General features: G+C 52.9%; 7 protein-coding genes across 7 annotated transcripts; 3 read left to right on the top strand and 4 right to left on the bottom strand.

The window, feature by feature from the left end:
• Positions 1–6,531: 6,531 nt before the first annotated feature.
• LOC103064415 (hemoglobin subunit beta-2) lies at positions 6,532–7,727 on the bottom strand. Its single transcript, XM_007444203.2, has 3 exons — positions 7,570–7,727; positions 7,261–7,483; positions 6,532–6,759 (listed from the first exon to the last, which is right to left on the bottom strand). Exons 1-3 carry the CDS (start codon positions 7,659–7,661, stop codon positions 6,631–6,633), a joined length of 444 nt encoding a protein of 147 aa, XP_007444265.2. The 5' UTR covers positions 7,662–7,727; the 3' UTR covers positions 6,532–6,630.
• An 8,465-nt stretch (positions 7,728–16,192) lies between these two features.
• Positions 16,193–17,460, bottom strand: LOC103062685 (hemoglobin subunit beta-1-like). Its single transcript, XM_088140349.1, has 3 exons — positions 17,299–17,460; positions 16,997–17,219; positions 16,193–16,424 (listed from the first exon to the last, which is right to left on the bottom strand). Exons 1-3 carry the CDS (start codon positions 17,388–17,390, stop codon positions 16,296–16,298), a joined length of 444 nt encoding a protein of 147 aa, XP_087996475.1. The 5' UTR covers positions 17,391–17,460; the 3' UTR covers positions 16,193–16,295.
• Positions 17,461–21,477: 4,017 nt separating this feature from the next.
• CDCA8 (cell division cycle associated 8) lies at positions 21,478–26,315 on the top strand. The gene is made up of 10 exons (XM_088140348.1): positions 21,478–21,811; positions 21,905–22,033; positions 22,117–22,157; positions 22,266–22,341; positions 22,436–22,569; positions 22,674–22,753; positions 23,932–24,027; positions 24,143–24,269; positions 24,578–24,664; positions 25,436–26,315. Exons 1-10 carry the CDS (start codon positions 21,712–21,714, stop codon positions 25,472–25,474), a joined length of 909 nt encoding a protein of 302 aa, XP_087996474.1. The 5' UTR covers positions 21,478–21,711; the 3' UTR covers positions 25,475–26,315.
• A 13,887-nt stretch (positions 26,316–40,202) lies between these two features.
• Positions 40,203–41,168, top strand: LOC103065608 (olfactory receptor 52B2-like). Its single transcript, XM_007442023.1, has one exon. It carries the CDS (start codon positions 40,203–40,205, stop codon positions 41,166–41,168), a length of 966 nt encoding a protein of 321 aa, XP_007442085.1.
• Positions 41,169–47,062: 5,894 nt separating this feature from the next.
• On the bottom strand, positions 47,063–50,708 carry LOC103066092 (olfactory receptor 51A4-like). The gene is made up of 2 exons (XM_007442025.2): positions 50,231–50,708; positions 47,063–47,943 (listed from the first exon to the last, which is right to left on the bottom strand). The coding sequence occupies exons 1-2, from the start codon at positions 50,706–50,708 to the stop codon at positions 47,477–47,479; spliced, it is 945 nt and encodes a 314-aa protein (XP_007442087.2). The 3' UTR covers positions 47,063–47,476.
• A 5,544-nt stretch (positions 50,709–56,252) lies between these two features.
• On the bottom strand, positions 56,253–57,207 carry LOC103066332 (olfactory receptor 51G2-like). Its single transcript, XM_007442026.2, has one exon. It carries the CDS (start codon positions 57,195–57,197, stop codon positions 56,253–56,255), a length of 945 nt encoding a protein of 314 aa, XP_007442088.2. The 5' UTR covers positions 57,198–57,207.
• Positions 57,208–63,336: 6,129 nt separating this feature from the next.
• On the top strand, positions 63,337–64,311 carry LOC103066565 (olfactory receptor 52R1-like). The gene has a single exon (XM_007442027.2). The coding sequence runs from the start codon at positions 63,337–63,339 to the stop codon at positions 64,309–64,311; it is 975 nt and encodes a 324-aa protein (XP_007442089.2).
• Positions 64,312–65,825: the final 1,514 nt, after the last annotated feature.

The raw sequence follows: 65,825 nt of genomic DNA, 5'->3' as shown, positions 1-65,825 counted from the left end.
CCACCTGATTATTTCTCAGTTGCTAGAATTCAGCGCCCCTTCCTGCAAGATGCGATGCCACGAAAGGAGATGCTCCCTTCTCTTCTCTTGCTCTGGATCACTTGGCCTGACCCAGCGTGGGCCAGAGAAAGCAGAGGCCATAATGTGTTCTAGAACACTATGCGCGTTGAGGGCAACTGGGCATGTCCCTCAGCTTACAGGCAGGAGATTGGCTTCCTGAGCCTTTACTTGTCATGCGGCCCTGGCATTCTTGTAGGCAGAAAAGCCTAGTCTAGCCTGGTTCAAAGTGTGCGGCTGCATCTGAGCGTGCCTCAACGGCAAGCTCTGTCCATGGTCCTGAGCAGACGAACCGAAACCCTGCCCTGCTGGATGGGGCCCCTGGCCCATCTAGACCAGCGGTCTGTTCTCCCAGTAACCAGCTGACTGCCCAAGGAATCCGCTCATGTCCTGGCAGAGGCCCTTCAGAGGCAGTCGCCCTGCCATCCGGGCTAAGCGCCATTGACCCCCAAGACATTCCTAGCGGTCGAATCGCCTACCTCCAGAGCCCCACTCCTCCAGGAGGAGAACCCAGGGTGAGAGACAAACTTGTCTGGCACCTAGCGAATGGGTCTCTTCTAAAGGAAAAGGTCCCTCTTCCTCAGACTGATGTCCTCCTTCCCAGGGCACTCTCTGCAACAGCTGAGGAACGGTCACCCTGCGAGTGGACCTCAGCTATCCTCTCTGAGAGCCCTGTCGACCTGCCTCTCTGCCTCTCCTGCCTGTTCCAGTAGAAGTCCCTTGGCCTCATATGATCCAGCGCATTCCCTGGGCTCCAGGACCGCCTTGCACCGAGCATCCATGATCTCTGTCATGTTAGTCGTACTTGTGACACACGGTGCCCTGTGCCAAGCGTATCCTGCACTCTGCTGGCCGTCTACCTTCATTTCTATTTTTGAAGATATGTATTTAAATTTAATCAGTGTCTGGCCTGATTGTTAAAATATATTTTGGAAGATCAATTCTTTTTCTTCTTTTTTTATTTTTAAGTTTTTATTATTTTGGGGGGGGGCGTTTAGACTAAGTATGAATTTTAGCCCCTCCTCCCTCTCAAGGGCTCTCTGACGCCACCCCTGTTGTTGGGGAGCAGGAAGTCCAGTAGCCAGCCCAAAACACTCAGACACCCGACCAAACACGCAGATAAATCTCCCCCCGCCCACCCAAATCTCACACTAAGCTCCTGCTCTTCCGGCCTCCTTGTTATACCCAATTTCCAGCCAAGCTCCCTGCTTGGCCCCTGCTCCTCCTCGGCTCAGAGCAGCCACGCCAAGGGCCAGGCCCAATACTGCCCCTCCCTCAGGACCTTCCTCCCTGGCTTGGATTGGGGGAATGGCAAGGAGCAAACGTTCTCTACCCTCAATGAAAAGGAAATTAAGTCAAAGGCAGTGCTTTTATCCTGGCGTCCTGCTCTTGTCCACAGTCTGGATTCAAAGGACAAGGATCTTTGGCATAAAGGAGTTGGGCATCACAAACGCCGGTGGCTACAAGTGCCCCTGAGAGCAAGACTTGGCCCCTGCCTTTGTGGGACCGCAGTTTCCCCAGTGTGGAGCCATCCTGGGGCGCTGGACGCCACCTGCCAACCAGCACTTTGCTACAGGAAGACGGGGGTCCGCAGGATGACCTGGCCGGTGCCAGTCCTCCATGCTCGCCCCCTGCTCCCTGCCCTCTGCGGAAGAGCAGGCTGTGGAGGAACCATGGCAGGCCCCTGCACTGCCCCCCCTGCCCCATTTGAGCCCTTCCCCAGCACCAGCATGGCAGAGGCGCCAACCTTGATGCAGGCGGGGGAGGAGAAGGGAGGAGACGCGCGTGTTTTGGGAGCTCTGTGGCTGCCCGCAGCAGCCGAAAGAAGACAGGCGTTTCCCTGCAGAGGGAGTGGCTGGTCCAGAGGAAAAAGGTTTGGAGGCCAGCAAGGCAAAGCGCGACCTGGAAAGGTGCAGGAGCTCCACGTGCCGGCCATCAAAAAGCAACCGCAGAGGAGAAAACAGGAGAAGAAATCCCAGAGGGAGGAATTAAGACATAACAGGCTCTGCAAGAAGGAAGGATTGATGTACAATAGTATAGTATAAAGGCGATCGTAATCAGAATAGTAACTAAGTATAGAGGTCATTGTAATAGTGATAGGAATAGGAATAGGATGGGAGTAATAGTAGTAGACAGAGAGTATAGAATAGAGTAATAGGAAGCACTCACATACATATTTTTAGAAGTTCTACACCTCACTTTCATAAAATACCTTTGTTTTCCAAAACAAAAAGTCTCCCCGTCCCTTATGGGGAGATACAGAAGAAACTCCCTGGTCCGGGGTCCAGCCTCTGTGTCTCTCTTGAGTCTGGGTCAATCTGACGAGGTAAACCGGACCAGGGGCACCCTCCCGCTGCCCAGCCATTTCCTCGGCCACCCCGAAGCAGAGCAGGGCCCTCCAGGATCCCGCCTGCCTCTCTCTGCCCGCGAGCGGCGAGCAGGACCCTAGAGCGGCAGGGACCGCGGGGCGGGGGGGGGGCTGGCTCCAGCCCTGCCCAGGGGGTCTGTGGAAGCAGCCTTGGCAGTTCATCTGGCTGCTGCTCCTCATTCTAGTCTGAGCGTCCTCCTCCCGTGTAATCCATGGAAACGGCATGCGGCGGGTACATGAGAGTGGGCGGAAAACATCCGTGCCCTCTCATCCAGGGAACTTAAGGCCTGCCAAACGGGAGGGTGAGAGACTCGCTCCCTTCTCCAGGAGAAAACAAACATGAGAAACCAGGTCAGGATTTCTGCCCTGCCAGCACAGCAGCAACCATCAGTCTTGCTGCAAAACGGCATACATCGTGCGTGGCCCCACCGAAGGACAGCCAGCGCTCTCTGGGACAGGAATGAGCTCCTGCTACTTTTCCAGGTGGACCCTCCATTCAGGAGCTCCTGGGGTGAGGAAATGACTCCCCAGGAGCCACCCCAGGGACAGAGCTGCAGCCGAGGAGCCCAGGGTGCTCCTGCTGGGATTGGCGCCAGGCTCGAGGTGGGCAGTGCTCCTGGGGGGCCCGGGGGGGGGGCCAAGAATGGCTGTCAGAATGATGTGGGCCGTGCTTGAAGGTCCTCTGCTTGGCCCACCAACCAGGAGAGGCCTCCGAGCCCTGCCGATCTTTTCTTCCCTGCGAGGTTTCTCTGAACAGCAGCCTTACCAGGGAGGGAACGGGGGCTGCTGTGGGGCAAGAGCAGGTCCGCTGTGGCAAGTAAGGGATTAAGCGGGGCCTCCTTAGAGGGAAGGAGAGCAAGCAAAGGGAGAAGGAAAGGGGGCAAGCCATTTCGGGTGGGGCCACTGCCTGGCGGCTTTAGTGAGGAAGTGGCTGTAACGAGGTATGGCGTTCAGTATCTCCAAACAGGAACAGCCCTGAGTTGTTTATCTGTTCGTACAGCTGAGCGGTAAATAAGCAGTTCACGATCAGCTGGTTCTCTGCGTCAATGGGACCGAACATAATAACGTCCCCACATCTAGGACAGCCTGCTTGTACGAGCAGAAGAACCAATACGAGAGGCAAAAACCTCAGGATAAGAACTCCAGTTTTATTGTGACTGAGTGGGGCGGCAAGACTTTAGACTATGTTTGCTTCTCCCCAAAATAAACGTTGAAGAAATGCCACTTCTGGCCAGCTTCACCACAGGCATCATCTGAACCCCTCAAAAGTCAAAAGAAATGAAATATTTCATGGGGAAACACCCCACCCACCCCCTTTTCAATGCTAGGAATAACACAAGTGGTCTCATGCAGCTTAGAGAGTGGCTACTTGGGAAAACTTGGGAAGCGGCTGAAAGGCCACCCCCCCCAGTGCTTCCCCACCGCCCTGGAGTTTTGAGCCTGGGTCTTCAGTTGACAGCAGAACAAAGCCGCCATCACTACACAGACGGGTCAGGAGACGCCCCAATCAACTTTTTTGACTCATGAAAAGCTGCCACGTAACAGATTTTTGAAAGGGGGAAACAAGATCAGAGACGCGCCAGGGTGATTGAGCCATGAATTTGGAGCAAGCCGAAAGAAAAGACGGGAGCAGCTCACCGCGGCATGTGAAGCGAGGGACTCTGTGCCTGGCGCCTGGCACCAGCGGGCTTCTAAGAGACGCTGGTCACCGCCTACCGTGGTCCCTCCAAGGCCAGGCTCGTTCTGCCAGGCTTACGTCTCACCTCTATCCTGCCAGAGCTGCACTTCGCTGCTGTTGACTCTCCTCGGCCCCAGAAGACCCCTCCCTCAAGCAGCCCTGCTCAGAGGCACAGCAGCCTGGCTCCCTTTAGAGGGCATGACGGGGTCTCCTGGGGAGGACTCCCCCAGGCCAGGACCTGTCCCTGACTTGCCCAGGGCCGACCAGCTGGGACCACTCTCTGCCTCCTGATCTTGGGGGAGCTGATCTGCAAGGACAACCCACCTGGGGCTGGGGATCTGGCAGGCGAGTCTTCCGGTGGAGGCAGTGCGGAAGGGAGGGGAGGCGAGGTGAGGCGAAATCAACCTGGTGGCCTGATCCATAACACACCAGGTATGGATCCTCCCCGATGCCCAGCATTTTTCCCAGGAAGAGGCATTCAGAAGATGGATAAGCAAAACAGGCAGATTGTCCTGTTTCCCAGGTTCCTGCCTGCCCAGCCCACTTTCCAGCACTTCTTTCTTTGGCCATCTCTTTTCCCCAGAATATAAAGCAGTGTTTGTCAACCTTGGCCACTTTAAGACGTGTGGACTTCCACTCCCAGAATACCCCAGCCACACCTCTTAAAGTGGCCAAGGTTGAGAAACACTGATATAAAGACACCAGCAATAAAGGGGTCTTGGGACACAAAATCAGAAAAAGAAAGAGCCGTGTTCCCCCACCCCACATTTTCCCCTAACACTCCTCCCTCAAGACCAAAAGGGAATGCGAAGGAAGCCACAGCAGATCTGGATCTGTAGGGAAAAGGAGTTTCCTTCGAGGAGCGCTCCGCTTCCGGTGGCTGCATTCCCAACCACAGCGTCCTTCTGGGCTTGGTGCGAGGGTTTCGGTTTCCCAGGGGAGCCGATAGCCCTGAGCTTCCTGCGTGGTCTCCCACCCAAATGGGAACCAGGTCCAAAGTCGCGGAATTCTGGGGGATCAGCTGTGCCAGAGCTGGTGCGGAGATCTTCCCTGAGCAACATGTAAGAGATGTCAGGGCATACCCTGAAGCAGGAATTTTTGTCCATGCGAATGAGAATGACGGAGAATGACAGACAGATGGGCTCTGCTAGCTCAGGGGACCAAGTGCGCACACCTGTAGGGTGTGGCAGGTACACGACACAGCACAAACCAAAGTATATAACCCAATGCATCATGGGTGTTGGGTGTGGGGTGTCGGAGTGCTGAGCGTTGGAGTACGAGTTGTAAGTTCCGTAGACTGTTTGTAAATATTGTGCAGTCAAGGTCTGTGTATAGTTTTGCTACAACAGACTGTCGGCTGTTTATTGCATCGCACACGGAACTCCACAATGCGGTGTCTGTGCAACCCCAACAAGAGGCGCCCTTGAGCTGATCTCAGGTCTTGATTCGCCATGGCTGTCTTCGGGACTGTCTTCCAGCTTCCCAGTCTAGCCTATAGTTGTGGTTCTCCTGGTGGTCTCCCATCCATCCAAGATCCCACCCTGCTTAGTCCCAAGCCAAATCAGTGGATCTTCCAGAATTCAGCAGCAGCAGTGTGGGGGGGGGGAGGGAGGGAGGGAGGGAGGAGGGTCCCCCGGCTTCCTCTCTGCTCCCTTTGGCAAAAGCAGGCTGGGGAAGGGGGTGACCTTCCTGATACCTGCCTGGAGGGATGGCTTCTGAAGCAGGTGGCTCTCCACCCCCCCACCCCCACCCCCACCCCCCTCTCTTCACTCTTGGGAAGCCCGCACTGCCAACCTGAATCAACTCACGGGCATGCGAGGAGCACGAGGCAGGCACTCGCCAGGCCCCTCCCTCAAAGGTTGCCACCCATGCCTTCTTCGGAAGTCCCCTCCCGCCAAGGTCCAGCAGGCCCCACCCTCCGCAAAGGAAGGCGTAGCAAGTTGTGTCAGTGTATTGCGCAAACCTCCCCCACCCCCACCCCCACCCCCACCCCCACCCCCACCCCCACCCTGCCACAGGAGTTAATTTGAGGTCCCAGTTAAGTATGCTGAGTGGATGTGGATGCTCTTCTGAAGAAGCACCCCGATGTCTGGGCTGCAAAGAAGCCACACTTCCTTTCTGGCAGCCTCCAAAGCCTGGGATGGAAGAGGAGCAGGAACCAGGCGGGGTCTCTAGAGACAGCCAGAAAGGAAGGATGGCACAGACCCAGAGCTTGGCAAACTGGCAGCGCCTGTCGCTTTTCCACCCCCAGGACCGACTTCACTCAAAACAAATCCTATTCCTTTCCCTTCCCCCTCCTTCCCATCCCATCCCATCCCATCCCCCCCCCCCGCCCCATGCTTCATTTGGGTCTCATGTGGGACTTCAAGCCACCCAACAGGACTGGCTTCCCAGTCTCCCTTCCAGGACTGCACAATCAGGCAAGTCAGTGTGTTCAGAAGGACTTTTATTATGTCACCTGTGGGCTGGGAGGGGGTTGCAGAGGGGGGCAGGGGAGGGCAGGTGGCTGCTTCGCCCACCGGGAAGTCTAGTGGTACCGGCGGGACAAGGCATGGGCCACCACATTGGTCAGCTTCTGAAAGGCGGCTTGGCAGGCCGGAGTGAACTCTTTGCCAAAGTGACCAGCCAGGACGATGATGAGGACGTTCCCCAGAAGCTGGAAGAGAAGGGGGGATACCTGAAGCCTGCTGCAGGAGGAGCTTTTGCCAGCAACTCTGGCCCCCCACCCCCACCCCCCGCGTGTGGCAGCCCAGCAACATCCCTGCTTAAGGGGAGAAAGGCGGCTTCCCCACCAAGCACCGCCTGGTGCCCAGAAGGAGCGGTGGGCAAGGGTCTTTCCCTGCGGGCGCTGGCACAAAAGCCTTTGCTCCTGCAGGCCAGGAAGGACAGCCAGCCAGCCGGCCACCTGGGACAAGGCGGTCATGGGCCCTGGGAGCCTGAATTTCGCGTGGGAAACCAGGGGACTTTTGCTCATCCCTGGGCTTGAATGTGCTGCTCGGAAACAGAACGTGCCGCTGCTCCAGCACCTGCCAAGCTGGCAGGCAGAGCCCCGTCTGAGGGCCCCGCCCTGCAGGACTCGGGGTGCCAGGAGGCGGGGGGGCGCTCTGCGGGGACCCCTCAGCGGGGCCCAACCCTGGGGGAGGGGCCGGGGTCTCACCTTGAAGTTCTCGGGGTCCACGTGCAGCTTGTCGCAGTGCAGCTCGCTCAGCTTGGCAAAGGTCTCCTTGACGCCGTCCAGGTGCTTGATGGCCTCCCCGAAGGAGGTGAGCACCTTCTTCCCGTGGGCCTTGACCTGGGGGTTGCCGCATATGGCGGTGGGGCTCGAGAGGTTCCCGAAGTGGGCGAAGAGCCGCTGGGTCCAGGGGAACATCACCAGCATCCTGCCGGGAGAGGGGAGACGGTGACCGGATGCCCCGCGCGCTCCTGACCTCCGCCGGCCCGCGCCCACGCCCGCGCCCGCGCTTACTTAGCCAGAGTGGCGGCGCCGATCTCGGCTAGGTCGACCTTGTTCCAAAGGGCGGTGATCAACTGCTTCTCTTCGGCCGACCAGTGCACCATGATGGCTGCGGAGGGAGCGCTCGGAGAGTCTTTTCGCGAGATGGGACGAGGGCAGCTGAGCCCCGACCGCGGGCCGGACCTTTATACTCTGCGCGAAGCAGCCCCGCCTACCTCGGGTCGGGCCTCGCCCGGCTCGGGTCGCCCTCTCCTGCCGGCGAGGAGGAGGCGGCGGCCGCCCGTCGGTGGAGGGGTGCAGGTGCGCCCAGAAGGCCGGCTCTTCCCCGGCGCAGGAGCGCTCCGGGCGGGCAGGAGTGCTCGCCGTGCGGGCGGCCCCATTCCTTGGAGAGGCGCCTCGGTGGGGAGGGGGAGGGGGAGGGGGGAGGGGGGCTCTCGGCCTCGCTCAGCGCCGTCGCGGAGTAGCTTCCCCCAAAACCAGGGAGCCTGCCTCCCCCCGCCACCCCCGGCCCTGGCCCGCTCCGCGCCCGCGCCGGGCGAGGTTTCCGCGCCGTTCAGCGGGCGGGCTAGTTCGCGGGCCGCGACTGGAAGCTGCTGTGCCTCTCCTGGGCTGGCTCCGTCCGCGGGGCCGGATACTCCTGTTCCGGGTCTGAGCCCCGTGGCAGGCGGCCCCGCCGCCCCGGCCGCGTTAATTAGGCGTGAGGAGCGAGCCTCACTTCCCCCGCCGGCCGCCCAGGCCCGCGTCCTCGGAGGCCGGCGGGGGAGGCCGCTGGCCCCGGCGGGCTCGCGGGGCTCCCTTCTGTGGGCCGACTCCAGGCCCCTGCAGGGAAGCCCCCCCTCTCTCCCCGGGCCGCCGCCTGGGAGAATCCCGTCCTGCCGCGAGGCCCCGCAGAGAGGGGCAGGCGCTTTCCGACGGACGGGGGACCAGGAGCTTGGCGGGGCAGCGCTTGGGACCTTCCTCGTCCTTCCCTCGACCAGGGCAGGGGGGCTACAAAGGACAGCTGCTCGCAGGGGGAGTCCGAGCATTGCGTTGAAGCCCACACCCCTTTACGTTGCCAGGTTTGAGAAACACTGATGCGGACCCTCCCAGTTTTTTGAGGGGAGTGTATAAATCGCAAACTTCATGTTTGTCTCCTCATAATCAGAATGGGGGAGGGAGCCCAGAGAATTCTTAGCAGTCCTACGAAGCGATTCTTCCAGAGCAGGTTTTTGCGGGGGGGGGGGGTGTCAAATGGCAGGAGCCAGGGGAGCGCGCGGTGCTCGCTGCCACTATAGGACACTGGCATGGCGGCCATTCAGGCGGCTGACTGGGAGGATCTCTATGGCGAGTCAGACCCCAGTGACAGATTCCCCCCCCACCTGACCCGCTTGGTTTGCAGGGACGGGAGGAGGGGCGCTCTCTGGGCATGCCTTTCCTTCGCCAGGCTGGGTCTTACACAGGTGAGCTCCCTCCGGGCTTCTATCTGCACCCCTCCGGACCCCTCCCCGGGCTGCGCAGCCTTGCTCGGGCCCCCGCCCGGGAGCTTCTCGCCTGCGGAGCTCCGTGTGCACGGCGGGGAGGCAGTCGGCCCCTGGCTTCCATCGGCGCCCCGGAGGCCCATGGCGACCTTCCTGTGGGGGGGCAGGCAGCAGCGAGCAGACACCTCCCCACCCCCGTCCGTGGCAGAGGGTCCCTTCCCTGATTCCCTGGCTGGAGTGAGAAATGGGAGGGGGTGCGGTGAGAGAAGGCTTGGCTGCAGATGGGCAGGGAGGGGGGCAGCAAGCAGTTGCCTGGGGGGTCCCAAAGGACACAAAGGGCCAAGAAGTCCTGGCTGGCCTTTGTGTGCTCTGGTTCGCAGGCACAACCAATTGGTGGGGGCCTGATGAAATGCCCAAGTCCAGACGTGCTGCCCTGGGCCCTGTGCATTTACATCACACCCAAAAGGAGGGGGCAGCGGGCAAGAAAAGGATGAGAAAACATCCTTCATCTTCTGGTGGATCCCCAGTTGAACATACGCCAGCAGAGCAATGCAGTTGCTACAAAATCCCCCCCCTCCCCCCCCCCCGGTATCTTGGGACTCAGAGGGTCCCAGTCACACCAACTGTCCACCGTCAGGCCCCACGTCAGGGAGCATCTAAAAGGGACAGGGACCAACTAGAGCCCATCCAGGAGGGCGAGGGCGAGGGCTCTGGGATCAAGGCTCTGGGTGTCATTAACCTATAGCAGAAACAGGCCGCTGTCTTCCGATGCCTAAAGGTCATCACCAGAGGAGGAGGAGAGACGCGGGGCCCAGAGCTTGAAGACACAGGGCGGCAGGTTCAGCAGAGGGAGGCCCTGAGGGCAAGAGCTGCCAGCCCGCGGCAGAAGTGGCCTCACAGTGGTGTGTCCCTTTCGTGGCAGGGCTGGAGGGCCCTCTGCACAAGCGCATGAGTGCATCGTTGGACTGGATTGTCTGAGGTCCAACTAATGTTCTGGGACGCTCACATAAACAATTGCACAGGTTTTCTTCCCAAGCCAGTACTGCATGGCTCTGCTTCTCCAGCTGTTGGGCAGGTTGGAAATAACTGCAGTAACAATAAGAAGACGCTTTGAAGAATGAGATCAATATAATAAAACTTGAACATGAGACAAGACATCCCACATTACAAGCACTAAAAACATCAGTCCTGCTCGTTAACCCTGAGGCTGGAGTGAGGGTGGCTGAAGCAAATGAGATCCAGTTTGATGAAGATGCTCTGCCTGGAGCAGCTGAAATTTTGTCATGCCTTTAAATTCTAATTTGCAAAGAAACAGAACGGATTCATAAAAGGTGGCACTTCAGTCTTGTGCAACCAGCACTCAGAAACATTAAGTGACCCTTAAGTCTCCAGGAACCACGTGCAAAAGAAACGAGAGGCAGGCCACGGGAAACTGTGCCCTTGGCAGCGAGCAGACGATGATGTTTTTCCTTTAAACAAATATTTGTGAGGAATTTATGACCTGGCAAGTTTAGATTCTGCTCAGGAAGCCCTGAAGATTCCCAGAGAGTGAATTCAAAGTTTAAGAGCCATCGAGTCAGGAGGGCACCCAAAGCAGTCTGGGGCAGCCACTGCAACTTCTCTGGATGGAGGGCGAGGGGCGAGCCCTCGAGCCCGCCTTCAGCTGAGGAGGGTCCCTGGGGCACTTTGGGCCAGTTGCTCTCTCTCCCAGCCCCGCCTACTGTACAGGGTGGTTGTTGTGGGAAGAGAATGGTGGGTCATATGCGCATCCCACTGAACTCTTGGGGGAAAGAGGGAATATAACAGCAGCCCAAGAGTGACCCAGGGAGGCGGGCGGGGGGCAGCCCATCATCACACAGAATGGGCTTAAGGGATGGGCAGATGGCCATGCATTAATCTGGACCCTCCAGAAAGGGCCACAGCCTCGAGGGACTTCCCCCCCCTCCAGGATTCTGTGGGTCTCAATCCGAACTGAGAGTTGGTCTGGCTGAGAAGGGGGATCCTCTCCTGCCCCAGACTGTGAGCCCTTTTGGGCAGGGGCAGGGGCAGTAGGAGCCCTCAATGGTGTCCAGAGCTTACATCGCCAGCTGACTACAGCCCCCACCCCCAATTCTACCTCTGGCCCTCCCTGGCCCTGGGTTCAACCTGCCTGGTCCCTTCCCTTCCCGCTGGCCGCCAAGGCTTCAGAGGTAGGGCAGAGCTATCTCTCTCGCCAGCGGCCTCGGGTGTGCCGTGGGGCTCCGAGCACTGCTCTGGTTGGCTGGCCTATCTCTCGGGCCCAGCCGAAGCAGCCAGCCGGTCCCCTGATAGCTCCCCTCCACCCTTGCTGGGGCAAGTGATAACGGGAGCCCTGCTTGGCCTGAGGAGCAAGGCAGTGGCGGAAGGAGGCAGCAGGCCCAGGCCCTCCTCCCCAGCTGGCTTGGCACCATCTGAGTTACCCGAGCCGGGAATGGCACAGCCCTTTTGCCAAAGCGGGAATGCAGGGCAGCTCCCGAGGGCATCCAGAGCCTCTGCGCGAGCCTGTCCAGGGGGCTTGGAGGTCCAGCCTTTCCTGAGCCGAGAAGGCCCCCAGGAGAATCCAGAACATCTGGCCAAAGAATGGGTCGCCTCCGGGGTTGCCTGGACCTCTGCAGGGCCCCGAGGCTGGGTTGGATGGATGGCCCTCTCGGTGGAGTCCAGTAGGTTCCCCTGAGCAGCTCAGAAGCATGGCCACTGTGGTCCTCCAGCGGTTGGCTGGGATTCCAGAGGGAGCAAAAGCCTCCCGATGAGGAGGCATAAGAGCCAGGATGCTCCTCGTGTGTTTGTCCAGCCCCCTCTTGAAGAGAAGGCCCCGTGGAGCATTGGGGCAATGATATGAGAGTGGTTTGCCACTGGCCTCTTCTGCAAAGTCTTGTCCAACCTACAACCTGACATCTCCAAGGTGGTCTCTTCTCCAGCACTAACCAGGTCTGGACCGCCTTAACTTCCAGGAACAGCCCCAGTTAGTCACTGTTGCAAGCTGGCTGGACCCTCCCCTCTCTGGGGATTGGTAGCCCTCTGGGGTTTCATAGTTTGTGTCCTGCAAGGAGAAAGCCATGAGGATTATCAGTGGGGAGGGGAGTAATATAAAATGTTAGGATGGAGGGTGAGGAATTGTACAATTAACATTTTCTTCTGGGAACTTCACCTTCACCTTCTGAACTGATAACTTCCAGCATGGAGAGTCAGTTACACATGAGTTAGAATGAGATGCCCCCTTTTCACACCAGGGAACCCTTCTCCCCACCCCAAAGTCATCTGCTAGCTGGCTTCCAAAGTAGGTCAGTCAGGAGACTCTCTGTGCCTGGAAAAGCCTCTCCACGGTGGGGCAAGTTTGCTGCTCTGTCCAGTCCCAGGGCTGCAGGAGAGGGCTCAAAAGCAGGGTTTTCAGAGAGGTCTCCCTCTGATGAACCTCACCAAGCCCACCCGGAGGGACTTCCTGCAATGGTCTGTGGGAATGACCTTGGGAGACTGGGCAAAGAGACACAGCCAAGGGAACAGTCAGATAAAAGGCAGCTTAGCCCAGAGCAGGAATGTGGACAGGGCAAGCAGCTCAGAAGAGACCCCTTTATTTTCGTAGGCTGTAAAGGGGACGGGGGTTGGGGGAGAGATGTACTCTCAGACTTGCCAGATTCTGTTCATGTAGCCTTACAATAAAGTAGAATTCACTCATCTGGCTGTGTTTCCTGTCTGGTTTACCTCACAAGGCTGACACTTCTCTTCTTTCCCTCCTCTGGAATATCTCTCTTCTCTGGGGTCTTGTTCTAGCCAGCTGTCCCCAATGGGGGCCCTCTGGAAAGGGTGGACGAACCCCCCTCCCCATTTTCAGCCAGGAGGATCTTCCCTGGGAATTCTGGGAGTTGTCTAGCATCTGCAGAGGACACCCGGCAGGGGAAAGCCCCTTCAGACCCTTGCAGGCTAGAAAAAAGGGAGAAAAGGGGGGGGGGGCTTGGCCAACAGTGCAAGGGTGGAGGAAGAAGGGCCCAACTTCGTCATCCTTTGGGTGCCTTGGGGGGGCAAGCAGCAGGCAGCAGCTCTGGTTCTTGCTCCAGTGGATGGAGAGGAGCAACTGGCTGCCCAACGTTTCCTGGGCAGAGGGCAGGCGTTGGTTGGGTTTGTGAGTCCGGCTGATGGCCTCTTTGGGGAAGCGGAAGCCCAGATTCACAGCTGACGGGGGCTTCTCTCTCCGGGCAAAGAGAAAGAGGCAAACACTGGTTGTGAGCTGGACCCAGACAGTTGGGGGGGGCGGTGACTCAGCAGATCTGCCCAGCCTCCTGTTCTGCTGAGTCAGAGCTGAGTCAGGCCTGCCTCCTCCGATAGGCCCAGGCAGAAGGGCTGCTTGGCAGGCGATAAAGGGGGCAGGAGGGGGCGGGGGGCAGGAGGCCTCCCTGGCAGGCCGGATGCTGGGCAGGGATACTGCCAATGACAGACTCTTTTGCCAAGGGCCGACTGGGGCCAACAGCCTGCCCACTCCAGGCCCCCATTTCTCTGGACTGGCTATGCTGGGTTCACTTTGGTGTGAAACATTTCAGTATTGGCTTGGTTTTATGGCTCAGCCTGCTTAGTTTACGTGTTGGCTGAGCCTAGAAAATGATTCCTTTGGAGGCCCTGTCCCCCCACTGGGGGCCTTTTGCAGTGCGAGGAAGGATGATGGGTGGGGGGGGGGGACCGTGGCCTGTCTTTGGTTGTATCACCCTGAAAACGTAAGCCTTAAATTGTGCCCTGCATAAGTGATGTGACAGTTACGGATGGAGTCTTCTTGTTTAAGAGTTGGATTCTTCACAACACAGCATGTTTGCCTGTTCCCCAGCTGAAGTGCATTCGTGGTTATCAGATATCCCGCCTGTTGCGCATTCCCTGTGGAATCGCAAGGCTGGAGCGGGGCTCAGAGGTCATCCACTCTGACCCCCTGCCTACTGCAGAATCCCCTACAGCCTCTCTGGTAGGTGACCATCCAGCCGCCATCGGAAGACATGTGGCTGCTTGTCCCACAGGCTGACAGCTTGTACAGGGCGGAGGTTCCTCCTAATCTCCAACCTGAATCTCCTTCCTTGTCATTTTAACTCACTGGATCCGGCCCTGCCTTCCGGGGCAGCAGGGAGGGAACGAGCCACTTCCTCTCCTACGGGGCAACCCTTCAGCCACCTGCGGACCGCTCTCCTGTCTCCCCTCAGTTGTCTTTTCTGCAGGCCAACCGCTAGACGTAGCTGGGTCCTTCACCATCCTCACAGACCCTTCCCCTGCCCCGAACTCGCTCCCGTTTGTCACGGTCTGTCCTGAACTGGGGTGCCCAGAACTGGACACAGCGCTCCAAGCGGGGTCCGGATCTGAATTTGAGAGCAGCGCCTCGACATAACGACCTGCCTCCGTGAATATACTGTGCATCAGAGAGGATTTGAGTACTTCCGAGACGGATCAACCTCTGCCGTAAAGCAGACTTTACGGGTATGGGGAGGGTGTGCGTCTGAACGGCTGGCTGCTCTGGCCCCCTCAATCGGGAGTCCCCAAGGCCCCCCTCCCCCCTTTCTCCCACGGCCGCAGTCGCTCGCTACAGACAGCGAGCGAGCCCCACGGAGGGCCGGCACGGGGCTTCCGCTCGCCCCCACCGACACGAGGCAGCGTTATCGCCCACCGCCGCTGAATATGGCTCCCAGTAGCACACCGTATGCTTGGGGGTCTCCAGTTCTTGCTGATGCCCGAAATACTTTTTTTCTTCCTCTCCCCGTCAAAGCCGCTTGAAAGCAAGATACAGATTTGAGAACCCGGACACAGCCACGCATCTCACGTGGAGACGGGCCTTCGCTGCCGTGGCGCCCGCCTCGCGGCATCTTCTCCCCCGAGAAGCGAGGCTGGCCCGTCCCTCTTAACAGTCCGCAAGCCCCTCAAGACCTGCCTGCGTGATCAGGCCTGGGGCTCCCAGGGGACCGGGGAGATTTTGCGGGGGCTCCCTTATTAATATGACCCCCTCCTGTTTTGTGTGTTTTTACAGGTTTTTATCGGTAACGGGTTTACGTATGTGTTCTTTTTAATTGTTGTACGCCGCCCAGAATCACCTTGTCTGAGATGGGTGGCGAGAGAGAGAGAGAGGGAGAGAGAGAGAGAGAGAGACCTTTAACCACCTCGCAGGGCTTGGTTTCCAGGCCCTTCCCCATCCTGGACCCTGCTCTGAACTCCCTCCAAGGGGTCACTGTCCTTTGGAACTGGGTTCTGGCTCCAAGTGGGGCCTGACCAGGGCAGAGGGCAGGGGCAGTCAGAACAGGCGTCCCCCCCAAACCGATCCGGCTCCATAGAAGCATGGAACTGTGGAGTGGAGATGACCACAAGGATCGTGTAATCCAGCCCCCTGCAACGTGCAGGACAACCAGTGAAGTCTGCCGGCCTCCAGAGCCAGAAGATGACCCACCACTTCCACCGGAACCTGTCCCGTTGCTGTCCAGAACTTCCCTTTTATAAGCGTTTCCTTAGGGATCTAGGTAGCTGCAACTGACCCCAAGCTGGCTTCTGCACCCGGAGGAGCCCCTGCCCTGCCCTGCCCTGCCCAGCCCAGCCCCGCCCCCCCGGGGCAAGTGTCCCCAGGCCCCTTCCCGGCCGCTTCTGATCCGACAGAGGGGCAGGCGAGTCTCCTCCTCCAGCTGCCCCCCTTTGAAAGGAGGAGGCCCCTCTGGCTCAGAAAGGAGGAAGTGTCAGGAAGAGAAGGGGCCCCTCCCCGCCCGAAAGGCTCCGGGAGCGGCCGGTGAGGCGCGGGTGCAGGCGCGGGCCATGGCCACGAGGGCGCAGCGGCGCGAAGTGAAGCCGGCCTCTTCCCTGCTCGGCCGGACGCGCCCCCCGGCGCTGCCGCGGGGCCTCCCTGCTCCAGCCTCTCCCGACGGCCTCGCGTGCAGGGGTCCCAGTACGTCGGATACTTCGACAGTGGCGGGGGGCTTTTCCTCACTCAGCTGGAGCGAAACCCCAAATGCACCCCCCCATCCTCCAAGCACGAGCTTCCGAGTGGCCAGCCGCCTTCCCTCCCGAGGGCGCCCCCGCCAGGATTTCCCTTCTGTTGCTTCAAGCTCCTCGTGCTGCCCCGAGGAAGGGGAGACCCCCGCCCCACGTCGCCTCTCTCCCCACCTGCCGCCGCCCCCGGCAAGACACCCCCCCCAAAAAGCCACGGATGGAGTCGGTTCAGTCTGCCAAGGGTGATCTTTATTGCTTGAGCAGGTCAGCCGGGGCTGGAAGGGCCCCACGGGGACGACGAGGGGCGGGCGCGGCCGCTCCGGAGCGGGCTTAGTGATACTGGTGGGCCAAGGCGTGGGCTACCACCCCGACCAGCTTCTGGAAGCTGGCCTGGGCGTGCGGGGTGAATTCCTTCCCGAACTGGGCCGCCAGCACTATGATCAGGATATCGCCCAGAAGCTGGAAGAGAAAGGGCCGCGTGTGAAACCTCAGCTGACTGCGGGGGGGGGGGCCTCCGGGCCCGGCCAGCCGCAGCCCGCCCCCTCCCCTCCCCTCCCCTCCCCTCCGAAAAGCAGGAAGGAAAGGGAAGAGAACAAGGGATGAACGAACGGGGGGGGGGGGGCGGAGATTGCGCAAGGAAGGCGCTGTTGCCCGCTGGTCCGGAACCCGGAGGGGCCCCAAACTCGCCTCCGCGCCCTGGGCAGCACCTTTTCTCAGAGCGCCTTCTTTGCAAAAATCCCCAGTGGCCCCTGATTCCAATCTGAGGTGGAACGGCGGGGGCGGGGGGAGGCTTGAAGAAGGGGGGGGGGATCGGATGTGCTCTTGGAAGCCAGGAGAATCCGGACTCTCTTTGAGGGGAGGAGGAGGAGGAGGAGGAGGAGGAGGAGGAGGAGGCGGAGGCCCTTGTACCCCTCCCCCCTCCCCAAGGGGGGCTTCTCTTTGATGGGCTGAGCCGCCAAGGTAGGAGGCAGGCTGCTGCAGAGGGGCCGGGGTCCTCTGGCCAGCCTGGAGGGAGGGGGCCGGGGTCTCACCTTGAAGTTCTCGGGGTCCACGTGCAGCTTGTCGCAGTGCAGCTCGCTCAGCTTGGCAAAGGTCATCTTGACACTCTCCGGGTTCTTGACAGCGTCTCCGAAGGCGGTGAAGACCTTTTTGCCGTGGGCTTTGACCTGAGCGTTGCTCATGATGGCCGCAGCATTGCTTAAGTTCCCAAAGCTGGTGAAGAATCGCTGAGTCCAAGGGTATACTACCAGCATCCTGTCGGGTGGGGAAAGGGCGGTCAGTGTCCGGGCAATCAGCCTCCCGCCCCCTCCTCCCGCCCGAATCCTGGGCTTACCTGCCAAGGCACTCACCACCAACATTCCCCACGTCGACCTTGCCCCAGATGGCACTGATGGTGCTCTTCTCCTCGGAGGTCCAGTTGACCATGGTGGGTGGCTGGGATGCGCTTGCTCTTGGGGCTGAAGGAAGGGAAGCACCCAAAACTGCCCGGAGCGGCTCTGGGGTGGCCTTTTATACCCTGCAGGCCAGGAAAGGGGGGAGCCCTGATGGGGTGGATCTGGGCCAGCCAGGGAGGTGGGGGCCTGCTGGGGTGTGGCTCTGCGGGCCAGCAGGAGAGCAAGATAGCTGCCAGTGGCCCTCTTTTTATCAGCGCCGCCACCGCCAGCGAAGGCCAGCCCTGCAACCACCACGCTCTGGGGCTGGCCCGGCTCAGCACTCAGGGCTTCCGTGGGACAAGCTGAGCTCGGCTGGGTCGGCCACCGCGGAGGCGCTGGGCGCTCGGGGGCAGTCACAGCCGGCCAGCTGTCGGGCTGCCTCCGCCCTGGCCGCTTGGTCTGGGGTTCAGGCGTGCTGGGAGCCCTGGAGGAGGCCAGAGCGCCTCCCTGGTTTCCAGAAAGCTCCCCTTCATCAGGGCAAGATTCCTGTGGCAAGCAGAGTCAGCCATTGCTGTGCCCTTTCCTGGTGGCAGAGGATTTTCTCTGGGCTGGGCAAGCCCTCAGCATCTTTCTAAGCACAACAGGAGCAGAAGGGGGCTGTGCAGTGGTTTCAAATGGGTCTTATACTATCTAAATAGAAACACCACTATTAAACACCAAGTCTTTGCATCAACAACCTGAATTAAGGGAGCAGACACTGCTCAAGGTGGTGATGCATATCAGAGGCAGCGTGCTAGTGAGAGGGGGCTCTTGGCCTCCAGGGTCCTCCTGGCCACTTCAGCCTTCAGTTCCACTAGCTTCAGCTGGATTCCAGCTGCCCGGAGTGTCTCTGGCCACCCTCCGCCTGCCCCCCCTGCCCCCGGTTCTTCCGCCTGCAGCACCCAGCCACTCAATGAGTCAGGAAGCACAAGCCCCGGGGCCCCTCTTCTGAGGGGCACCTCCAGGGAGGCACGTTGGACCATATATAGGAATGGCTGTGCAGCAGGAGCAGGATCAGCAAAGTGCTGGACCTGGGTGGGGGGGGTCTTGGGTTTGGCTCAGCGTTGGGCGCTCTCTTAAGGAGAGGAATGAGAAGGGTGTCTGACTGGAGGTGAGGCTGGAGCCCACGAGGAAGAGCCTCATGGAACGCCCCGTGGATGCAGAACCCTTTGCAGATGCTATGGGGGGGGGTCTCAATCTTATCTTCACCATGTTGAAAGTCAAAACTTTTTTAAAAATCGAACTACCTGAAGTCCTTAGAATTCGGATCCTGCCACTTGTCTCACAAATGTCCTCATATGATCAAGACGTTGGGCAGCATCTTCACAGATAAAACGGAGGCAGAGACCTTCCAGCCAAGCAAGTCAAGGACTCGCATTCAGATCTTCACATGCTGCACAACAGGGCTCAGGATGGACAGCATGAGGTACTAGAACGTGGGGGGGGGAGGGAGCATTGTGGCCAAAGGGGTGGGTAACGGAGAAAAGTGCCAGTGTGTAGAAGACCGCAAGGTGCAGGTGTGCATGTGCTTGTGCTTGAAGCACGCACCCAATTGACCTGAAGTGCCCGTCCAGAATCGGGCTGTGGAATCTGGTTTTGGAGCGGGCAGCCGGGTCCACAGCGAGCAAGGCCGCAGTCAAGCACAGGTAACGTTGAGGATACTGTCCTTGAAGGCAATTTAGCAATGACCACGCATAAAGCAAGTTGCCTGTCCTGGACATCAGGGTGGGTAAAATTCCCGAATAGCAGAATAGCAATACTGGAAGGAGCTGGCTTAGCCAATGGACTGAGAGAGAGATGTTTATGGTGCAGAGACGCAAAGGAGTACAGAAATTTTAAGGGACACATTATTAGACAAAGCGTGATAAAAGTATGGAATTCGACAAAGGGAATAACTAACCCAACAATTTCACCTCTGGCTTCACCCCCAAATACTTTCCGTGTTGGAGCTAAGTACAGCAAGAAACACATAATGCCATACGCAACATGGTTCATTCAGGCTCTATGAACAGATTAAAGACACAGCAAGAATTACACAGTGAAGGCTGGAATATACCACCGTTGATGTATTTACAAATTGCTGGAAGAATAAAATCAGATCTTAAGAATGAAGGAGGGATATTAAGAAAAAAGACAATTGGAAACACCTATATAAAACCAACACCATTTGTTAGGGTGCATATGTAAACCCTTACTCAGATACGACACAGAAAAAGAACAAAAACTGTATGATAAAACGGATGCAGTCACAACACAACAGTGGGAAGAATTATGGACTAAATCTATAAAATTTACATCAAGCTATAACTTAAAAGAAAAGTAGTACAACATATTCTACAGACGGTACATGACTCCATGAATAATAACCAAGATAGGCAAATTATACAGTAATAAATATTGGAAATGCCATGGAAGATTATGTATACGGTCACTGCTGAGAGATAACTCTGTGCAGAAATGGTAAGACTCTGAAAGACCCAGAACAGGAATGGTTGGCGAAGATGGTGGAATGAGCAGAGATGGCAGAACTAACTTGTTTGCTTAGAGAAAGATCAATTACTACATTTTTCAGTGACTGGAAACCCCGTATGGACTTTTTGCTGAAAAAGGAAGAAAATGAACTGATGATTTATGGATTTGATGATTAGAAAGGGTAGATAGTAGAAAGAAGGAAACTTTGATGTAACTTAGAAAGAGAGTGTAAAATACAAAGGTCCTTATAAATTGCTGTTAGGAAGATTGGAAGCACGTCTTTATTCTTTTTTTCTTTTCCCTTCTTTTCCTATCCCTTTTCCTTCCTTTTTTTTCACTCTTCTATTACTTTTCTCTATTTCGCTTATCTTTAACTTAAAATTTGTACTGTTTTTGCTCTCTGGAAAAACTTCTTTAATAAAAATCACACACGTGTGCGCGCGCTTATGTAATAAATGTTGGAAATGCCATGAAAAAGAAGAAATGTTTTACCATATGTGGGGGACACGTAAGAGAACCTCAGAAGTACTGGAAAGAGATGCACAGCGCAATGCAGAAGATTTTGGAATTTAAATGTGAAATGAAACCAGAGTTTTTGCCACAAGGTATAATCCCAGGAAAAAATCAACAAGAAACATCACAATTTAATGAGATACATGCTCTGAGCAGCGAGAAACAAAGTTTGCCCAGGAGTGGAAGAAAAACACCACTCCGATAATATCCGACCGGGAACTTAGATTCGGAGAACGCGCGGCAATGGCAAAATAGCAGGGACGCAGAACAGCAGCTTAACCAGGGTGACAGCACGCCAGCGGCCCGGCAGGCGTCCACGGGGCCCCAGCGCCGTCCGCACTGAATTAACTAGCGGCAGCGCCAGAAAGGGGGCCTCCGAAACCGCCTGCCGGAGCAGTCTTCTTCTCCCCCCGCCCCGCTTTTCTTTCTTTATCTATTGGCACTTCAGCTGCTGTCAGAGCTGGTTTCTTCTTCTTCTCCTCCTTTCCTTTCTAAGTCGCACAAGCAATGTCAAGTAACAATTCAGCGACGCCCCTTCGGCTGACCCCGGTGCCGGGCAAGGCCTCCCCGCTCCGCGGAGGGGCGGCCCGGCTCCCCGGGCGAGCGGGGGCCCGAGCGGCGCCGCCTTCGCCCGACGGGCGCGCGGCAGGGGCGGCCCTTCCTCCGGCGCCCCCCCCGGGCCCGGCTCTCGCGCCGGCCGGGGGGGGATGCCGCCCGTCCGCGAGCCCCGCAGCGGCCGCCCCTCGCGGGCCCGGGGAGACGGCGCGGCGGGCGGGCGGCCCGGCTCGAGGGCCCTGAGGCGCGCGGCCGGACCTGGGCGAGCCGAAGCCCGAGGCCGCGCTGCTCCGGGGAGCGGGGCCTCGGGCCGCGCACAGCCCGCGCCCCCGGAGGGCGCCCGCCCCCGCAGGAGGACCGACTCACCCGGGGCGGGGGATTTCCCGCCAGGCAGGCAGCCAGCCGGCCGCCCCCGCCCCCGCCCCCGCCCCCCGCCGCTTCGCCCCGGCGGACAAGCGAGAACTTTTCCGGGCTGCGACGGGAACGGGGGGGGGGGCGCCCCGCCCCGCCCCGCGGCTGCTGCGAGGGGGAGGCCGGAGCGCCTCGGCGCCGCGCGGGCGGGCGAGGGCTGCGGCCGCCGATAAGGCCGCGCGGCACCCGGCCCGCGTCTGCGCGCACCTGACAAGCGCCGGGGGGGCGCCGGCGCTGGGGCGGGGCGGGGCGTTCTCTCGCGGGGCGGGGCCGGGCTGCTTCCGCGTGAGGCACGCCGGGAGCCGGCCGCCGCTACCCCGGATTGGCCGAGCGCGCCCGCGCCGCCGTTTGAACCGCAGCCGCCGAGCCCGCGCGCTTCCCCGATGGCGCCCGCCAGGAAGAGGCCGCCGGCCCGGGGCGCGCCCAAGCCCTCGGCGCGGGGCCGGCGGGTGGACGCCTTCCTGAAGGACTTCGACCGGGAGGGTGAGCGCGCGGGCGGGCGGCGGGGCCGGGGGCGGCCGGCGCGGCGCGGCGCTGCGGGCAGGCGCTGACCCGACCCCCCCCCGCCTCTTGCAGTGCGGGCGCGCCTGGAGCAGGTGCGGGCGACGCGCGAGAGCCTGAAGAAGGAGGTGGGCGACCTGTACAACCTGGAGGTGCTGCGCCTGCCGGTGGCCCTGCGCGAGATGAGCTGGACCGGCTTCCTGGGTAGGCCGCGCGCCCCCCCGCGCCCCCGCCCCCCCGCGCCAACCCCGCGCTAACCCCCCCTCTCCCTCTCCCTCCCCCTGTAGCCCTCGGAGGGAGCGAGAAGGCGCTGGAGAAGGTCGCCTCGGTCAGTGAGTAGCCCGGCGGGGGGCGGGGGGCGCCGGCGGCCCCGGCGGGGCGGGGGGCCCGGCCCGGCCCGGCCCGCGCGAGCTCCCCGTCCTTTGCGCCCCTGCAGGCCGAAGCGGACATCGCGGAGATCACCCGGCTGGCCTCCAGGGCGATCCAGACGCCGCTCCGGACCGCCAGGAGAGGTCAGCGGGGGCCCGGCGGGCGGGTGGCGGGGGGGCCGGGGCCGGCCGCGCGGCCTGACGCGCTGTCCGTCTGTCTGTCTGTCTCCGCCCGCAGCCAAGAAGGCCAAGCAGGCCGTCGAGACCGTCGACGAAGGGGCCGCGTCGCCTCTCCTCCCCGCGGGCAAGAGGTCCAGGCAGGAGAGCGAGGCCGCCGCGGGCCCGGAGGCGCCGCGCCTGCAGCCCGGCAAGGTAGGGCCCTCTGCCGTCTCGGCGAGCCGGGGACGGGACGGGCCGGGGGGCCCCGGTCGGCAGGGCGGCCGGAGAGCTGAGCCGCCCCCGCTCGTGTCTTCCAGGCGCAGGCCTCGGCCAGAAGGGCCCCGGCGCCCAAGAGGAGCCGCCCGCCTTCGTCCCGGCCCACGCGTTTCCGCAAAAGGTAACGGGCGGAGGCCCCCCCGGCCGGCTGCGGCTGACGGAGTTTGCGGCCCCAAATGCCTGGAGGGCGTCCCAGGCTGTGGGCCTGGTTCTGCGGGGGGTGGGGTGGCGGGTGCCCCTCGAAGGCCAGGAAGAAAAGGCGCGTGCCCCTCGAAGCTGCAGTGGTGCAGAATCGGGCGGGGAGAGGCAGAAAATCCAAAGTTGTCTGGCTGGAGCAGGTAAAAGGACTGGAAGCGCAAGGATGCACCTGAAGACCCGGAAGGCGTCACGGGCAGAGATGTAGGATGGCGGGGTACCTGCTTGGGGACCATGCTTGGGAAACGGATCTAGGAACGGCGGCTGAGCGCAAGGTGGACGTGAACCAGGAGCACGTGGCCGGGCAGCAAACCAAATGCCGTTTGGGCTGCATTCGGTAGAGGTATAGGGTCAAGGTTGCAGGGAGTGACAGTACTGCCCCATGCTGCTCTGGTCACCACAAAGCAGAAAGGATGCTGAGGAACTCGAAAGAGCGCAGAGAAGGGCAAGAAAGGTGGTGCAGGGCTTGGAGGCTCAGTGCTACGAAGAGCGGTTGAAGGAGCTGGGTTTATTTAGCTTAAGGAAGAGGGAAGGCTGAGCGGAGACAGGGCAGCAGCCTTCTGATCTGCGAAGGGGTGTCCCGGGGGAGAGGGAGTGGGTCTCTTCTCCCTACGACGAGAGCCAGCAGGTGGAAGCTTTACAGAGGGAGATCCAAGCCTGAACAAAGGAGGGGTTTCCTGAGCACAGAGCTATTCAGCAGTGGAACGCCTGCCTCCGGAAGCTGTGGGGCCTCCGTCCCCACAGGTTTTCAAGAAAAGGCTGGGCAGCCGTTTCTCTGGGATGGGTGGAGGACTCCAAGGTGCCTTCCAACCCTGCGATTCTATGACCTCTTTCCTTCCGCGGGCCGGGACAAAATCATTCGTTTAAATTATAAGTAGTCCCTAACAACAAAAGCATCCTCTCCGTGGAACCGGTGACCCAGGGAGGTGGAGGGCTTATCTCCCCTGAGGGTGGAGTAATTGGAGCCCTATACTGAGCAAGGGGGTGGGCCAGATGGCTTCAAAGCCCTTCCGAGCCCAGAGTTCCAGTCTAGGGCTCTAGCAGCTAGCTTGGACGCCCAGGCCCAAACTAGCCATTGCAGCGGCGGCTGCTGTATTTTAACAGGTCCAGCAAAGTCAGCCTCATCACTCCGGTCAGCCGTGGGGCCCTCACAAAAGCTGCCAGTCCTGCGCCCACGCCTACTGCCAAGTTTGACTCCAGGTGAGCCCCTCTGCCCCATCTCTCGGGCTGCCTCAAGCAAGGGGCCTGGGTGCTGGAAGCTCCGGGGCAGGCTGGGTTGGACTGGCTTCCTGATCTTGGCTCCTCCTGCCTCCAGTGTTTTCAAGACACCTGGTCTGCGGGCCCCTGCCGCCCACGAGCCAGTCTTCAGCATCTCTGTGAACGGCAGCCCCCTGGCAGACAGCAGCGAAGTCTTCCTCACGCTGCCTATTGGCGGAGGAGAGGTAAGAGAGGCCTTCGGGCACCAGGGCAGCATGGAACCTGCCTCTGCCCCGAGTGGCGGCAAGCAAGGAGGGGCTTTACCCTCCCGCCTCTCCCCAGGGTGGGAGTGACTTCGGGGGCTACCGTTTCTCGGGACAGAAATGCCAGCTTTGGCTTGGCAGAGAGAAGAGCCCTATGCAGTTTGTGCGCTGATCAGGTGAGTCGGTGGGTAAACTGTGGAAGCAGCGGGAATACTTGCTTGGCCTCCAGAGAAGCTGCCCACTAGGCCTCAGCCCTGCACCAGGGTAACAGCCCTTTGTTCTCTGCGCAGAGCATCCGGATAAGGGCCAGCGAGCTCTCGAAGAAGGATCTGATGTGTCTGAACGCACAGACTCTGGGGAGCGTGAAGAAGTTGTCGGTGGGTTCGGCTGTCCCCCCTCCTCCGTTCTTCCTGGGAGCCCAGCGGACTCCCTCTTTCTGGATTTCTTGGGGCCCTGTCCGGTTTGACTGACCTTCCCGAATCTCTGTCGGCTGTCTTCCTGGGGCGTTGGCCTCTAGTTCCCGGGGTGCTTGGAGTGGGGTTCATTTGTTCGTTCACTTTAGACAGCCGCCCATCTTGCATAAGCGATTCTGGGCACGAACAGAGGCAAAAAACTCTCTAACAGGGATGGAATAGCAGCAGAAATAAAACAAGGTGGCCGAGGCCACCCACACTAATCCCAGCAACTCACAGGCTCACCTAACCCCCCTGAGGACAGACAGCTGTTAATGGCCTCCAGGCCTAGCCTCGGGGGAGTGGCACACCAGGTAGATGCAAAGAAATCTGATGCGACACAGGCATTGGGCCTTGGCTGCTCCAACAGGCTGCAGATCTTTTGGCCTCTGTAGGTTGGCAGGTCAGGTGTAGCGTTGCTGGGTGGAAGAGGAGCTGGGGGGAGGCTCTTGCTTGGATACCTCCTCCCTGGGTGGGCTGAGGCTGCATCCCTGTTCTCCACCCCAAGCAGGGTGGCACCTCTCTGTCCCAGCTCCTGCCCTGGCAGAGTCAGAAGGAAGAGGAGGTAACTTTCACCCCAGCAGTTTCAGCCAGCCGTGTCGTGGGGTGGACAAGGCCCTCTGGGTGTTTGTGCCAACCCTGTGGCGTTTCCTTGGAAGGAGTTCTGATTACCCACCATTGCTTCTCTTCTTCTAGAGTCAACTTGCGCATCTCTGTAGCAACATGAGGAAGTAAAGATGCCCTTCAACCAGCCGGCTATCAGTTCAGTCCTGGCCTGGGGGAGGAGAGGCTTGGCCCGAGGACGTCCTCCAAAGGCTGCAGGACCTCTTGAGGTCTCCATTTGGTTTCCTGCAGAACTTTTCTACGTTGCTTCTTCAAGGCCTTTGGGGAGGCCCACGGTTTCTCATGGTTTTAATTTTCCCTGATAAGAGGCCCACAGTTTTCCTGTTTGTACCCCACCCCACCCCACCCCTCCCCTCCCCTCCCCTCATCTTGCAAGAGATGCAGGCCGCAGTTTCTGGAGCTGCAGGAGGGCAGTGTGGTGGCTGGGAGCTGCCCTCAGTTATCCAGGGCTGTATTGGCTGGGTGGAATGTGCCTTTCTTGGGGCGAGGTGGGGCAGCCGCCTGCATCTATCCAGCTCCTGGCTGATTTGCCACGCAGCAGGCAGGTCACCACCTTTCCTGGGGTGGGGGGTGACCAGCAGTGCCCTTTTCATGCCCAAGCTGCTGCTGCTGCTGCTCCTTCTGTGCAAGTCTTCCTTCTCTGGGGGTTTCGGAGCTTCCAACCTCTCCAGCCAGTCGGCCTGGAACAGCCCCAAAGCCCTTTCTGCTCCATCTGGGTTGCTTAGGGACGGGTGGGCTTGGTTCTTCACGGCACCAGGGGGGCGGGGGGCAGTCTGGGAATAGAACCTCCCTGGTTGAATGCCTGCTGCTTATTCTCTTCTTTGTCCAGGGAGTCCTTTCCTTCCTGAACCCTTCTGTTGCTTTGTATTCCTCTTCCACTGGGGTGCAGCTGCGCCATTTCCTCAACAACTCTGCGTTTTATGGACTGAATAAAGTTTGTTGTCTTGCTCGAGGTCTATGTGGCTTCTTGAGATCATCCTGAGCCTGTGGGCACCCCTCCTGCACCGCTGCATGTCAGCTGGTCCCACCCACCACTCAGAATAGGGAGGTGCTCTTCCTGGGGCCCAGGAAACCCACCCTGGCACAGCCTTCCTCAACAGGGTGACCTTTCCCACCCCCCCCCGCCCCCCAAAGCCCAGTGCCATGGCAGCAGACCAGCGTTCTGGAAAGCAGCAGGTTGGGGAAGGATGAAGCTGTTCATTGATTGTTGGGTGGGGAGGTGGAGGTGTAAAGAAGGCAGGCGAAATCCCAAATGGAACGAACGGTATAATTGGCATTCGACTTACTTGCGTGACACACTTGATGTCATCATCGCGGCTCGCAGCAGCAGATGCTTATGGTGGGCAGCCAAAGTAGTTGAAATTTTAGCCTTTGTTAGAGAGAGAGCAGTTTTGGCCTTTGCAAAGTCATGCATTAATTTGGCTGTGTGAGTCCAGACTCCTTGATGCATCACCCAGTCCTGGCTGGGAATGTTTGAGAACAGCCGTTTTCCAGCTGGCATGAGGGGCTGCTCCATCCCATTTCTTGGGGCTGAATGTGGGTCTTCGCTTGGACCCCTCTCTGTCAGAGTAGCGCTATACGCCAGGCTGCGAGCGGTGCCGGAAGAAGAACAACTCGGACTTTGATTTTGTACTATCCACAGATTACACTGTGTACAATTATATGCGCGAGCTACTTCTTACAGGCGAATACAGTAATTCCTATATATACAGCAACACACCTAACTTACCAGCTAACCCACAATACTCCACAACGCGCAGAAACACTCAGCAGGCATATGTTCCACCCACGCTGCTGATGTTCCTTGCATTGTGCTGATTCGTTCCTAGTCAGTTGCTGGCAACTGGCTCATTAGCCATGAGCTCCAGCTATGTGGTTAGCTTTGTTGTTCTTTGTGTTGTTCACACAGTAAAATTCCTTTACTAATGAGTATACCCTAACATCCTCTCAGAGTGTTCAAGGCAAGTAGTACAGGAACCAACTTGCTGGTTGGTTCAGCCTGGCCAAGCGCTCAAGCGATCTCAGAGAACCGCTGAAACGCCAAGTGGCCGGAGGAGGGTAAATGTTTCTCATTGTTCAGAAGGGGGCAAAGGAGGACCCAGCCAACTGCAGCCCGGTCAGTCTGGCACTGACGCATGGGAAGATTCTGGGGCAGAGCAGTGGGTCCCTTGAGAACGAGGTGGCGGGATTATCACGGACGGTGTGGTCAGACTACCTGATCTCGCGCTTTGCCAGAGAACATCCTAGTAGATTCTGGGAATGCTGTAGGCCAGTGTTTCTCCACCTTGGCCACTTGAAGATGGGTGGACTTCAACGCCCAGAATTCCCCAGCCAGCCATGGGAACCAACCCTAACCCTAACCCAGCCATGCTGGCTGGGGAATTCTGGGAGTTGAAGTCCACCCATCTTCAAGTGGCCAAGGTGGAGAAACGCTGCTGAAGGCGTATCTCGATTCTCAGCAAATCTTTTGCAAAAGACCCACCAGACGATTACAAAGGTATGGGCTGGATGGTATAGTGATTATGGGGAAGCTTGACTGGTTATGTGCCATCAAGTCAATGTTGACTAATTTTTTATTTTATTTATTATTAAATTTGTATGCCGCCCATCTCCCCCCAACAGGTGACTCTGGGCGGCTCACAATGAAAATCAGAAACCCCATCAACAATTAAAAATACCCCATAAATAATTAAAACTATTTAACCCATTAAAAATCAAATCTAAAAACAAACCCTGTACATAAATACTAAAAACATTCAAGATGACGGGGGGGCAAGGTCAATCACCCCACAAGCCACCTCCACTGGTGCGAGCCCCCATCTGGCCCCCAGGCCTTCTGGCACAGCCAGGATTTCCCCCCTTTCCTGAAGGCCATGAGAGTGGGGGCACACCACCCCTCGGGAGGCAGATCGTTCCACAGGGTGGGGGCCACAGCAGAAAAGGCCCTCTGCCCAGACCCCACCAGTCGGAATTCCTTGACCGGTGGGGTCTGCAACGTGCCCCTTCTGCCGGACCGAGTGGGGCGGGCTGACGTCACCGGGGCGAGACGGCTCCTCAGACAACCTGGTCCTGAGCCATGAAGGGCTTTAAAGGTGATGAGCAACACCTTGAACTGGACCCGGCAGCAGACTGGCAACCAACGCAGCTCGCGTAACGGCGGTGTTATATGTGCCCCCCAGGGGCGTTCAGGACTGTCCGCGCCGCCGCATTCTGCACCAGCTGTAGCTTCCGGATACTCTTCAAGGGTAGCCCCATGTACAGCGCATTGCAGTAATCCAGCCGGGAGGGGCCCAGGGCATGAGTGACCGTGCGGAGGGCCTCCCGGTCGAGGAAGGGGTGTAAGTGCCGCACAACCCGAAGTCGCGCAAAGGCCCTCCTAGCCACGACTGCCGCCTGCTCTTCGAACAGGAGTCGTGAGTCCAGGAGGACCCCTGGATTGCGCACCGGGTCTGTCTGGGGCAGTGCGGCCCCGTCAAGAACCAAAGATGATAAACTCCTAGGTCTTGAGGCTCCCCGCACCCACAGCCACTCCGTCTTACCAGGTTCAGCTGAAGCCTGTTGTCCCCACAGCCTCCAGGCAACGCGAGAGGGCAGCCACGGCATCACTCAGGTCACCCGGGATGGAGCTGTATAATTGGGTATCCTCAGCGTACTGATGATACCGCATCCCCTGGTGCCGGATGACCTACATGACCCAGCGGTTTCATGTAGATCTTAAATGGGAGCAGCGAGAGCACCGAACCCTGGGGCACCCCACAGAGTAGGGGCCGCGGGTTGGACCTCTCGCTCCCTGTCAACACAGGGACCAGGGACCCTGGGTCCAGCCTTGGAGAAAGGAGCTGAACCAGCACAGCTCTGTGCCACCCAGCCCCAACTCCTGCAGCCGACCCAAAAGGATACCACGGCCAATGGTATCGAAAGCCGCCGAGAGGTCCAGAAGAGCAAGGATGGATGCGCTACCTCCATCCCGCTCTCGCCAGAGGTCATCCACAAGCACGACCACATAGATAGATTTTTGCCATGGCAATCTGTCCCTAATCTTCAGGTCTCCCAATTGTGACCCCATCGCCACTCTTGGCCATCCTCCTCCTTCCAAAAATGGAGACTTAGCTAGCTCAAAATGACGCTCAGACAGTGCTCATCACCAGCTCCTCCAAGTGGCCCCAAGTGGGGAGCCAGAAGAAGGTGTTGGTCAGTGGCCTGGAGAAGAGATGACTGCAGGGAACTATGATACCTGGCTTGGTAATGGTACTAGTGACAAAACTGTTGGAATAGCCCCCTTTGAGTCCACAGTGTGAGGTACGTGAAAGGAAGGAAATGTAGTTTTAGGTTGTATCAGCAGATTTAGAGCTTCCAAATCACGGGAAAGAAGAGTTCCACTTTATTCCGCTTTTCTCAGGCCCCTTCTCAGGTCAACCCCACACTAAGAAAGTCACAGAGACCCCAGAACAGGTTCAGTGAAGGTCTGTTAAGATGGCAAGGCAACTAGAAACACTGCTAGAGTGAGAGACTGAAGGAGCTGGGCAGACTGAGGGTGATGCAGTAGTTTCTTACAAATGCTTGGAAGATGCCACACGAAAGAACATCACGCCACGTTCTGGTGTTCCAGCTCGGCTCGATGGCCGCCTGGTGCTGATGCACTCATTGGCCTTCCTGCCCCAAAGAGGAGATGAGGCTGTGTGCCCCCAGGACCTCTGGCTCTGAGTGTCCGCAGGTGTGGGGGGGGCAAGGATCACGTCACAAAACGTGCGGGATGACATAAGCACGCAAACGCTGAGGCTTATCTACCTGCCTCAGACATCGGGGCGCAGGGGCGCACTCTTGACCTTTGCACGATAAAAAGCCCTGCCCGTGTTTCGTACATGCGGTGCTGTGGTGGTTTCTGGAGGATCCCGCCTCCTGCTTTGTAACGCTACGGTTGCATCTGCACGAAACAGGGCAGCCTTCGTCCACCTTCGTCATATACAGCAAGCCAAGCCAAGCCAAGCTGCAGGTGCTCGCTGATCAATATGCAACCTTCCTGTCAGCAGCAGCTCCTCTTCCTCGTGTGGCTCACCCAGTTCCAGCAAAGGAAATGGGACCCGTGCCTGATCTCTCCTTGGGGAGAGTTGATGATCACCTGGACCCGTGGTGGTGTACGGCAACTTCCAGCGTTGGACCGGACCCCTTAGGCCTGGCGAAACTGGACAATCGGAGTCTCTGTTCCAGTTCCAAGGGCACTTGATGCTCACGTCAAGTAAGGAGGTTCCCTGGTGAACTGCCTGAGTTTTCTTTTCTTCTTCTTTTGGCCCAGGCCAAAGAGTAACCCTTTCCAAGACTGCCTGCCCAATGCACAACGGGCTTAGAAGAATTGGGGGGGCTGCAGAGCACTTTCTCCCCAATGTCACCTGGACGAAACTAACCAACCGATCTCCCCAGCGGAGTCAGTCATCAAGAGGACAGAGGAGCAGCCAGTGGGGTGTGCTATCCCCCCATAGGAAGCAGCTGCCCTCTTGCCCTCCTGTGGGACCAGCAAGCAACCTCTAACTGAGCACTTGGGAGGCTTCTGCCCGTGGGGAAAAAAAACACCGGCAGGCACAGACAGAGTTGCAAAGCAGCCACACGGGAGTTGAGGCATGTTCAGCTTCTCCATCACCTGGGGCAGAGGGAGCCGGTCCTCTCTTGCCCATTTCTGTCTGAGGGAAGATGAGAGAAACGTGCCCTTGAGTCCCCGTGAAGGCTGGATAAATAACCTCCTTCCTTGCGTTGTTGAACCCTTTCTCCTCGCAAGACGAAGCCGCTCCACTCCATTTAAGAACTGCCTCCCTCTCCCAGTGCTGGTGAGTCATTTCTAGCCAGTGTACTGCCTTGGTGACCACTCTGTGACTTGGAGAACATGTCTGGCACCATCCTAGGAACCAATTCTGTAAACCGAAGGCTGATTTTCTCAGGGAGTGCCAGGTGCACAAAGGAGTTGAAAACATGGAAATGTTTCTTTATTGGATGTAGCAGTAAAATAATGTCTTGCAAGGAGTGGGGCAACCATGGCTGGAATTTGGGGCATCACTTTTCTCCCTTCCAGGCATAATTTCCTACTCCTAGAATCTAGATAAGAGAGTCTCACTCACCTAAGTAATCTATAGGAATCTCCAGTGCAGAAAAATGCCACTGTTTTTATAGGATCACCAAGTGCAGTGATAGAAATAAAGTAAATCAGAAACTAGTGAGATTATTATTATTGTTATTATTATTATGCAAAATAAATTATTATAAGCAAATGCTATTACTATACTATTCTTAAGAGCATAATGTAGCCAAAGTAGACTGTACTGATAATAGTAAAAAATGAAAGCTTTTCAGACTTTTTGGAAGAGCTGTTTAGAAGGTTTATACCTGTGGAGAAGAGCCAAGAGGATGTGTTTTCATCCTGAACTCTCCAGGCAAAGATCCTGATAGTTATAGGCAGGATTTTCAGAAGTCAGCAAGCAGGCAAATTCTCTTCCTTGGTCAGTATCGCCAGACAATAGTTTCCAGGGGGAAAAACAATTTCTGAACATCAGCAGTAGCAGGTTTCTTTCTTTGATCATGGTATCTCTGGTCTAGTTCCTTTATTAGCTGCTTTGAACCACTTCTCAAAATATTACCCCTTTTCTTCACATACTACAGCATCATATGTTAGAAATACTAACAACGTAATTTTTACTAACTGAGTGGCTGCCTTCCCTCTGATTCCCTCTATGGCCACTGTTAATCTACAGCCCCATCACCTTGGCTGAATTCGGAGGGTCTCACTTCTCAGCCGAGACGCATAAGGCTGCGCGGAGACACGATTGTTTCGGCAGACGGCTCCGTTGGTGAGAATGTTTGCAGAATTCAAGAGCCCCAGTTGGACTGGGCTGGGAGACGGGTTCCAGCCCGCCCTCTGCCCTGGAAGCTCCCTGAGTGACTTGGGTCCAGCCACTCTCTCTCTGCCCACAGGGGGCTGTTGTGGGGGTAAATGGAGGGCAAAGTGCCACATGCCTCGCCTTCTGCTCCGGGAGGTATAAATCTGGTGAGTAGATAAGCGTGTGGTTGATCATCTCTAACAACCATTCCAGGGGAGTTCTGGGGAAGTTACACTTTTGGTGCTGTTACATCAGCTGAAGGATCATGCTTCCAGGTGCAATCATTAATTAGTTTCTATAATTCATATTCTGCTACTTCAGTGGTATTTTACTGGGTCTAGTAGCCTTAGGTCTTTTTATATTTATACTTCTTCATTGCTCACCTTGTTTAAGAGGTGTATCTTCCATTCTAGTGGGCACTTTCTCCATGAAGGGCTCTTTTCAAAGGATCTTAGCTGGCCATCACTGCACCTCCTGACAGGGAATTCTATTGGAGTTTGACTATGACCTGCACCAGTTATCTAGTTCGAGCCCCAAGGCTGGGGGCTGCCCAGTCTCCACTTGAACACATCCAGGGTAGGGGAGCCCACCACCTCCTGGTCTGTTGGATCTACTGTCCAACTGCTCCTCCTGGTTGGACGTTTTTTTTCTAACGTTCAGTCAGAACCTGCCTTTGCTAACTTACATCTATTCTTCCATGTCTTGGTCAAACAGGTCTTCATCTTCTATCACAGGGGTTTCTAAACTTTTTGCCATCATCCCTCCCTTTAGTGCAATCTTAATGTACACTTCTCGCAAAAATCCAAATACCAAAATGAACCCAAATGGGCAATGAGCGCAATACAATGAAGCTTTGGGTGGGTTTATTGTAACAACGTAACTACAACGTTCTTCACACCTGCCCTGGACTCTGTCTGCACCTCCCCAAGGTAGGTACGCCTTACTGTTGGAGAAACCCTGTTCAACTGTGCCACCCTTACAAGTCTTTGCAGAGTACTCTCTTCCACTCACAGTTCTTTTCTCAGAGCTAAAGATTGCCAGCTTCTCAACCTCTCTCCAGATACACAAATATAATTATTGTATGCAACACCAGGCACCACACATAAGAAAGAACTTTGTTAAATTCACTTGGGTATTTATTTCTGTTTCCTAGGGTCTTAGCTACCCAACCCAACAACCCAATTTTGGGTCATCTTCAAACTGGACATGTCTTTTCTCTACCTTTTCATCCAAATGTTATTGATTTATTTAAAAGACTTGCATGGCCACCCATCTTAGACCATAACTCTGGTTGGCTCACAACGGTTATATAAAACCAAACATCATACAAAAAATAAAAGCAAAAAACAAAAACCCCAGAACCAGAAACAAAGAAATCTGGGGCCACAACCAGGCTCCCTTGAGGCAGCCAACAGCGCTCTCTTCCAGCTCCAAGGTCACCCTATCCCGGCATTTGGGGAAGAGCCAGCTCCTTATGGCTTTTCAGAGAGTGGGGTCCTGCCAGACACCAAGGGCAAGGCTGTTCCACAGGGCATGGGCTGCCACAGAAAAGACATGCTTCCTAGGTCCCGCTAGATTTAAGGAAAGGGACTGGAACTTGGCCACTCTATCCAACCGGGTGGAAAAGCCAGATGCCCTCCGGGAGAGGCGGTCCTGCAAACAGCCTGGCCCGGGCCCTGTAGGGCTTTAAAGATGAAAACCGTGTCTTCAATTCCACCTGGAAAGAAGTCGGGAGCCAGTGCAGCTCGCCCAGCAGAGGTGTTAACAAGGGCATCCCCAGAGGCACCAAGCACTGTTGATGTTGCTGCATTCTGGACCAGTTGTAACTTCGGGGTGGCAGCCCCATGTAGAACATATTGCAGGGATCCAACTGGGAAGAGACCAAGGCAGGAGTGATCGTGAGCAAGGCCTCCGGATCCAGGAAAGGGTGCAATTGGTGCACAAGATGGATCTTTGCAAAGGCCCCCTTCACCACAGCTGCCACCTTCTCTTCGAGCGGGAGCTGCAATTCCAGGAGGACCCCCAAATTGCACAGCAGGTCAGTCCAGCCCATCTAGACTCAGAGATGAACCATCACCAGCCCTGGGGGCGGGGGCAGTGTCAAAAACTCAAAGCCACTCCATCTTGCCAGGGTCGAGCCCATTCCTCCCCATCCAGACCCTCACAGCTTCCAGGCACTTGGTCAACACCGCAACAGCATCACTTTCCTGGCCCAGGGTGCAGATGTATAGCTGGTACCATCAGCATACTGATGAGATTGTGCACCATATCCTTGGACAACCTCACCAGCGGTTCCGTGTAGATGTTAGAGGAGAGGCGAAAGGCACCCCATATCGCAGGGACCCAGGGCTCGGCCTCTCCTTCCCCACTAACACTGACTGGAACCAGCCATGGAGGAAGGAGGAGAACCGCTGCGAAACAGCGCCTCCCACTCCCAACTCCCAAAGCCAGTCCAGAAGAACACCACAGTTGATGGTATTGAAAGCCTCTGAGAGGTCAAGGAGAACAAGGATGGCTGCACCACTCCCATTCTGGGCTTTCCAAAGGTCACGTGCAAGAGCAACCAATGCTGTTTCAGTGCTGTACCCTGGCCTGAACCCAGACTGAAAAGGATCCAGATAATCCGCTTCATCCAGGGGCCTTTGTAGCTCGGTGCCAACCATCCTCCCAACAACGTCCCTAAGAAAGGGAAGGTTGGAGTCTGGATGAAAGTTGCCTAGCACTCTTAGGTCCCAGGATGGCCTCTTAAGAAGGGGGCACATCACCACCTTGTCCAACTCAGGCAGTACCACCCCCTCCCACAAAGAGGCAATTAATTACCACTTGGACCCAACCACACACCACCTCCAGGAGACCTTAACCAGGCATGATTCCAGAATAGAAGTGCCTGAGCTCACAGCTGAGAGGACCCTGTCCACTTCCTCAGGATCAACTGGCTCAAACTCCTCCCAGATAACTGAGCTCAGACATGTCTTGGTCACTTCCAAAGGACCTGCCCAGTCAGAGTCCAACTCTGAGCAAGGTTGAGTGACTTTGTCTAACCGATGCTGAGAATATTCCTCACAGTAGCCCTGCAAGGGCTTCCTTGGTGCCTCCTTACCTTGGAGGGACCTGGTTACCCAAAGCGAGGCCACCAGCCAGCTATCTGCAGATGCAATAAGTTGCAGATCATTAAAATTGAAAAGTAGAGGATCCAGGATTGGACCTTTTTACACCTTTCGAATTTGATGAAGAACCGTTGATGAGCACTCTGACTGTGATTTTTGACCCAGCTGCATATCCAGTTAGCTGTCATGGCAACCCACACTCAACTTGCTAACCAGAGTGTTTTGAGGTCCTCTACCAAACGCTTTGCTGAAATCAAATTACACTATGACCACCCTATTCCCACAATTTACTAAGAAAGGGGGGAGAGAGAGAGAGAGGGAAGGGGAGAGAATATTAGTCGGGCAAGACTATCTTTTTTTTTTAAGTAATTTTATTAAAGATTACAATTACAGCAATGCAAACTAATACAAACTAAAAAAAAATAAAAGAATAAGAAGAAAAATTAGAAGGTGTAGAAAAGAAAGAAAAAAGAGAAAGAGAAAAGAAAGGAAAGGAAAGGAAAGGAAAAAAAGAATATAGTAAAAAAAAAGAAAAGAAATAAAGAAGTGACTTCCCCCTCCATCACAAATATAATTTTAGTATCTTATCATCTTCTCTTAAAATGCAACAAATGATCTCTTCTTCCCATATCCCATCTCTTATCCAATGGGATATGGATCTTAAATGGATCTCAATGGATCTCAAATCCATAAAACCTTGTCATTTCAGTCCTGATCAACAAAAGTTCATTAAGCGTTACCAGACATAACAATACATCTATTTTAACCTTGATCAAATAAACCAACTTTATATTCCTTCCTTTTGCGTGTAACAACCTTGATCCTTAGTCCCTTCAAAGAATGTCCTAAAACTTGATTTCTTTTCATTCTTTCTTTGTCCCCTCTCATAAAATTCTTCAAAGCTTTAACAGGCCTCTTTTGTGAATCCAATATAGGAAAATTATCCAGATCACTCTCTTGGTTTGTTATTTGTGTATCCCTTTTAATCATTAAGACATCAGCTGGGTTTCTTTTGTATATCCAGTGTAGCATTTTTTTTCCATACCATTCTTGTAGCCTGTCATTTTTAAATCCACTTTCAGATCAGTCTCAGTCTTGTCCAGTAAAACTTGTTCCTGTTCCATAACATCTTTTATACACAGTCTATCTATAAAGGCAGACGTTCTTAAAATTAATTTCTGGGTCCATTGTTCAAAAATATCCTTCCGTATGTCCAACGTTAAAATATTTTGCTCCATTCTGTATTAGTAAGTCAAATTTAAGTGTTCTTCTCCCTTAATTGTAATCTTTAGTTCCTTCTGGTTCCCTCTAGTGTCCAACCTTCAAAGTCTCATCCTGTCCTGTTTTTTTTTTTTTTAAAGAGCATTCAAAAGAAGACCATTTTTCCCACCAGAAGGATTCTTAGACTAATTCCAGAATCTTATTTCAAATCCATCTGGACCCTTAGTCCAGTTGTAACTTTCCAAAATCAAAGTTCTAATCACCTTTTTGCTGTTTATTTCCCCAAAATATATTTTTTGAGTCCTTAAACTTGTATTTAAAACTTCTTTCACTAAGGATTGAAGGAAACTCACCCAGTGCAGTAATACTTGAATAGCTGAAAAGCAGTAAACAAACAATTTCCAAAAGTGATTAGAAGAGGAAGTGTGCAAACCCAGTATCCTTTTAAAGGTGCTGACTGCAATTTGAGCAAGACAGTTATTCCCTTGTTTCCCAGAGCTCTAAACCCTCCAGAGATCACTGTCTTGTGGTCTCTTTGTGAGAAGCAACTGTCTGGAGTGCTTGTGGGCAATTTCAAGTCCTCTCCTTGTTCAGAGAGGAATTATCCTTGTGAGATGGGCGGTGTCTAAATTCAAAATATATACATACATACATACATACATACAAACTATCAAGGAGCTGCTTTACTTGCCAGTTCTTCATTCCACTGTGGTCTTCTTCCACAATTTATCTACTAAAACAGGGCCAAAGAACTGACATTGTCTCAAAAGTTGTGTTCAAGGTCTATTCCCTTTCATTCCAGGACACAGAATAACAGATTTAAGGAACAAAGGCATTTTCCAGTTGAATGCTAGAACGGACTTCCTAAGAATAAGACCAGCTTGATAGTAGAATTACTGGCCCAGAGAGGTGGTGGCTTCTCTTCACTGGATGTGAGGCCGGACAACCATCTGTCAGGATGCTTTCATTTGGATTTCTGCCCTGGGGTTGAATTCAAGGGCCCAAGGGCCCTCCCAACTCTAGCCAATTTCTTTTCAAATCAGACACCACTATCTCTATCCCTCTCTCTATCCCTCTCTCTATCTCTATCTCTATCTCTATCTTTATCATCTCTATCTCTATCTAATCTATCATCATCTATCATCTTTCTATCTATCTTAGGAATTAAATTAGAGGGGGAGGGTTTCCAATATGCCGTAATTCATATAGTACATGCTTGTGATGCCTTTAAATTAAGTGTTCTTATTTTAAGTAGTGGCTTTATTCAAATTTGGCTTTCCCTGTAATTCAGAGCTCATAAAATATTAGCAAGACTCATTTTACAAAAATCAGACTAAACTCCCAATTAATAATGGGCTCTTTTTCCACAATTTACCTACTAAAATGGAGCCAAAGAACTGACATTGTCTCAGAAGCAGTGTTCACATAACACATCAGCAGACCTATTTGCACAATATGATAAACTTGTGCCTCCAGAAAATCAAAGACCTAAAAATAGAAAATGATGAAATTATGGTTTCATTCAATGTCTCAGCATTCTTTTTTTTAATAAGAACTTTATTAAATTTCAGTGAAAGATAAAATATAAGGAAACAAAAAATAGAAAAAAGGATTGAAAAAGGGAAAGATCAGAAAAAGAACAAAATTTAAGGTGAAAAAAGAAAAAAAGAAAAAAGATAACATGACTTTCTATGGTACAGGTACAAATATATAATATATTCCCCACTTACTCTAAAGTTTAAACTAATACACAGTATTTCTATGATCATAAACAGTATTAATCATCAAATCCCAAAATTAAAGTTTTTTTTCAGTTTCAAGCAAAAAGTCCAAAAGCAGTTTCCAAGTAGAAACAAAGCTAGACAAAGTCTTTTCTTTAATCAAAATAACCAATTTCACCATCTCCACCAACTTCATCAACTTCACCATCCATTCTTCAGTTGTAGGTATTTGTGGGTCCTTCCATTTCTGCGCATATAAGAGCCTCGTGTCCCAGCACTCTTTATCTGGAAGTAGCAAAGAAATCCATGTCAGCAGGACTACACAACACGGCCAACCTAGCCAAATACACCCAGATCGGAATACCCGGAATCGTGGCCCTCATCGACCTCTGCCTCACTACCTACTTTCAGTCTGATGGACAAATATACCAACAAATTAGGGGAACACCCACGGGATCACCACTCTCAGGACTCATAGCGGAGATTGTAATGCAACGCCTAGAAACTATAGCACTTCCACACATACAACCCAAAGTATGGATCCGGTATGTAGATGACACCTTTGTTATAATACAAAAGGAACAACTAGAGAAGACACATGAAACCATCAACAACATCTTCAAAGGAATAAAATTCACCAGAGAGAAAACAACAGCAAATTAGAAACCCAAGTCTACCAAAAAACAACCCGCACCAATCAAGTGCTCCATTACCAAAGTAACAACCCAACCTCCCACAAGAGGAGCTGTGGACGAACATCATTCAGATGAGCACAAACACACTGCAGCCGCCCAGAACACCAGAAAAAGGAAACAGACACCCTACACAACGTCTTCCAACAAAATGGACACCCACGCAACTTTGTCAAAAAGTGCCTGACCACTCAACCTACTACAACACAACCAACATAAGCTATGAAAAGGATCACACTGCCATACATCAGAAACATCTCAGAAACAACCAACAGACTATTACAACCACACGGCATCCCCGTAGCACACAAACCAACTAAAGCCCTCCAAAACATCTTAAGCAAACCAAAAGACCCAGTAGCCCAAGAAGAAAAAACAGGAGTCATCTACAACATACAGTGTAAGGACTGTCACAGCCCCTATGTAGGACAGACAGGCAGAAGGCTGGCAGAGCGCATCCATGAACACCAACTAGCAGTCAGAAGACACGATGAAAACTCCTTAATCTCACAACACATGGACAGATTTAACCATAGTTTCGACTGGGAAACTGTGAGCATCCTAGACCAAGCTAAATCCAAAAATGCGAGGGAATTCTTGGAAGTTTGGCATTTAGACAAATCAGCCATCAATAGACACATAGACAACATGTACACACCATTCAAAAGAGACAATAAAAAGCTAAGAAGGAAACAAAAAGACCAGAACACATCCTCTCCAGCAGCCAACACCCAGATAAACAAGGATTAATACCAGACAAACAATCAAGCAGAAAACTATACCCTAATCAAGGAACTACCAAGGAGGAAACCACACCCCTAGCAACACTGGCAGGGCAAGCTACTGCATATAAACAAAGGGCAAACCTCACACTCACTCATACTGATGATGTTACCTAGTCGGGTAATGAAATGTCTGCAAGCAAACAACCAAGCTCAGAGAGCACCAAGGACTGACGTTCTAAACTTGGCTAGTGTTAACTTAGGTTTGTTGGAGGGGAGTTCTGGCTTAATTTGTTTGTGGGTCCAACCCATTAGACCAGGTTATGGTGCCAAGCACTGCAAATCCAAAAAATGGGTGAATTCTGCAAGTTAGTTAAGGCTTATGTGGCTGGGTCTTGGGGCACTGGGTGTAACCACACTTTCCATTTGCAACCTGTCCATCTTCTTTCTCCCTCCCTCTGCAGAGTCCTCCACCAGAGGATTGGACCCTGGACCTGGGTGCAATGAGTCAACATGCTTCAGGATGCCCAACAGCCCAGCAACCAGACCAGCCTTCCTCCCGCTTCATTCACCCTGGTTGGCATCCCTGGCCTGGAGGAATACCATAGCTGGATGGCCATTGCCTTCTGCCTGATGTACCTCTTTGCGCTTCTGGGAAACCTCTCCCTGCTCTTCCTCATTAGAATGGAGCGCAGCCTCCATGAGCCCATGTATCTCTTCCTGGCCATGCTGGCAGTGGCTGACATGACCTTATCGTCCTCCACGGTGCCCAAAACCTTGAGTGTCCTCTGGTCCCATTCCAAGGAAATCTCCTTTGACGGCTGCCTCGCCCAGATGTTCTTCACCCACATTAGCTTCATTGCAGAGTCCACAATCCTGCTAGCCATGGCGTTCGATCGATATGTTGCCATCTGCAGGCCGCTGCAATATACCTCCATCCTCTCTCCCTCTGTTGTGGCAAAGACCGGCTTGGTGGCTCTTGCCAGGAGCTTTTGTGTCATGTTCCCAACCATCTTCCTCCTCAAGAGGCTGCCCTACTGCGGGCAAAGGGTGATGCCCCACTCCTACTGTGAGCACATGGGTATTGCCCGCATGGCCTGTGCAGATATCGCGGTCAACATCTGGTACGGTTTCGTAACCACCCTTTTGTCTCCAGGCTTAGACATTTTCCTCATTGCTGCTTCCTACCTCCTGATTCTTAGGGCTGTCTTCAGATTTCCTTCCAAAGACACCCGTCTCAAGGCTCTGGGGACCTGTGGTTCTCACTTCTGCGTCATCCTAATGTTCTACACCCCAGCCTTCTTCTCCTTCTTTGCCCACCGGTTTGGCCACGGCATCCCTCAGTCGGTCCTCATCCTCCTGGCCAACCTCTACCAGCTCCTGCCCCCTATGCTCAACCCTGTTGTCTACGCAGTAAAAACCAAGCAGATTTGGGAAAGGCTCAGCAAGGCCTTTAGCAAGGGGGGCAGGGATGCTTAGTCCCAGACCCACGTTGGATTAAAATTGGGGGTGGAGGTGGGAGAGTGAATTCAATGGCTCTCATTTCTATGGCTTGAATGGCATTTGGGACCATGAGAAAACAGTTGCACCTACTCCAGCCTCTCAAATGCCTTTTTCTTGTCCTTCTCCTCAAAATTTCTTTTGCTCTGAGTTAAGGGTTGACAAACAATATGCTACATTTCTGCCAAAGAGGTGACATTCCTTTGTTTTCTCTTAAAATGATGAGTTACTTTTTTTCTTTGCTTTCATTTCAGTATTCAGAGTATGACATTCCAAAATGTTGCCTATTTTAGCTTTGAAAATGAAGCTTTTGAGATATTCTAAATGAGTTGTTCAGATGCTCTTTTGAGGACTGATGCACGTTCTCCAAGATTAAGGCACTATCACAATCATTGCTCAGGCCAAAAAGAATTGTTTACAAATGTGCTCCCCCCACCCACCCCACCACTTCACAAAGCCATGCTGGAAAATGCAGAGGAAGCACAGATGCCAAAGGGCATCTCTGTTTTCCCCAGATTCAAATTTGGCTTAAGGCTGGGTTCCTTCATTCTGCGCGTCAGCCACTCTCGCCAGTTGGCTCCGAGCAGACACTGCTGGGCCTGGCTTCCAAGGGGATGGAAAGGCTTCCAAGGTCCAAGGAGCAACTACAGCCCACTGGTAGAGCTCTCCAAAGCAGCCAGATTCCACGTCCGTTTAAAAAGATTGTGCATTTCTCAGAATAACTGGGACTGATCCCCTGCTTTGGCCCTGGGTGTGTCTGCCTGCCAACCAGGGTTGCTCATGCTGGTGAGATAGATAGGGGTGGCAATTCCTGGCTCTTTGGCAAGTCAGAGGAGGGGAAGGGGTGCCTGACCAACATGAGTGCCTTTCTCTCCTTTAGCCCCTAGAGTGAGTGCCATGTTTCTTTCTCTCCTGGTGGAGGTGCTTTATGGCCCAGTGTGGCCTCCAGGAGACTCACTGAGATGGCCACATACAGCTTGTGGTTCAGGGTACCTAAAGTAGCCTTCCTCCATTGTGTTGCACAATAATTCCCATAATACCCAACCAGCCTCACAAAGGCTGCTGAAAACTCCTCTCCTCTCCTCTCTTCATTCAATCTTCTTCCGCCCTGTCCCCAACCTCTCTCCCTGCTTCCAGGTTTGCATATTTCAGAGTTCAATCTTTTTTTGTATCCAATCTCACCTGCACTTTTTCTACCTAGTACTTAATGTCACCTTCATTTAATGCCTTCAGTAAACTTTAATCTTTCAAGCTTTAATCTGGCCTGTAATCTCCTTGCATTTTGCAGAGCCTTGATGACTGAACTGCTCGAGCGTTTCACCTTGGATTAGGGGTTTCTGTCTTATTATTTATTGCTCTTTTATTATACTGTATGTTGTGCTGTTGATGCGTTTTACTCCGTTGTACACCAGCTGAAGTCAGTATGATTGGGGTGGATTATACGTATTGTAAATAAGCAGTAGTGGAAATTGTTCTTCTTTATTCCCATGAAAAGATGCCTACTTTCAGCAGCAGCTGCTCCTGACTTGGACATGTGCATGAAGCCTTGAATGTGCTCAGCTGAATATCTGAGTTGCCACCAGCAGAAGACCCCCAACCCCCCCTTCCATGCAATGTCCCTTCCCCATCCCGGATCCCTGGCTCTGCCCGACTGCCTGAGCTTGAGTTGTCCTACATCGGGAGAAGCCAAACCAAGAAAGATGCTTTGCCATTTTGACAGAAAGAGCTTCATCTCCTTTCCTTCCCTGGACCTTTTGACTCAAGAGATCAGGAGGGAGGGACCAGGTCCTGAAAGCTGATTGTCTTTTCATGGACTGAGCACAGTGCATCTGAGCAAGTAACATGCAGTGTCTGCTTTTACGCTTGCCCACAAATGAGCAGAAGAGCACATTTATTGGCATCAACAGGTCTCGTTCCCATCAGAAATTCAGTGCAGGACATGAGCAGGCCTTCTGAACAGGTCAGAGAAGAATAAAGCTCTGATTCAGACTACACAGGTCATGTTTAGAAATGATTAGATGAAACAACAAACATATAAACAAGGTTTTATTTGAGCTTTAGAGGCAGTGTAAGTTCCTTGGACCACTATTATAGAAAGATGAGCAGGAACCAACCTTTCTCCGTTGATCCGAAGTGAGTGGACAGAGACGGGGGGGGGGGGCTGCTCAGAGATACCCAGTGGTAATGGGCCCGAGAGCACCCACTGTCTCTGCCTGGAGCATTTTTTCCACTGAGTTGGCCAATAAACCCCCACCAAGGATCTTGCTTTTCTGTCTTGGAAAGACAACAGCACGCCAATCCTCCCTGAATGCAGAAACTGGGCAGAAAGACAGATGGTCGTTGATATAACCAGGCCCCATGCCATGAAGAGCTTTATTGGTGACAAACAGCACCTTGAATTGCATGCAGAAGCTTCCTGGTAACCAATGTAGCTCATGAAGCAAAGCTATTACATGGGCATGACATGGCCATCGCCCCTGCATTCTGCACCTGCTGCAGCTTTTGAATAGTTTTCATGGGCAGCCCCGTGTAGAGTGCATTGCACTAGTCCATGTATGAGGTGACCAGACCCCTCACTCCAGGTGGGAGCACAGGTGGCACGCCAGATGAATTTCTGCGATGGCCTTCTTGGCCACAGCTGCCACCCGCTCCTTCAGCAGGGACCATGAGCACCAGAGGATCCCCAAAGTGTGCACTAGTCTTGCAAGGGGAAGGTCAACCCTGTTCAGGACTAAAGATGAAACCTCCCTGGCACAGGGGGTCCAACAATTGACACCCATTTGGTCTTGTCCTCCCCAGGTCCCTATAGACACCAGACATTCAGACAAGGCCTTGACAGTATTGCGTGGTTTGACGAGGGTTGAGATGTACAACTGTTAGGATTTTCTCATGGGAAGAAATTCATCTCGTTATCTTCACAGCAATGTTGTGTCTAGAGAGATCATGTGACTTGTGTGTTAGCACGTATACTGCTATTTACTGCCACCTATTGACGTGTGTATGCTAGTTATTCAAGGAGTGGCAATATAATGGGAGGATTATATGCCCAGGCTCTCAGTATAGTTTTAGCCACCATGTAGTTGTTTTTATGGGTTATGTAGTTGTAACTAATAACCAAGTAGTGTACCTCTTCTCTGAGAGTTTTTGGCTAGAGACTTTGTTAAGCTTGTGTTGTTGATAAGTCTTGGATGCTAAAATGCATGAGAAGATGTGTTTTTTCCTATATTTGTATGATATTTGCATTTTATGGAGTTTTGCATTTTTTATCAATAAACACCAGTTAGTATATATTTTCTGGCTGGATTTCTTTGGGGAAAAAAGAAATGGACATTGCATTTATAAATCTTTCATGCTGATGTGTATTTTTCCTGGGCACACTTTCCTGGAAGTATTGCTGCACTCTGCACAACAGGAGTATTGCTGCACTCTGCTCAACAACAACTGGATATCATCCACGTATGGTGGATACCTCAATCTGATGGATGACCTCACCCAGTGGTCTCGTGTTAAACAGAAGGGGCAGAGCCCCAAGGTGTCCCACACACTAGGAACCTCGGACTGGGTCTTTCTCTTCCTGTCAACAGGCACTGGACCCAGCCACAGAAAAAGGGGGAGAACCATCATGCCACTCTGCCCCCCCACTCCCAATCCCCATAGGCAGGCCAGAAGGATACCTAGGGTGATGGTGTGAAAAGTTGCTAAGAAATGAGAAATGAAAAAGAACCCCCTCTTGGCTCCATCGAAGTCGACAACAAATGTGGCCAATGGTGTCCAGAGCTACCCGCAGGCCGAAAGGGGTTCAGACAATGAGTTTCATCAAGGGACTTTTGTGGCTGCAGCCCAACCACCTGCTCAACAACGCTGAGAAGCTGGAGACTGGACAAAAGGTTAGCACAAGCAGCTCTTGAGGAGCTTCCTTCAGGATGACTCCTCCCCAATCCTTCCTAAAAAGGGAGAGGTCTGTGACAGCTCAGTGCAAATCTCACAGATGCAGTGGCAGATGGGGACCTGAAGGTCCACTAAAGGAAGGAGTGGGGCTCCACGGGCATCATCTCTCAGTGCAGAGAACTGAGGAGAAAGTGAGAGACCCGCTGCCAACCAGAGGGAGATGGGGCAGCCGGGAAAGAGAACGACTTTCTTATCTCCAGCTAGGAAACAGAAACACAACATAGAAGTAGCAAGACGTGCAATTAGCAGACATGCTGGTCTAACTGTTCCGGGTCCACTTTGCCAGGAACAGGAAGCTTTACGGGTGTAGCAAAGCACTCATGCACAGACAGCCCAAAATATGGATCTGTTCCCAAGACAGTCCCTTCATCCTAATGTGGACGGAATAGAGAAGACACTTGAGACAATCCACAATTCTTTAAAGGAATCAAATTTACAAGAGACAAAGAAAACAACCATCTAGTCCTTCTTAAGGGACCATCGCTGGACCCAACAGGTCTGGACAATTCTCACCCGGTCTCTAACCCTCTAATCCTTTGAGGGGATATTGTTGAGGAGGGGGTTGACTTACAGCTCCAGATGGCTCTGGAAGAAGCAGGTTATCTGCACCCTTTTCAGTCAGGATTCAGGCCTGGTTATAATACTGAAAGGGCATTGAATGTGCTTGTTGATTACCTCTGTGGGCCTTGGGGTGAGGGTACCGCATCCATCCTGGCCATCCTTAATCTCTCAACAACCTTTGATAACATTGATGGTATCCTTGTGGCCCAGCTTAGGGGATTGGGAGTGGAAACCACAGTGTTAGATGTCTTCTCCTTTCCTCAGGGCTGGCTCCAGTTGGTGTTGGTAAGGTGGGAGAGGTCAAACCTGAGGCCCCTGCTCTGTGAGGGCTCTGCTCTCTTGCCACTTCTACTTAACAGCGACTGTAAATGAAGCTGCTGAGTGAGGTCATCCATCATCATGCACAAAATGGTACCCAGTTGTACCCCCTGGGCCAACTAAGTGATGCTGCCAAGGTCCTTTCCCAGTGCCTGAAGGCTGCCAGGGTCTGGATGGGGGAGGACAGGCTCCAGACCAGTCCTGGCAAGTCGGGGTGGGTGGGAGTTTCAGGGCCCCTGGCTCCAGAGGTTTTCCACCTTTAAGCCTGTGAGCAAGTTTCAGATGGATGAAGAGATCGCTGGGATAGACAATGGGTGAGCCTGGGTTGCCACATTAACCCTTTTCTTGGCTGGGTTCACGCAACATAGTCGGCCCCAACAAAGGAGTGCCCATTAACAGGGTGCCATAAGATTCTATCCTACTCTTCAATATTTTCATTAATGACTTTGAGGAAGAGAGCGAGGGGATGCAGGTCAGATTTATAGATGACAGAAAGGTAGGAGGGAGAGAATATTCAAAATGGTTGGGTGGTTAGAGAAGTGGACTGACATTAACAGAACAAACTTCAACAAAGGTGAAGTCCGCCACTTAGGAAACATAAATTGAATGCAAAGGAACAGGATTTGAAAGGATATGCAGGAATGGTAGGCACTCAGTCTAGGTCCGCAGAAGTAGAGTGTCCAGATGCTTTCTCTCCACTCAGTGCTGGCCAGTCCCCACCTACAATACTGAGTCTGGTTCTGGTTCTGGGCATCAGCTTCTAGGAAGAACATTGACCAGCTGAAGCATGTCCAGAGAAGAGCAACCAAGGTGCTGAGGGGTTGGATGGAAAAAGGTATGAGGAAGAGGGGGTGGGTCTGCGTGGCTTAGACAGGAAAAGGTGGTGGGGAGACGTAACTGGGATGTCATGTAGAAGATGGAGCAAAGCTGATCAGAGCTGTTGCAGAGGACAGGACAGGAAACAAGGAGTTTAACATACAAGGAAGTTGGTTTGGGATTTATTATTTCATTAATTTATTTATTATTTCAATTTCAAGGCCACCCAACTCCATAGTGACTAGGCGGTTTACAGCAAAAAAAGAAAAAAGAAAAAAGAAAAGAAAACAATTTACCTAGTTTGGAAAAAAGAAGACAACTGACACAAAGGATCAATATAGGACTCTCTGGAATTTACTCTATCATAGAAAGATGAGCAGGAACCAACCTTTCTCCATTGATCCGAAATGCCAGGCCATGATTACATAGAAAAGCCTACTACAGTTTCCTATATTTGCACTCCCTACTGCAGATTAGAGATTTCCTGAAGATAAATGCACAGCGTCTTCTCTTTCTGATACAATAAAAGGGTCTGAATTGCAACGTTGCTCTGAATTACAGTAATGCATGAAGAACAGTTCATGGAGGATGAAAAGCCATATATCACAATTTTTGCAGTTCAGACTCCCATCACGTTCAGGCTCTCATTGTACTCTCTTCTTCTGAAATTTCTTGAGGATTCGGGTGCAGATCTGTTTGGTTTTCACACTGTACACAATGGGGTTCATCATGGGAGGCACCAGCAGATAAGCATTGGCAATGAGGATGTAAGCAATGGGAGGAGCGTGCTTCCCATATCGGTGGATCATGGTGAGCCCAAGCATGGGGATGTAGAAACTGAGGACAGCACAGAGGTGGGAGATGCAAGTGCTGAGAGTCCTAAAGCGTTCCTCCTTGGAGGCAACTCCCAGGACAGTTTTGAGTATCAGGAAGTAGGAGAGGACCAGCAGAAGCGAATCCACCCCTGTGGACAAAAGCGTTGCTATCAGGCCGTAGACATTGCTGATCCTCCTATCTGAATGAACCACCTTTAAGACATCTGGGTGCAAACACATAGAGTAGGAAAGGACATTTTTTCTTCCATATTCCAGAAGCCTCAGAAGGAAGGGACCTGGCAGGACAAGGCAAGCAGCCCGGGATGCAACCCCCACCCCAATCTTGATGACTGTCTCATTGGTCAAAACACTGGTGTATCTCAGAGGGTTCTGGATGGCCACCAAGCGATCAAAGGCCATAGAGAGTAGAATACCAGACTCAGCAATAGAGAAAGTATGGATGAAGAATATCTGGATCAAGCAGGCATCAAAATGGATCACACGGTGGTTGAACCACAGGACACTCAGCATGGTGGGCAAAGTGGCAAAGGATAAGCCCAGGTCTGAGAGCGCCAGCATAGACTGCCAGTGGACAGAGCACATCAGCCCTTTTTGAAGGGGGGGGACTTCCACTTTCCTCTGCTCATCCAGCATCTCACTGGCTCCTCAGGGTTCCCAGAGACAGAGGGTGCATCAGGTTTTGGCCAGGACATCAGCGAGAAGGAGATCTTCTTCTGTCCTTTCCTGAGAAGCACTGGTCCCGGGCTTACACACGTACAGGATCTGTTTTCTATTCGATTGCTTTCTCCTTTTTAAAGCACAAGCCGCTCAGAGCCATCTGGAGCTGGGCAGCGTCTAAATCTACGAAGAAACACACCACCACTTCCCTTTATCTGACTTCAGTCCGTCACATTTATTTTTTTCTCGCTTTCCACTTCTCCATACATGCACGTTGCTGTAAGAGACGGAGTGCCAGAATGAGCTTCCATCTCCACTCCTTTGTCCCTGCCCAAGGAGAGTCAAGCAGCTGAGAAGGGACTGATAACCGGCAAAGGAGGGCGGGCGGAGTTGTCCAACAAGAAGCCGAGGGGTCTGAGTGACAGAGCAGAGTCTCACAGGCCAAGCGGAGAAGCCAAAGTTTGAGATAAGTAAGGGAAAGGGAAGGAACAAGGCCAAGAAATGCAATCCACAAGAGCAGCGTCAGTGAGAGCAGCGGACGCAATATTTCAGCCGCTTCTGTAAAACGCAGCTCCCCGAGTCTCTCGTAGCCTGGTGGGTTAGGAAACATGATTGCCCCACTAGATTTATCCGAGCCTGGCCTCTGACCGTCACCATCCCTAAAATGACCTTACCTACAGACGGCAACAGGGGTCCATGTCCCCCTTCCTGAAATCTCTACCCAAAAGGGCTACCCTAAACAAGCAGCGCACCGGGAATCTCCACTTCCATTTCCCAGCACCGAGAAAGGCAGAAGAAACATAATCCTCTCCCCACCACCCCAAGATATATAAAAACCTGACTGCAAGAGTTATTTCAGTTTCTGGGAAATGGTGTGCATAATGAGGTATGAAAAAGGGAAAGGTTTCAAATCGGTCTGAGGGTCCCAACGGAGTCCCAGATCAAGCACCAAAACTTATAAAGGAAGACATCTATCTCCCATCTTAAGGACAGCAAACAACATAAACCTACAGCTGAATGCACTTTCTGTTTTCCTCTTCTTTCCTTTCCTTTTCTTTTCTTTTCTTTTTTTTTTTTGAGGCCATTCCAGATTCTGCTTAAGCTGGAATTTCAGCTACATCCCTCTCAACCTCAGAAGAAGCTGCAAGGAGCTTCCATCTACAATAGTTTTCTCAGGAGAGAGAGAAATCAGAGCCAGCCTTCCTCCAGTGATCTGAAATGCCAGGTTGAATGACTTTTGTCTTTCCTCCTTCTTCTGCGAGTCAGAGCTTTTCCTGAAGCCACACATGCAATTTGTCCTCTCTCTTATAGAACTTCAACCATGCGAGGGCTACAACCTTGGCCATATGTTGGGGTTGAATTCCACACACATGTCAGGGGAGAAGAAAAAACTACAGGCTACATATGTCCAATAGTTGTAATTACCTCCTTCAGGTTCTCACTGTTCTCCACCTTTCTGAAATTTCCTGAGAATCCGTATGCGGATCTGTTTGGTTTTCACACTGTACACAATGGGGTTCGTCATGGGAGGCACTAACAAATAAGTGTTGGCGATGAGGATGTAAGCGATGCAGGGAGCATGCCTCCCATATCGATGGATCATGGTGAGCCCAAGCATGGGGATGTAGAAACTGAGGACAGCACAGAGGTGGGAGATGCAAGTGCTGAGCGTCTTAAAGCGTTCCTCTTTGGAAGCAACTCCCAAGACAGTCTTGAGGATCATGAAGTAGGAGAGGACCAGCAGAAGCAAATCCACCCCTGTGGACAAGAGCATTACTATCAGGCCATAGACACTGTTGATCCTCCTATCTGAATAAACCACCTTTAAGACATCCTGGTGCAGGCAGAATGAATAGGAAAGGACATTTATCCTTCCATATTCCAGATGCCTCAGAAGGATGGAACCCGGTAGGACAAAGCAAGTAGCCCGAATTGCAACTCCTACTCCAATTCTGATCACTGTCCCATTGGTCAAAACACTGGTGTATCTCAGAGGGTTCTGGATGGCCACCAAGCGATCAAAGGCCATAGAGAGTAGAATACCAGACTCAGCAATAGAGAAAGTATGGATGAAGAACATCTGGATCAAGCAGGCATCAAAATGGATCACACGGTGGTTGAACCACAGGACACTCAGCATGGTGGGCAAAGTGGCAAAGGATAAGCCCAGGTCTGAGAGTGCCAGCATAGAAAGAAAATAGTACATGGGGGTGTGGAGAGTTTGGTCCGTCTTGATGACAAAGAGGATGGCGCAGTTCCCTGTGATGGCCACGAGGTACATGGAGCAGATGGGGAGGGAGATCCAGAGGTGGTGTTTTTCTAGCCCAGGAAAGCCTGTCAGGAGGAAAACTGGGGGGCTGAATTCTGAGTGGTTGCTGAACATAGTTCTCTTAGTTTAGGACTGTTTTGTTCACTGGGAAGAAAAAACACATTAAGTCATTCAGATGGCCTCAGGATACCTTTGATGAACCTGCATACCTATCAGGGGTTCATTTTCACAGCTGCCGACCTCCATAAGTTGCTGTGCTGCCTCCGTATGGTTTAGATTTCCAGTCCAAGAACTCCAGTCTACTTTGGGGGAGTCTCTGGGTTGGAATCCAGCACCAATGCAAGTCATCAACAGGTTGGGGAGGTTGATGTCTCTTCTTAGCTGCTCACCTTTCTGTCTGGCTTCACTACCAGCTTATGCGCCTGCACATTCTCACATGCCCACATGCAAATGCAGAGGGTAGCAGCTAGTTGCTTGAACCTACTTCTGCAAATGACATCCTCCCCCCCGCCCTCCTCTGTCAGCCCCAGCCCAAGAACGACAACGAGGCAGTCCAGTCCAGTAGAGTTCCTTTATTAGCGTGCACCTAATTGACAGAATCCCGCCAGACCAAACCTGTGCTAAAGCAACTGGTGGCTGTACCCCGTGAGACTCCAGGGAGGGGCCGGCCTCAGCCCCTTCACCTTCTCACGGCCCTGCTGCGGGCTGAGGACGTGCTTGCTCCTAACCCCTCCAGGACTGCTCCCCCTCCCTCCCAATAACCTCGATCCTCCATTCCAGTATCCTCCCCGCACATCCTCCTCCTCTTCCTCATCTCTTTCCAATTCTTTCTCTCGCTTCTGTGTTCAAGGCTTTCACAAAACCCATAGATTTCCCACCTGGAGAATTTCAACTCTCGCCCAGGCACTCCAGTTTAATTTTTATTTTGTGAACAGAGAAACTGAGAGCACACTGGGTGTCTCAGAAGACAGGGGCTCCTTAGACTGTCCCTCCACCCCCACAGCTGTGGAATCCTCAATCCCAGGAGCTTCCCAAAATGTCCTTCTCCACAGGAGAAGCTCTCTCTTCCCCCAGACCGTTCAAATCTTGCTCCTCAATAGGCTTTCCCAATCCTTCAGCATCTCCTTCCTGCAAAACCCGGCAGTTCTCATTCTGTCTGTCCCAAAGAAGAGAGCATGAGAGGGGACCGACGGGTGGGTCATGGACGGTCCGGCCATCAGGCGTTCCTCGGGGAACAGAAGGGCCAACGGACACTGAGGAGGCCAATGGAGGAGCAGTAAGGGCTGCCAAGGAAGAACAGCCCCTCCCTCTGGTCAGCAGAGAAATGTGCAAATGCATGAGAACAGATGGACAAAGGACGGAGCAGGAGAAGAGATAAAAGAGCCACGGTCCACAGCTTGGGCTTGGACTTAAACCCATGGCTGACCCTCCCCAGCAGGCAAAGCCAACTCACCAAACTGGAGACGATTCTGCCTCTCCTCCTTCCTGGTTCTCTTGCAAATGCCGGCAGATTGTTTATGACTCCAGGTTTGCCTCCCTCTTTTCCCCTGGGCTGGACGGCTTCTCCGTTGCTCTGGGAAGTTTTTCCTCGTGGTCCCTCCAGGCGGGTCCCTCCGTTCCTGCTGGGATGAAGGGAGCAGAAGGGCAACTGGCTAGCAGACCGCCTCAGGGGGAGCCTCGGCTCTCCCAGCTTCAGCTCTGGGGAAGGCTGGGCCCCACGCAGGTCTGAAGCTCCTACCGCCTCTGCTGTGGGTGGTGGGCTGAATCCTCAGAGCAGCTTCTGGGTGGGGCTTGAGGGATAAGCAGCTCTTGGGCCAGAGGGCATCCAGGGAGTTGGCATCAAGAACTGGCACTCGGGCACATCGAGACCAGCACTTCAATGTGGTTTGCTCCAGTCTGTCTGGTGGCATAAAGTATGCCAACTAAGCTGTCTCTATCCCACAGCCAGTCTCTAATGGCTGTTCAGGAGCAATCATATAGATAGATTTTGTCCATGACCATGACAATCTGTGCCTAACCTGTTCCTTCAGGTCTTTCACTCATCGCCACTGTAAATTGAGTCCATTCACCTTGCTGCTGGTCATTCTCTTCTTTCCCAGCATTAGAGCCTTCTCCAAGGAGCTGGATCTTCACATAATGTGTCTGAAGGAGGACAACTTGAGCCTGGTCATTTGTGCCTCCAATAGGAACTCTGGGTTGATTTGTTTGATGATCCATCCATTTGTTTTCTTTGCAGTGCAACCTTTGCTTCCAAGAGTCTCACAGGGAGATGACCGCTTTAAGGGGGATTAAAGACAACTCCTTCTCTGAGTGGAAGAGACCCTTAGGTGTCCTTGGTGGTAGAGAGCATCAACGATCTGGGTGAAAGCACAGGGCTGGGTTATTAGAGCAGGATAACTTTGTTCCACATACTGTGCCATTGGTAGCCTGGGGACAGCAGGGAGGGCACATTCCTGCCACTTGGCAATCTGTGCTGTTCTTCCTTATGGGTTTTGTAGTCCTTGGTGAAATGTGCTTTTGGATGAAATAAGGAGAGTCCAGAGATCCTGGATCTGGGTTGTGGGGTGCCCAGGAGTAAAGGTGGGGTAGAGGGGATCAGCCCATTGGAAGGGTGAAAAGGTGAGGTGGAAACTGACTGTTCTTTATCCATCAGGAAACCTTGGTTTGCTGATGTCCTCCACATCTTCCGTTGCTCTTGGTATTATTCAACATTTTTATTTATAATGAAATAATGGGAATGAGGGGCTGCTTATCAGATGTGCAAATGGACAACAGTGAGAACTCTGGCCAACTCAGCTGACAGGAACAGGGGGTCCTTCCACAGGGAGAAATGTAAGGCATTCCATTTGCGGGTGGTTGGGGAAGATAACACACACATACAAGACAGGCGTTCATGGATTGGAAAAAAAACTTTGAAGAAGGACATGGGTGTGGTTAGTGACAGCAAGCTGAATGTGAGCCAGCAGTGTGAGATAGCTGGTAGAAGGGTTAAGATGGTTCTGGGCTGCATCAAAGAAGCATCATATGAAAGAAGCATGAAGCAGAAGTGTGAGTCTTTTGATGGTGGTGGGACAGAAATATGATAAATAAATAAATAAATAAATAAATAAATAAATAAATAATAATCAGCCCTTGTTCCTTTCTACTCGGTGATGGTGAACCCACACCTGAAGTATTGGGTATGACTCTGACAACCACAATTCCAGAAGGTTATGGACAGGTTTGTTCAGAGGAGGTGGCCAAGGTGATACAAGGACCTGAGGACAAGCTAAAGGAAGTGTCAGGCCCAGCCCAAGAACAATGATGAAACAGTCCGGTCCGATCCAGTCCCTTTATTAGCTTACACCATATGGACAGAATCTCGCCAGACTAAATCTGCACTACAGCAACTAGTGAATCTACCCTGGGAGATTCCAGGGAGTGGCTACACTGAACCTCTTTCACTTCCCCCACTGCCCTTGCGGATTTTGCTGCCTCTTGCCTTCTCCCCCCTCCTGGGGTGCACCCCCTCCTTCCTGGTAGCCTTGATCTCCCACATCACTCTCCTCCTCGGAGATCTGTTCCATCACAGGAAGGATGTTCAGTCTGGAGGAAAGAAGCCTGAAGGGAGGCATGATATCATTGTTCAGGGCAGAGAAGGAGCCATTAGAGAAGATGGTCAAGAGTTACTTCCCATTGTGCAGACAATAGACACGTTGCCACAGAAACTAGGGTGAGAAATAATGGGTATAACTTGCAGCTATCTAGAGTTAGTTTAACTAAAAGGAAAAACTTCCTGATGGTAAGAACTGTGCTATTGCAGTTATCATCATCCACAACATGGAACAGCACCAGCTCTGGTTGCAAAGGTGGGTGAGATAGTTGCAGTCACCTTTTGGATTTCTATCTGTTTTGCATGGAAATCAACCTGTCTGTGAGCTGCTTGTGAAGGGTTGTACCCAGTACTCAGCCTTAGAAATAGAAAGGGGATCTGGTGGTGTAGAAGAGTACGGAGATGGCCCTGAAGAAAGCATGTGGCAGACATTACGAAAACATCATGGGCATAGGAAAACATGAAAGGGTGAGAAAGAAATTGCTCTACCTTGACTGTCTTTGGTACAAGATAGAAATATAATCTTTCAAGACTTTGTTATTATAATTCATATCATTAAAATGGAGTTCTAGTATTCCTTTTGTCTGTTCCCTGAACTCATCTACATTAAAGGTGACAGGTAGTGGTTCCACCTGCCTGCTGTTCAACGTCTTCCCTGGCCAAACTCGTGAAGGAGGTCTCTTGGATAGCCTTGCAGAAGTCCAGGACAATTGGACTGGACTGGCTGGTAGGACGTTGCTTGGCAATTATGCAGCTGTAGAAACCGATCGCCTCCCCTGATTGCCAAATATTCCTTTCTTGGCACTCGGTGCTGGGAAGGAGCCACCCTACAAGGCCCTTGAAGAAGCCAGGCATCGAGATCCAATTCCGTCCAGCTTCGCTCTGCGTCTGGCCTGGGGAAACCGTCGGGCCTCCTGCTGGATGACATTTACTGGGAGAAAAGCGGGATGAGTGGGGCCACTCTGTTGTTTCTCCTTGGCCTCTCACTGGCCTTTGACACCATTGATCCTGGGATATTGTTGGGGTGGCTCACTTGGGAATTGGATACGTGGGCGCCAGGATCCCATTCTTGCCTGCATGGCCATCGCCTCAGCATGAGAGTGACAGTTCCCCTGTGACCCCACTTGGTTCCACCCTTTCCCCCCGCAGCCGCAGAGCTCAATTAACCACTGGTGGCATCAGCGCCATGCGTGGCATGCCGAATTTCCTGGACCGAATATAGCCCCCCATTGCAAGTGTTCTATCAAGCAAACAACTGACTGTCTACGCACATGTAACTTTGCCAATGCTCAGCTGTACCACGTGGTTTTTCTGCCACTATATCTAATCTAATGAGCGAATCCCTTCAGCTTAGGGAAAGCAGCTTTATAATAACCTAAGAAAAAAGGAAGCCCCCTCCGTGCCATTCAGAGGACCCTAAAGTCCCACCACGCAGTCCGGCATCAAGCACAGAAAGACCAAGGAGGCCTCCCTTGTTAACAGCAACGACATCCTAAAACTGAAGAAAAGTCTCGCTGATTGAGAGGTTTTGCCTGGTTCTGCTTCATCTGGAATCTGGGTGGACGTGGCAGCCACGTCTCTCCCAACCTCAGGAGAGGCTGAAAAGAGGTTCGGCCCACTGGGTCTTCTCAGGAGCCTGAATTTCAGAGCCAGCCTGCTGAAAAACTGTTTGAAGTCCTCTTGAATCTGTTCCATCCAGCAGAGGAGCCTGCAAATAGCCTTCTCCCATAGTTCTGGGATGCCGGGTCATGATTCAATTAAAAGGTCTCCTCTGCTCTCCTAAATCTCTTCCTTCATCTGCAAGTTGGAGCACTTTCTAAAGCCACATACTGTATACAACCTGCCCTCTCCTGATAGAACATCTCTTGTTGTCACAGCTTCATCCTTTGCTCCTGAGGTTGGGAGAGACGTGGCTGCAACGTTCACCCAGATTCCAGATGAAGCAGAACCAGGCAAAAGGCACTGCCTTTTCTGGCTGAATTCAACACACATCTGCAGAACATCTCATGCAAGGGGAAAAGGAAAACCGCCCCAGGCGTCCCACAGCTGTCATCACCTTGAAGTTCTCACTGTTTTCTCCCCTTCTGAAATTTATTCAGGATCCGTGTGCGGATCTGTTTGGTTTTCATGCTGTACACAATGGGATTCATCAGAGGAGGCAGCAAAAGGTATACATTGGCGATGATAATGTAAGTGATTGGCGAAGCATGATTCCCATATCGGTGGATCATACTGAGGCCAAGCATGGGGATGTAGAAGCCCAGGACGGCACAGAGGTGGGAAAAGCAGGTCCTCAATGTTTTGAAGCACTCCTCCTTGGAGAAAGCTCCCAGGACAGTCTTGAGGATCATGAAGTAAGAGAAAACCAGCAGGAGTGAATCCACCCCTGTGGACGTGAGCATAACAATCAAGCCATAGACACTGCTGATTCTCCTGTCTGAGAGCCCCACTTTCAGGATGTCCTGGTGCAAGCAGAAGGTGTAGGAAAGGACATTTATCCTCCTGTATTCTAGGCGCTTTAGGAGGAAGGAAGCTGTGAGTACAAGAAAAATTGCCCGAAGGGCAACTCCCACCCCAATCTTGATCACCGTCTCATTGGTCAAAACACTTCTATATCTCAGAGGGTTCCTGATAGCCACCAAACGATCAAAAGCCATGGCCAGAAGAATGCCAGATTCAACAATGGAGAAAGTATGGATGAAGTACATCTGGATCAAGCAGGCATCAAAATGGATCACACGGTGGTTGAACCACAGGACACTCAGCATGGTGGGCAAAGTGGCAAAGGATAAGCCCAGGTCTGAGAGCACCAGCATGGAAAGAAAATAGTACATGGGGGTGTGGAGAGTTTGGTCCGTCTTGATGACAAAGAGGATGGTGCAGTTCCCTGTGATGGCCACGAGGTACATGGAGCAGATGGGGAGGGAGATCCAGAGGTGGTGTTTTTCTAGCCCAGGAAAGCCTGTCAGGAGGAAAACTGGGGAGCTGAATTCTGAGTGGTTGCTGAACATGGGGATATTTCTGTTATCTCTGGATTGTTTTGTTCACTGGGAAGAAAAAACACAAGAATTATTCAGATAGAGCTCAGCATATCTTTGATGAAGCTGCACACCCATACAGAGTTCATTTTCATAGCTGCCAGAGCTCAACAAGTTGGTGTCCTGCCCCCAGATGGGTTGAATTTGCCGTAACGTGCACCCACTTGGGGGATATTTTCTGGGTTCAATGTCTGCAGGTCATCAACAGGTTGGGAACACTGACGTATATTCTTCATGACTTACCTCCCTGTCTGACCTCATTACCAGTTTATGCACACACACACACACAAATGGAGGGAGAGGGGGAGAGAAATACAGATGGCAGGAGATGTTTGCTTGCAATCTCCTTTCCAAAGCACACCCGCCCAGCCCCCAAATTTTTACTGTCCTTTCTCTTACCTCTGCTGATTAAAGCATTCAGAGACCCACAGCATTCCTTCCTGGAGACCTTCAGCTCAAGCCCAGAGGCACCCATTTAGCTCACGTTTTGTAAATCGCACAAGTAGCAGTGGAGAAGTCAGGCGGTCCTGCGGAGAAGGCGGGTCCTTCGCCTCCCCTGCTTCCCCAGTGAAGGGATGCCTTATTCTGGAGAGGCGCAGTTGGCTCCTGCCCCAATGTCCCTTTCGGACCTGCTCCTCAGATCTATTCCAGTGCTACTACTGCTCTATCTTTTATGGCCTTGTGGGCGGGGTTTCTGGTGCTGGTGGCCCTCACAGTCCAGGAGCAGAAGCAAATCCAGTCCCCAGCCCCATGCCATGGGGCCAAGCCTTCCTGGCTCTCCGCAAAATGGGAGGATATTTATGGCTGACATTTTCTTCCCTCCTTCCCTGGGGTCGGCTGGCTCAGCTGCGGCTCCGTCCCCCAGGGGCTTCCCCCGTGTCTGCTGAGTCAGACTGGGTGGAAGGGCAGGGATCCAGCAGACCAGCACACTGCAGTAACCCGGAATGCCAGAAAGGGGAAACAGGCCGCCTATACAGCATCTTCCAACATAACAGTCAGTGAATGCATCTCCACCACGAAGTGTCTAGCTACATAACCTCTTGCAGTGCAAGCATCACAACTCCATCAAAAACATCTCTAAGGCAACCAACAGTCCACTCAACCTCTTGGCATCACCACAGCACACAAAGTAGACCCCTCCAAAAACATCCAAATAACCAAAGGGGGGAAAAAAACAAAATTCAACTGCAGGTAAGGTAAGGACCGTAATAGACAAGTAGAAGATTGAGAGGTCTCATCCACAAACATCAACTGGCAGTTAGAAGAGAAGCTGAACATTCCTTAATCTCGCAACACATAGACAAATTCAGCCACAATTTCAACTGGGAACTGTTGAATTTTAGCTTGAGCCTAATCCCAAAATGCTAGGCAATTCCTGGAAGCTTGGCTCCTGGTAAATCAGCCATTAGCAGACCCATGGAGATAAACCCCATCCACCTACCATTTGAAAGATGCACCCACCACTCAAGGCAGGAAACAAACAGCCCACAGGGAGCCTTCTCCCTAGCAGCTAATGCCCGGAGAAGCAGGAAAAAGTACTGGACAAATAGGGAAGAAGAAACCAAAGCCTAATCAAGGAACCATCACGGAAGAAACCCCACCCTACCAAGATTGGCCCAGCAAGCTCCTAAACAGCCAGCAAACCCCACTCTTCCTCACTGATGATGTTACCTAGCCTGGTAACGCAACACCTGCAGGAAGACAACCAAGCTCAGGGAAAATGGGGTGGGGAAAAGGCCCACTAAGTAAAAAACAAAAGATCTGGAGATAGTTGCAACCAAGTTTCTTCATTTAGGTATATGACTACAGTGACTACTGGGCTCCAGCTAAAGGTGCAAGAGACTGGGGTCTTCAAAGGGTGACCATTATAGAGCAAAATGGATAGATGATTGATTGACTGATTAATTGATTGATTGATTATGTGCCATCAAGTTGGTGTATTGGCTGATTAAGTTCTTCTTGCGGGGGAGGTGACAGGTGGTTGGATCTCTGAAGGAAGGGGTGGTTTCTTTCACCTTGAGGGAGATGGTCGTCTGCCTCCTTCTTAAGGGACCATCGCTGGACCCAACAGATCTGGACAATTTTCACCCGGTCTCTAACCCTCTAATCCTTTGAGGGGATATTGTTGAGGAGGGGGTTGACTTACAGCTCCAGATGGCTCTGGAAGAAGCAGGTTATCTGCACCCTTTTCAGTCAGGATTCAGGCCTGGTTATAATACTGAAAGGGCATTGATTGTGCTTGTTGATGACCTCTGTGGGCCTTGGGGTGAGGGTACCGCATCCATCCTGGCCATCCTTAATCTCTCAACAACCTTTGATAACATTGATGGTATCCTTGTGGCCCAGCTTAGGGGATTGGGAGTGGAAACCACAGTGTTAGATGTCTTCTCCTTTCCTCAGGGCTCCAGTTGGTGTTGGTAAGGTGGGAGAGGTCAAACCTGAGGCCCCTGCTCTGTGAGGGCTCTGCTCTCTTGCCACTTCTACTTAACAGCGACTGTAAATGAAGCTGCTGAGTGAGGTCATCCATCATCATGCACAAAATGGTACCCAGTTGTACCCCCTGGGCCAACTAAGTGATGCTGCCAAGGTCCTTTCCCAGTGCCTGAAGGCTGCCAGGGTCTGGATGGGGGAGGACAGGCTCCAGACCAGTCCTGGCAAGTCGGGGTGGGTGGGAGTTTCAGGGCCCCTGGCTCCAGAGGTTTTCCACCTTTAAGCCTGTGAGCAAGTTTCAGATGGATGAAGAGATCGCTGGGATAGACAATGGGTGAGCCTGGTTGCCACATTAACCCTTTTCTTGGCTGGGTTCACGCAACATAGTCAGCCCCAACAAAGGAATGCCCATTAACAAATGTTCAGGGGTGCCATAAGAGTCTATCCTGGGTCTTCTACTCTTCAATATTTCTATTAATGACTTAAATGCTCAAGCACCCCTCCAACCCAAGGAATGGAAGAATGGATCTCATGACAAAGTCCTAACGGTAAGAGCTGTTCAACATTGGCTTAACCCTAACCTTGTGCTTCATCCAGAACCTGTGCCTGGGGCTGAGGAGATACATTGAGAACCAAAACTTCTCAGGGCAGGATTCTGAGGACGTCAATAAGCAGCTACCTCTTAGTGCACAGCTCAGGAAACATAAAGCAGGTTTTCTGTTAAGCTGTGGGAAAAGTGGGAAGGAAAGGTGCCAAAAATAGACCCAAGAAGCATTAAAATAGGGCAACAACACTAACTGTCAGAAGCAATCAATCTATTTATTGAATGGATTTCTATCCCAACTTACTTTTAGGAGCTCGAGGCAGCAGGCCTAGCATGTCTCCAGAATAACACCCCTACAAAGTAGGTTGGGTTGGGAAGAGTGGCTGGCCTAAGGTCAGCCTGGGAGCTTCCATGGAGGAGGGTGACTTTCATCCTGAACTGCTGGGGATGCTTCCATTCTTGGGTTAGGTAAAAACCCATTGATGACTTTGCCATGTCAAGTTTCCAAGAGGTTCCAGCCAAGCTGAAGCCTGCTGAGGAGGGTGCAGAATGTTGGGCGGGTAATGGCTGAGTTGGGTCTCACGTGATCAAGCAAATGTGCTTGCTGCAAGGGAGCTACGAGGCAGTGCAAAGGCTTGCTTCTGGCACATCGCATCCTCCACCATGTGTGATCAGCTGATCGCTGAGATGCTCAGGTTGACAGAGTGTCCGCCAGAGGTGCTCCCTCCCCCCAGTTAATGTGGCACCTCTTGAAGGCCTCACATCTCCCCCTGGATGAAGGACCGGTGGCTTTTTGCTTATGTTTCCCACCCCTTTCAATTACCCCTTAATGCTGTTTTTATTTATTGCTCTTATTATGCATTTTATATTTTGTAAACCAAGATGCTTCAAGGAGTACAAAATATGCTAACTCACAGGAGGAACTCTGGCTCTTCAGTGCTGGGGAAGCAGCAAAGAAGGAGGGTGGCCAGAGAAGCCCGCGGTGGGGCCAACAGGCCCACGGCAGTTGAGAGGCTGCCTGTGCAAGGTGGGGAGAGAGTGAGAGCAAAGCTGCTGCCCCCCACCCCCAGTCTTGCCAAAGGCCCAGCAGAGCAGTCCAAGATGCTTCCTTGGGATCCCTGCCTGTGTCAGAGCCCCTGGGCAGCTGTTAGCCAGGGAGATAATGCCCGCCTGCCTCCTGGGCTCAGCGCTGGAGAGGACTCGGAGGAGCACCTTCTGCTGCAGGCCCCCCATCTCTGGAGGGACAGCAAGGAGCACACAAAGTGGACATCACTCTGGGGTAAGAGGAGGCCACGACTTTCCTCCTGCACCCTGGCCGTAAAAGCAGCTCCCAGGGAGCCAGGCAGGAGGATGGTTGCCAGGCAGAGCAGCTGCCCAGTGAAGGAAGGCCACCAGCCACCCTGAGCCTGGAGCTCACCAGACCTCTTCCCTGCATTTCTGCCGGGAATTTTTCTGCCCCAAGCCGATGTTGGACCACATTTCTTTTCTGACGGAGATTTATTTCATGCTGTTTTAAGCAACATGGAGGGAGGAGCAAAGGAGTGGCCAGACAAGGAGGGAGAATTATAAACCCTTAGAGGAAGGTTGGTGCCGGCAGGGTGTGCCAGCATCTCTGAAGAGCCAGGCCTTTGGCCAAATGGTCCAGGAGACCCTGAAAGAGCTGCGAAGCTGAGAAGGGGCGTGTTCCCCGGGAAGGACAGTGTGACGGCCAGTTCACAGAGGAATGGGAGTTGCGACGAGGTGTCTGAGAGCTGAACTGAGGGTCACGGGGCCCAACACTCCTTGACGGAAAACAGAGAATAGCCCTGAATTCGGCCATCACGCTATCACTCTTGCTGCTGCTCCTGCCTGCCCCAAATCCCGTCCCCTTTCCGAAGACGTCCAAGCCAGCCCCACAAGCTGACGGGCGAAAGGATACCCACAGAGTGACCTTTGCTCTTTCTAAGCCACGCTGCTGAAAAGACCAGACCTTTCCCACACCATTCTGTGCAGAGCCCTCGGAAATATGACGCTGTGGCGTGCAGGAGCTCTGTGATTGGGATCCCACCTTTGAGTAAGATTGCAAATGGTCATGGCCAGGCGCACTGGATCAGAAGTTCGTCCTTTCTCCCAGGGTCATTATTTTCTGGACGCCCGAATGGCCCCGGAGCTGCAGCTGGCCCTATGGAGGAGTGGACGAAGGAGACCTAAGCACCTTCTCTCCCTGTCAGGATAAATGGCAAAAAGGGTGGGCTTACGTGGCTTCTGCGTGGGGGCTGAGAAAGTGAGAAAGTTCCCTTGTTGCCATGGCCCCAGGCCTCCCCCCTCCCCCCACCGACTGCTGCTTTCTTCTCCTTGGTCCTGATCTGGCCAGGTGACCCACCTAGTCTAGCCTTCCCCCGTTTACTCGCTTTCACAGCTCTTGAGCCAAGCAGGCTAATGACCCACATTTAGGCAGGTTGGGGACGTGATGGCTGTGGCAACTGTCCTCCAGCTTTCCCTAATTCAGCTGGCCAGTTTGCTAATAAGATCTTCCTTCCTTCCTTCCATCCCAAACTTGGAAACTAATACAGCAGTTTCCTTTTCCTCGTGAGAGGCACTTCAGGCCAATGGCGCAGCGCTGACTTAAAAGAGAGCGATGGGAATTGGGGGGTGCAGACTCCCCTTTGCTGGAAGTGTTTGAGCAGAGGCTGGGTGGTCAGAGAGGCTGGGCAGGAGGCTGAATGAAATGCTCTCCAAAATCTCCTCCAGCTCTCACATGCTCTGTTCTTCTTGACTCAGCAGCTCCAATCTCTATGCGCCCAAGGAATAGGTTGCCACCTGGAAGATAGGGCAGAACTGTTTGCTGTTCTTTCAGAAGACAGGGCAAGAAACAAGAGGCTTAAATTACAAGGAAACAGATTTAGGGTAGACACCCAAAAGAGTTTTCTCATGCTAAAACTGTTCAGTGAGAGACTACTGTAGAGTGCCTCAAGAGGTAGTAGATGGACAGCCATCAGTTGCAGAAGCTACAGTAGTGGATGAGGGTTGGACTAGAAGAAGACTTTGGGCCTCATCCAAAGTCTCTCCAACTCTTATGTCATACTGGAGAAGCACTAGCAAAGCTTGTTTTGGTTTCTCTCCCTTCCGGTGAGGAAGCAAAATTCTCCGCTGGCCAGCATGGTGGACAAGAACCACAGCAATGCTCACCCTTCAGCATTTACCCTGCTGGGCATCCCAGGCCTAGCAGCTGCGCATCGCTGGCTATCCATCCCTTTCAGCTCCATTTACATGGTCTCCCTGCTGGGGAATGGCATGATCCTCTGGGTCGTAAGCAGCGAGACTGCCCTGCACACGCCTATGTTCTTGTTCCTTTCCATGTTGGCTGCCACAGACCTGCTTCTGGCTAGCTCAGTGGCACTCCAGCTGCTCAGAATTCTCTGGTTTGATGCCGGGGAGATCGGCTTTGATGTCTGCCTGGCCCAAATGTTCTCTGTGCACTTTTTCTCGGCCATGGAGTCAGGGACGTTGATGGCCATGGCCCTGGACCGGTACCTGGCCATCTGCTGGCCCCTGCGGTACAGCTCCATCCTCACCAGTAGCCGGGTGGCCAAGGCTGGGTTGCTGCTGGTGCTTCGTGGAGTGGCCATCGTGGGCCCCTGCCCTCTGCTGGTGCGCAGACTGCCTTTCTGTGGCTCCAGGGTCATTGCCCACTCTTACTGTGACCATATGGCTGTGGTGAAGCTGGCCTGTGCCAGCCCCACTGTAGACAGTGTGTATGGCTTGGTCCTCATCCTCCTGATTGGGGGCTCAGATATGCTGAGCATTGGGATGTCCTACGCGCTGATCCTCAGGACCATTCTGCGCCTCCCCTCCCAGCAGGCCCAGCTCAAGGCCTTTAGCACCTGCAGTGCCCACATCTGCATCATTCTGACCTTCTATATCCCAGGCTTGGTTTCTCTCTTGATGCACCGTTGCAGACACAGCGTGCCTCCTTCAGCTCATGTCCTCCTTTCCAATCTCTACATGCTGCTGCCCCCAGTGCTCAACCCCATCGTCTACGGGGTCAGGACCAAGAGCATCCGGGACCGCTTGCTGCAGGCCTACCAGTGGTGGGACAGATGGCCTTTCAGGCGCATGGCTCCGGAGTTCTGACTAGCCCACAGATCTCTTGCTGGAGTAATAGCTAAGACTCAGAGATAGGGAACCTTGATCTGATCGCTGGCTGGATCCTGCTGAATTAGACCTTACAGGATCCCTGCAGCACAGGGGTCTCCTGCTCACTAGCATTCTTTATTCAGCCCTCAGCATAAAAACCAAACATTTTCACTAAAGAAAAAGTTAAGCCGGGGCTTCCTCCAGTGAGAGTCATGGCTGACTGAAGACGTCTCCATGAACAAGCAGAGACAACAACGGTTGTGCAGAACAAAAGACCAGTGAGTAGACCGGTCCCTGAAATGGAACTAAATCCATACTACGAACTGAGACTTGATGAGGGTTGCAAATGGACACTAAAAGGAACCAAAGAACCAGGCAGAAAAGAGTCGAAATGGAGCCAACTATACTTTTTCTTATCTTAAAGAGTTTTTTACATGGACTGAAATATGAATAAATATCTCAGAAAAGATACAGATTTCAATGGATAAACTCTTAGGAGACAATTAGAACATTTTTTAAAATCTTTTACCCGACATAGGCATTATAGAGTTTGAAAGCATGGAAAACGAAATTGAGATTACCAGAATGGGAGTACAAAAAACCAATCAAGAGAAGGATCTGGACACGGAAAAGCTGCGACAAGAAATCCTGGAAGATGCCTCTCTATGGGACTTACAGAGTAGGCTGGTGAGAGCTTTGGAGACTCCTCTTAGATGCCACAGAGGGATGAAAGATCAAATCCTGTGATGCCCGAGGAAGGATTTAAAGGCCAAGATTGTGCGGAGCAAAAAGAAGGAATGCAGAGATGGACTATCTGACCAGGGATAAACTGTTGGTTTGGTATTTCTGGTAACTCCTAATGGAGTTTTTGCTGAGCCAGGACGGAAAGATCATGATTTCTGGATTGCGTAGAGATAAAAGTTAGGCTACGGGGAGAAGGGTTTTTGGTGTTTTTTTAACTTTAAAAAAGGGTGAAAAGTTACTGCATTAGCTTATGCTCAGTGTGACGAAGGCTGGAAGCCACCTCTTTATTATGGTTCTTTTCTACTTTTTTCTTTTTTTTCCTGCACTTTTATTTTTTTTCTTTGTAGTTTAGTTTGTGTTAGCTTTTACTATGTATATTAAAAACTTTAATAAACATTATTTTTAAAAGTTAAGCTGGCTACATCTGATTCCACTCCAGATGAGATGAGATGCCTGGGACACCCAAGAACCCTTCTGCCCAAGGGCTTCTGCAGGGGTGGTGCCTCAGCTTATCGCTGTAGCTTTTTCAGGTTCTCAAGCAGATGTTTTGCATCTGGGTCGGGATTGCTACACCCAGTAGAATAGATGCAAAATGCTGAGTTGGGTTGCTTGGGTGTTGAGGTTTGACTAAGGCAGTGTGGTCCAAACTTGGCCACTTTAAGATGAGTGGACTTCAACTCCCAGCTGGGAGTTGAAGTCCACTCATCTTAAAGTGGCCAAGTTTGGACAACACTGGACTAAGGTGATCAGTGGGGGATACTTGGGAG

Source organism: Python bivittatus, unplaced genomic scaffold (genome assembly GCF_059951505.1).
Source record: "Python bivittatus isolate LINGU-HERP-01145 unplaced genomic scaffold, Pbiv_v1 ctg000340_np1212, whole genome shotgun sequence".
Lineage (NCBI taxonomy): Eukaryota > Metazoa > Chordata > Lepidosauria > Squamata > Pythonidae > Python > Python bivittatus.
The sequence above is the reverse complement of the archived record's forward strand: the minus strand, read 5'-3'. Positions and strand labels throughout refer to the sequence as shown.

Coding starts and splice junctions, on each gene's coding strand:
- LOC103065608 (XM_007442023.1), top strand. CDS start 40,203: ATGCTTCAGGATGCCCAACAGCCCAGCAACCAGACCAGCCTTCCTCCC.
- LOC103064415 (XM_007444203.2), bottom strand. CDS start 7,661: ATGGTGCACTGGTCGGCCGAAGAGAAGCAGTTGATCACCGCCCTTTGG. Junction 7,484..7,569: donor GGCGCCGCCACTCTGGCTAA/GTAAGCGCGGGC, acceptor CTCTCCCGGCAG/GATGCTGGTGATGTTCCCCT. Junction 6,760..7,260: donor TGGACCCCGAGAACTTCAAG/GTGAGACCCCGG, acceptor CTTCTCTTCCAG/CTTCTGGGGAACGTCCTCAT.
- LOC103066565 (XM_007442027.2), top strand. CDS start 63,337: ATGGTGGACAAGAACCACAGCAATGCTCACCCTTCAGCATTTACCCTG.
- LOC103066092 (XM_007442025.2), bottom strand. CDS start 50,708: ATGTTCAGCAACCACTCAGAATTCAGCCCCCCAGTTTTCCTCCTGACA. Junction 47,944..50,230: donor TACTTGCTTTGTCCTACCGG/GTTCCATCCTTC, acceptor TTGTCCTGCCAG/GTCCCTTCCTTCTGAGGCTT.
- LOC103066332 (XM_007442026.2), bottom strand. CDS start 57,197: ATGTTCAGCAACCACTCAGAATTCAGCTCCCCAGTTTTCCTCCTGACA.
- CDCA8 (XM_088140348.1), top strand. CDS start 21,712: ATGGCGCCCGCCAGGAAGAGGCCGCCGGCCCGGGGCGCGCCCAAGCCC. Junction 21,812..21,904: donor GAAGGACTTCGACCGGGAGG/GTGAGCGCGCGG, acceptor CGCCTCTTGCAG/TGCGGGCGCGCCTGGAGCAG. Junction 22,158..22,265: donor CGCTGGAGAAGGTCGCCTCG/GTCAGTGAGTAG, acceptor GCGCCCCTGCAG/GCCGAAGCGGACATCGCGGA.
- LOC103062685 (XM_088140349.1), bottom strand. CDS start 17,390: ATGGTCAACTGGACCTCCGAGGAGAAGAGCACCATCAGTGCCATCTGG. Junction 17,220..17,298: donor GGTGGTGAGTGCCTTGGCAG/GTAAGCCCAGGA, acceptor CCCACCCGACAG/GATGCTGGTAGTATACCCTT. Junction 16,425..16,996: donor TGGACCCCGAGAACTTCAAG/GTGAGACCCCGG, acceptor TTTCTCTTCCAG/CTTCTGGGCGATATCCTGAT.